This window comes from Orussus abietinus, unplaced genomic scaffold (assembly GCF_000612105.2).
Source record: "Orussus abietinus isolate OABI.00-Male unplaced genomic scaffold, Oabi_2.0 scaffold53, whole genome shotgun sequence".
Lineage (NCBI taxonomy): Eukaryota > Metazoa > Arthropoda > Insecta > Hymenoptera > Orussidae > Orussus > Orussus abietinus.
The window spans coordinates 121,732-193,820 of NW_019394239.1; the positions used below are offsets into that span (position 1 = coordinate 121,732).

General features: G+C 39.8%; 1 protein-coding gene across 1 annotated transcript; it reads left to right on the forward strand.

The window, feature by feature from the left end:
* The first annotated feature begins 1,870 nt into the window (after window positions 1–1,870).
* LOC105694537 (MDS1 and EVI1 complex locus protein EVI1) lies at window positions 1,871–41,301 on the forward strand. Its single transcript, XM_012415313.1, has 9 exons — window positions 1,871–2,181; window positions 3,067–3,375; window positions 3,790–4,101; window positions 4,219–4,421; window positions 23,571–23,702; window positions 25,928–26,054; window positions 35,396–35,495; window positions 38,150–38,306; window positions 38,395–41,301. The coding sequence occupies exons 1-9, from the start codon at window positions 1,902–1,904 to the stop codon at window positions 40,330–40,332; spliced, it is 3,558 nt and encodes a 1,185-aa protein (XP_012270736.1). The 5' UTR covers window positions 1,871–1,901; the 3' UTR covers window positions 40,333–41,301.
* Window positions 41,302–72,089: the final 30,788 nt, after the last annotated feature.

A 72,089-nucleotide genomic window follows, 5' to 3' on the forward strand; every position in this document is an offset into this window, starting at 1 on the left:
CGAAATCATTAATTTTTTTAATTATCTTCCTTTCGTTCTGAAGAAGAAATATTTTATTTTCGATTTTCGAGCGATCTGGTCTTTGCTGGATGATGAGCAAGGTTTTAGAATCTTTCATTGTAATTTATTATCTTATTCCGAAGAAGAGAAATTATATTTTCATATTTCAAGTGATGTGGTCTAAACGATCTTAATAACATCCAGACAATTTGATCGTGTGGTCTTTTTCATTTTTCTTGCTGGATGATAAGCAAGGTTTCATAATCTTCTGTCGTAAAAAATATAATCTAATTAATTTAAACAGTTTACTTCCACTTTCTGGTGCCGATGATAAATCTGAACTGTGTATTTTTTCTATCGTTAGGCTGTTTTGTAGGTGTTAATAAGATATCTCAAGCAAGTGTGTCTGAATCAGTAGGAAAATATACGACGGTTTTAATGATGGAAGGATCTCGCGAGTTGAACCGACCAAGACAGTGACGTGCCTCACGTTTAGGATTACTATCATTTGTTTGAGATAAGCGATACTCCATTCATAGCCCCGACGTCGTTCTCTGTCTTCCTCCCAACCACCGTCTCCTTTTTTCTGATTCAGCGATAAGCTCCATTAAGGAGGTCGGTCGTATCCGGTCCCACGTTATACAAATAAATCCAGATCCGAATGTCAGAGTGAGAAAGAGAAAGAGTCGGGTCACTCGGGATTCCTTTGGGATTCCTTTGGGCAAAGGATCTGCCCGATGGATCGTGGAAAACCGCCTACCAATAAAACCTTATCACTCCAAACATTCTGCCCGACTTGCGCCTCGAACCGACTTTGAGGTGCACTTTTGTGTATCTAGGATCCTCGAAGAGGGGAGACTTGATAAACGATATCGTACGGAGAAGTCGTAAAAAGACACCATGGGTGTGTGTCTAGGATCGTTGAAAGACTGGAAGAAAACCATTGAGAGGAAGATCGTTAAGTAAAGATGTCCAAACACGAGCTTGATAAGAGAGGCGCGAAGTGTTTGGATCATTTCAGCTTATCAGGACCCTGACCACTGATCGCGGAATCGAGAGAATGAATTGTATATTTACAGTGAGAAGAAAAAATTCATTGAACCAAAGAAATGCTTCGTTAATGCCCAGAATAATTGTTTGACTCAAATAAATTATCATAATTCCGAATAAATGTTGCATCCAATTTAATCGAGCTTATATGAGTCAAATAATTATTCTTTGAATTAACAAAATATTTCTTTGGCTCAATGATATTTTTTTCTCAGCGTAGATGAAACCTCGTTTCTTGTTCTCGGATATGCCACACTTTTTACAAGTGTGGGGACCGACATGGTTATGCACGAAAATTTGTTAAGCTGCGATCATAGAGAAATCATTGCTAGACTGTATATATACCCTGAGAAAAAAACAGTTGGTTGACTCAAAGAAACATGCATTACTATAACAAAATCCTGCGATGTAATACGTCCAAAGAAATGTCAGGAAGAGTAAAAAAAATTCATTCAAATCGACGATGTAACTTTTCTTTTCAATAGAAAGATTCTTCACAAATTCTCGTTTTACTTATCGAAAATCCTAATTTCAAAAGTGTCAGGATAATTCTTAGGTGTTCACGAGTCATGTGTTTAAGTTTCAGACAGTTCGGTCTAATATCCTTAGAAAAAAAAATAGTGTTTTATTCGAATCGACTGGTTTGAGGAGAGTTTCACTTCACCTTAAAAAGCCGCCTTACTGTCGGGTTATTGTATTCTTTTTATTTTTATCATTTCGTTCTATTGGCGTGTCAAAATGGGATTCGCGAAAGTTCATTCCATGTCGATCTGTTTCTAGGAAACAGCGACGAAGGTGAGAAGGTGGTGGCAAGCGGCACCGAGGGCGGAAGTTCAGCCGAGAACACGGAAATGGAAGAAACCGATTCCTCGCGTCCTTGCAGCAATAATCTCATTTACGGCGAGGTGAAACCTCTGCATGCCACCAGCCCTCAGGACATTCTTCAAGAATGTCTTCAGACAAGGCCAAATTACCAGTCCGACTACCCCTTGGTGCTGGACAGGCCGAATTTCAAGAAGGATCTCAGGTCTCCCAAGGATCTGGAAGACGACCGGAAGGTCTGGGAGAGTAGCAAGAATCCCGATTCCAAGGAATATCCGATGTCCGGAGATTCCTGTCGAAACGATTGTTGTAAGATAATCATGTTTTTCATTCCGAGTCATTAATTCCGGAAATTATGGATTTTAATGCTCAAAATCAGGTGGAAATCTGCTGGAAATCCCGAGCAGACATCATTGGAAATCATTGAAAGGTTGTCACAGTTTTAAGGCTGAACGTTATTTGTTACCGAATCTTATTGTTGTTTATTATATGCAATCAAAGGCAATTGGTCCATAAAGAAATAAATCGTGGATTTATATGCTCGAAGTCACGTGGAGATCTGTGGAGTTTGCTTTTCAATTTTAAGATTAAAATCGTGTAATTTTGAATTTTGCGCTTGATGCCATGAAGGTGCAGTTTATATTTTTCTTTTTTCACGATTAAATCCGAGGGGCCACTCGTAAATCAGTGAAAACGAGATTCTTCTTTGCTAACCGATTTTGAGCATTAAAATCCACTATTTCCTGAATGAATAAGCCCTCGGTCGTAGCCCTGGAAACGCGATTTTGAAATTTGAAGATAAAACCGCGAAAATGAAATTTCAAATTTTGAGGTTGAAATCATGGAAACGGATTTTCAATTTTTAGATTAAATTCACGGCTACGAAATTTCTCATTTCGAGGTTAAAGTCATGCAGGCGTAATTTTGAATTTTGGGATTTAAGCCATGATTGGTGTAATTTTGAATTTTAAAATTGAAGCTTCGCAAGTAATTTGGAATGCTGTGGGTAACGCCTTGAAAGTGTAACTTTGTGTGACTGTAACTTTAAATTTTGAGATTAAAGTCCCGAAGGTTTGATTTTGAACTCTGAAATGAAACTTGCGAAGATGTAATTTGTATTTTCAGGGTAATGACTTTTTCTACGGTCCCGGTATTTCCTTTGAAATGATTGATTTAGTTTTCATTAATTCACAGGTGGCGTCGAAAGCGTGAGTGCAGAGGACATGGATCTTGTCGAGTCTGACTCCTCTCGTCCTTGCGGCACACATCCTGTCTATTGTGAGACGAAACCCCTACTCGCTCCGACTGTCCAGGACCTCTCTTCAGATTATCACCAGGCGAGGTCCAGCTACCAGCTCGACTGTCCCCCGATCGTGGACAGGACGAGTTTCCAGGACCTTTCGATTCCTCCTCGAGAGGATGACCGGAGGATCTGGGAAAACCTGAAGAAATCCGAGACCAAGGAATACACGGCCACCGCAGATTCCTGTCGGAGTGATTACAGTAAATGTCCCTTGTAACATTAATTTAATTAACGCACTAAGAAAAAATTTCATAAAAATTTCAGAACCAGAGAAATATTTCTTTGAATGGTAGCAATAAAATAATTCGTTAATCCGAAGGATTATTATTTGACTCAAATAAACTCGAAGAAATTGGATGCAACGTTATTCGGAATCGTGACAATTTAATTGAGTTCATTTGTTTCAAATAATTATTCTTCGAATTAACGATATATATCTTCGGTACTATTCAAAGAAATATTTCTTTGGTTCGATGAAATTCTTTTCGTTTCTTTTCAGGGTGAGGTCAACTTTCATGGGAATCTAAAAATGGAATAATATGTCGAAATTAATTTATATCGAGGGGTGAATTAAATATGCAATTAGTTTGTCAAGAGTTTTTGTCAAATTTCAGGTGGCATGGAAGGCGGCAGTTTCTCTAAAAGTGCGGAAACGGAAGAGACCGATTCTTCGCGTCCCTGTAGTAACAACCCCGTCTTCAGGGAAACGAAACCCCTGCACGCGAGTCGGGACGGCCCTCAGGAATTCCTCCAGGGGATGTCGAATTACCGATCTGAGTATTCCCTGGCCTTTGACAAGCCGAACTGCAAGAAGGACCTCCAGATCTCTGCCGACAGGGAGGACGACAGGAAGTTCTGGGAAAGCAACTCGAAATCGAACCCTAAGGACTGCCCCGTCCCTAGGGATTCCTGCGAGAGCGAATATCGTGAGTCCTTTAGAAAAGAACAGTCTTTAAGAAGAAAAATTCTTTATTAATATTTAGTATCTTTTATGCTTAAAAATTAAAAATGGGCATTCATTAAGGGGATAATTTCTGTTGCAGAACCCACGATAAAGCAGGAACCGGGAGAGTCGAAGGAGCAGAACAAGGATTGGGTTTGTCCAGTTCCGGAAGTCGAGGTCGGAGAATCCGCTACTGGAGAACCGCACGTTCGCGCAAGGAAAGACATCCCTCGTGGAACGAGGTTTGGTCCTTACCTGGGAAAATGGACTGGAGAGCCCTTCGACCTTCGCTATGCCTGGGAGGTGAGTACCTAAACCTTCAAACGAATTTTCCGAGGGACTATCAGAAAAAGCGATCTATTTCTTTGAGAATCGATTTGATGTCACGTGATAAACAATGCGATTCGGTAACAAATGACGTTTGGTTTTAAAATTGTGACGTTTCGGTGACTCCCAACGATTTCCACCTTTTTCTGCTTGCGATTTCGAGCCGAATTCCACGTGAACTCGAGCATTAAAATAATTAATTTCAATGATTTCTTGAGTGAATAACCCCTTGAAATTTCCTCTACATTCTTCCAGAACCGACATTTTCAAAATTACGATCCTCGCATGTTGATCATTCCGACCTTTCGTTTGAAAATTTCGCTCGTAAAATCCACCACCACTGGACTTTGAAAAAATGTCATTAAACCATTGAAATATTATGTTAATTCAAAGAATTAACTCGAATAAAAGTGGATGCAACCTTTCATCGGAATGATGATAATTTATTTGAGTTTATCGGAGTCAGATAATTATTCCTTGTATTATCAAATTATTTCTTTGGTTCAATGGAATGTTTTTCTTGATGTACCTCACGGTATTTAAATTATTCTAACATGTCTTTATATTTTATGATATTTTCTATACACCATGACTGTATATACCACATAATTATTTACATTTACATCATTATTACATTTACATTATTTACATGTGGTCGAATTATTTAGTTGTGATCTGGAATTTATATACTTTTTTGGAAAAGGTTTTTGGGGGAGCAGAGATTCTCTATTTTTCCCCTGATAGGGGACGGACGGATTCACACGCGAATCTGTTCGTCGATATCATCTCGAGGAGAGTCGTCGAACCGTTTGAAAGATGATCGATCTGTTTATAGTCGAGCTCTCTAGAAATGCTCGGTTCGTCCCGACGCAGTCGGGTTTCCGATCCCGCTGCCATAATCCTGGGGTATTATCCGGCAGATGCCGAGGACAGACTCGTCCTCGTTCTTCGACAGCAGCCACCTGGTGGCATTGCCGTGCCGAAGGTGTCATCCGCGTTGACAGATTCGTCAATTTTCTCGCTCGCACTTTTCCTCTGTTCCGCCTTTTCTCGTACGAAGCCGCCGGTTTTCCACGAAAAATCGCTCTCGTCCCGCCTCGATCTTTCCTCTTCGGTGCTCTTTCGACGGCCGATGAAGAGATTTAAAGAAAACAGTGCTCGAAGTCACCTTCCGTCCCTGCTGACGGATTCGGGGATCCCGACTTTGAATTTCCAGCCTTTTTCGCCACTCCTTTTCGCCCTTCTTTTATCTTTCCGCGGGTAACCTTTAAAGTACAGGATGAAAATTCTACGGATATTCAAAGATCTGAATTTAAACTTGGAAGTGTTAATTTTAGACGTGGAATATTAATTAAAATCCCTGCAGGCGAATTTGGGGATCCCGATTTTTGAATTTCAAGCCTTTTTCGCCACTCCTTTTCGCCCTTCTTCTATCTTTCCGCGGGTAACCTAAAAAATACAGAATGAAAATTCGACGGACATTGAAAGATTTGAATTTAAACTTGGAAGTGTTAATTTTAGACGTGGAATATTAATTAAAATCCCTGCAGGCGAATTTGGGGATCCCGATTTTTGAATCTCAAGCCTTTTTCGCATTCCTTTTCGCCCTTCTTCGATCTTTCCGCAGGTAACCTAAAAAATACAGAATGAAAATTCGACGGACATTGAAAGATTTGAATTTAAATTTAGAAGTGTTGATTTTAGATGCGGAAACCTACTTTTGAATTTCTACATTTTTTGGCACTCCTTTTCGCCCTTCTTCTATTCCTCCATATTAACTTAAGAAGTAAAAAATGGAAATTCTTTAGAATTTTAAAGGCCTGAAATATACAATTCGATAAGTGTTAATTTCATATGTGGAATTTTAATTAACAGTTTTGCCGGCAGTTTCGGAAATCAAAACTTTTGAATTTCCACCTTTTTGCGCCACTCCTTTCCGCCCTTTTAACCTAAAGAAGAAATAAGAACTTTCAGGAAATTTAAAGACCTGAATTTAAAATTTGAAAAATATACCGTTCGATAAACATTGGTTTTAGACGTGGAGTTCCAATTAACATTTCTGGTTTCTCATTTTCCGTAAAACGAGTTAAATAAATTGCCAAGGAGTGCCGGGTAAAGCGGAAGGGAAAGGAGAGAGGGTTGTCAATGGAAGCTGTATAAAGTTCGGTCAGGTTGGCGGGATTGATTTGGTTGTTTGTAATCGGTGGGACAATGGATTTCGTTGATTAAGATACCTTTAAAGGAGAGAAAGAGTTGAATAATTCAACTGGGAAGTTTCAGGAAACGTATTTCTGTTGGAATTAATATGCTAGAAACGTTTCAGGAAGGTATCTCGGGTAGAATCTATTTGGAGTGGTTCGGAGCCGTCCAAAGTCGTCTGAAGTAGTTCGAAACCGTCTAGAATGGTTTGGTAGAAATGGTTCAAACTCGTCTGGAATTAAGCGAAATGATTTGGAACTTACTCTGATAATCTGAAATGACCCAGACAGTCCGAAACAGCCAAAAAGAGTCCGAAACAGTCGAAGAAATAGTCTCAAACAATCCGAAACAGTTCGAAACAATTTGAACCAGCCCGAAAGAACCCAAAAACAGCCTAAAAAAGCTCGAAATAGTCCGAGACAATCCGTAACAATTCGAAACAGTTCTAAATAATCCGAGACAATCCGTAACAATTCGAAACAGTTCTAAATAATCCGAGACAATCCCATTCGATCTGAAACCCAGACGAAACAGTTCTAAACAATCCGAGACAATCCGAGACAATCCGAAATAATCCGAAATAATCCAAAACAATTCGAAACGGTTCTAAATAATCCGAGACAATCCGTAACAATTCGAAACAGTTCTAAACAATTCGAGACAGTCTGAATCGGTCCGAAACCCAGACGAAACAGTTCTAAACAATCCGAGACAATCCGTGTCGGTCCGAAACCCAGACGAAACAATTCTAAACAATCCGAGAGAATCCGAGACAATCTGAAATAATCTGGAACAATTCGAAACAGATCTAAACAATCCGAGAGAATCCGAGAGAATCCGAAATAATCCGAAACAATTCGAAACAATTCGAAACAGTTCTATACAATCCGAGACTATCCGAATCGGTCCGAAACCCCGGCAGGGTCAGTCCGAGTGACAGATATGATAGCAGGCAGGAGCGCATGTCGCAGTGACAAAATGTAAATGACGTCATCGATCTGCGCCGACAAAAAGCAGTCGTCGAGCCAACTGTCGCGAGTTCCCGATTACGGGATCGATTAATGCGAGCTACCCCCTCGTCTCGTCGAGCCCGATCTATCAACGGGGCGCTCTCCTCTCGTTCTCACGTCCACGTATCCTTTTTCCAAAAATCTCGCGAACGTTAGCAGGTACCCCGTTGCGTAATCCTTTTCTCGAAATCTGAGAGTAAAGGAAAAAAAGAAAAACGAGGAGAGGAAAGTCCCAAGGGTCGCGCGAATCGAGACTCGATCGCTCCCAATAACAAAACCCCGTGGGCCCTTTTTTTAATCCTTTTCTCACATTCCGGAAAAAAAGGGAAGAAAAAATACCGGGAGAACGAGAGACGGGGAGGAGAGATGAAGCAAAAAAATCAGGATCACCCCTCGAGAACGCGATATAAAGTCTCCACCCTAGTTTTGCCCTCGGCCCATCATCGGAAGTGTGGCCAAAGTTTATTCCGAGACCTTTTCTCCCGGAATCGGGGAAACGGATTCGCGGATTCATTGTGGATCGGTTTGGGTATCGACATTACCCCACCTGCCGCGTTTTCGGGGCTCGGTCTTTTTTCCTTTCCCTTTTTTTTCACCTTTTTTTTGGTCTCGATCCGCGGGTGTGACCCCACCACTGGCGCTGCAGGACCGAGAAAGACGTGTGTGCTCCAAAGGCCCATGACGCGTAATGGGACGATGTGGTTCGCCTTCGTGGCAACTAAACCAATCTTCGGCTTAGCTCATTCAAATGGAACACTTTTCGGGCTGTTTGTCGAGAGACTGCGCCCAATTTGTCGAGACCGCTCGCCTTCTGGAAATCCGACCAAATGATCAGTCGGCTCTCTTTCTCTCCGATCTTGGAAATTGGCTGATTCGCCCCGACCTGTGGCGGGACCATTAAAAAAGTGATCCAATTTGAACTTACCTTCTCACGTCACGAATTCCCGCTTTGTGATTATTTTCCAGTGGAATTTTTATTTTCAAATGTGGCAAAATTTACAAATTCTGACTATAATTTATTTTTTATAGGGATTTTTATTTTAAAATATGCACTATGAACTATACGAATTCTGGCTTTACAATTTCTTTTTTTATTGGAATTTTTATTTTAGAGTGCGCATGACAAACTGCGATTCTTTTTTGTTACGAATTTTGTATTTTCGTGAATTTGTTTTTCATTAGGATTTCTGCTTTGAACTGCACGCGACTAACTTTACGAATTCTCCAATTTTACCAATATTTACCTTCGCCAATTTGTATGATCGAAATAATTATTTTAAACCGTACGTGTCGAATTTTATGAATTTTCGATTTACGAACAGTCGCCATGAACCAATTAATTCGTAATGCCAGAAACTACCTAAACATATAAATACGTGAATTGGGTGTGTACAATTTTCGTGTAATTGGGTTCCTTAAATTTATCAGCGGTGTTTACTTGACATCACTATTAGAAATGATAGATCGGGGTGTTTGTAATTTTTTTTCTATATTTTTTGCGGGGGTACAGACCAGAATAGAAGCGATTTATGGGCACGAGGCTTTCGAAATCTCACGTCGGATTATAACTGTTAGCATTTTTTCCACACGATTACCATGTCCCCCTTGTCCGCGAACTGCTTTTCTGGTTAGCCAAGCGTCTGTTTTCCCGCAAAAGCGTCTCCCATCTGCTTTTTCGTCAAATCGTGCGGAAGGCCTGCGGCGACGTATGCCACTGACAAGTTATGTATCGTGCGCAAATGATAGGTTGCGTAAAGACCAGTAATCATTTTTGAAAATTCCCCGAACAGTGTGCCGAGCTGACTGATAATCGATCAGCGACCAATGCCCAACGATTACACCGAGAAAAAAGTGTCACGGAACGAAAGAAATATTTTATTAATTCAAGGAATAAATATATTTGGCTCGAATAAATTGTATGCAACGTTTCGTCGCAATCATGACAATTCATTAGAGTTTATCCGGATCAGCTAATTATTCTTCGAGTTGACAAAATATCTTTTTTTGGTACTGTTAGAATTTCTTTGGTGCGATGAATTATTTTTCTCGGTGTAGAATCGGTGGGAAAAACTGTCTGGACGAAATGTCAGGTACGATTTTCCTTTCTCGGCAGGTCATTCGACGGTATTCTTCGGGATTGGTCTTTATTTAAATCGATCTTTTCCTGCTCGAGGAACTTGTCAATAAACGCAAGAAACGTGTAGGGTTACTCTGGCGGCCATAATGCCTGCCGAGCGGCTCTTGCGAATTTTTCCGCATTTAAATTTCGGCCGAGCACCTCCTCTCGCCGCTCTCAGAATTGGCAGGAAACAAGTGACAATCAAAGCTGCGGGGATCTTTATTGTCACCATGTCAGGGCCTTGACGAGCCCTGGATGTCAAAGGACCCGGACGTTGGTCATCCGTGGCCAGTCCACCGGTCAAGATGGCAGAATAAGGGACGTCCATCCCCCTGACCTCCTTGATACACCTTGATTTCTCCATGAGAATAACTACTGATTTTTTCGAATTTCGGAAATGGTCCTTTCTCATTTTTATATTCCTTTTTCGGCTCGGTCCATTGACTCGTCACATAGACGGATCAATGTGAATTTTACTTCCTTAGTTCTCAACGAGTCGTCCTGGATCGACGGATTCGATTCCTGATTGGTGATTGACGGGAACATGAGACATGTTAGCCAATAAAAACCGTTCTAAGAAATATCAAGATAAGTGTAAATTGATTTGAACATTTAATATGAATTATTTGCGAGTTATTCTTCAACCGACAGCGTCATAAGACTTCTTTTCCTGAGTCTTGTTCACTCTATTAATTAATATACATTATACATGTATTTCTTTTTTCACAGCCATCATGCCGAAAGGTTTTTCTAATCTCAAAGCTTATTAATTCATTTGAATTGTGTATGTATTTCTTTTTAAACCAGCATGATGCTGGAGGGTTTTGAAAATCTGTAGGCAGCGCTTATTAATTGAATCGATTTATGTATGTATATTTAATAAGCCTTGCCATATTAAATAATTTTCACATTCCTTCGACGTTGCTCAAATTTGTCAGACAGTTTATCATGCAAAGTGGCGTCTTTTTATGTGCCGAAAACTCATCCCTTGCAACCTTCCGAGGCAGTCCCAAAATGGCTGCCTGCAGACATCCTTATACGCGAATAATGACGCGAATATTCGGGCACAAATAGCGATATGCACCAGTCCGCATAAGTTAGCCCGATGCAGGCTGGACGACTAACTAGCCCTTTTCTAGAGATCGAGTTTTTGATTGACAGTTTTCTCTCCCCGCCTCCCTTTCTCTCGAGTATTATATTAACATAAAGATATGATACCTGTACAGGTAACGGGGTAGGCCGCCCTGTGTATTTTGACATTTAAATTCACTAGCCTTTCCCCGCCGAACCCTTTCTTGTCGAATTTATAATTTAACCTCATTGACGAATAGCCGGTTTCATTTCTGGTTGCGCAATTTCGTGTAATCGAGACGCCTTCAGGAAAAAGAAATTACATGACTGACTTTCGATATATTTTATAATATATATTATTTGAATATTATTTTATAGCTTCTACTTCTCTATTTAGGCATTTTTATTAAGGAATGTTTACAGAGATTATTTTTATTAACTCCATGAATTCGAGGGAGACTAATGTCACACCTAACCTAACTATTTTTAGTGGACGCTGTATTATGCATTATTTATGCGAATTTATAATTTAACTTCATTCACGAATAGCTGGTTTCATTTCTTCTAGCGCAATTTCGTGTAATCGAGATGCCTTCAAGAAAAAAAAAATTATATGATTGACTTTCGATATATTTTATAATATACATTATTATTTGCATATTATTTTATAGCTTTTACTTCTCTATTTATGCATTTTTATTAAGGAATGTTTACAGAGATTATTTTTATTAACTCCGTGAATTCGAGTGACACTGATTTCGCGCGTAACCTGTTTTTAGTGGGCGCTGCGTTATGCATTATTTATTAATCCGTTTTTGGACAATGGTCGGGAAAATTCGGGATCGAAAATGTATCTCCGTATCGGCCTGATAAATCGTCACGTCATTAAGTTGGCGAACTGCTGCAAAGGGGCATAAGAGACACGTGTTGCCCTGACCCTATCGGTTCAAGCTCATCGTCACCGTCGTCAGCATCCCTCGTGGGGTCGTCCCGTTGGCCTTCAACACCCTCCCTGTTCCGAGACATTTGCGTCTAAAATCACGATAGGTCTCGCTGGGTCTCTCTCTTGATCCCAGTCCTGCATATGCGTCTCTCTTCGTCGCACTTCATAAAGTAACGCGCACGGTGTCTCCTCCATCAGAAACTGCAGATTTAAAATAATCTCGAAAATAAAATAAATGATAATAATCGGTAACCTTACAAATTTGAAAATATCGAAGTAATCTATCATGCCACGTGTTACATCTTTTTAATTAATATATACAAGGAAATTAATTATGGAGTTCGATTATTTCGTTATTTGGAATATCGAGTTCTCCATCAAATCTATAAGTCGAGGCGAATCATGATGATTAACGTTTTCATTATTTATATGTTTATTTGATACATATCTTTGCATCAAATATGTGCTGAATATGTATGGCGAAGTATAAGAATTAATTGTTTATACTGTTCAAAAAATTCATAAAATCTATACACTTTTAGNTTTAAACAGTGTAATTACTTATAGTACGCAGTTTTGCGTCGAATATATGCAACGAAACGAATTATCTCGTTAGACCGACACCTCTCTTGGCATAATGGATTTTAATCACCTCCGCTAAGTTAATTTGTAATTTTCTATAGACTCCATCTCGCGAATTATCTTTCTTTCCTGCCCGTTGCGTATATAACGCGATTTTACGCGGTGATGCTGTGGAGAGTCTCTGTCCCTTGTTCTTCACACTCTCTGATTCCGTACAGGAAGCCGTTCCCGACTTCGCAGGACGTGGAGACTTAATTGAACTTGTTCGCAACTCATAACGAGAAGTCGAGTAAGTGCTCCGGTTATAATTTACGGGAAACAATTCCGTCCTTTGATGTAGACCCTCGATTGTCCCGGGCATTCGAGTCACGGGGCTACGTGCCTGGACAACCCCCCGTTCCCTTATGAAACCCCTCTAAGATCACCCCCTCTTTTACGATGACACCACCTTGTGTGGGCATTTCATCTCTGTACATAATTAATAAGACATTATCGAATTAAACACAATTCGGTGAATCGAAAAATACAGAGATCCACACGAATTTTGTTTACATACATCCTTGGAAAGAAATGTCTTTTTATAATTTATTATTTCCCTCTTCTGATATGATGACACCACCTTGCGTGAGCGTTTCATCTCTTTAGATAATTAGTAAGGCATTGTCGATTTTTAACACGATTAGGTACAAGGGAATTACAGCGATCCGCACGAATTTTGCTCACATCATCTTGTGAACACTTCGTGAACATTTTTTAATCAAATTAATACGTAATGAGACATTTAAAATCATAGTTTTTGACTGACCCTGTATAGACCATTCTAAACAAGAAGAAATTTAATAACCACGCTCACATCATATCCGTTTACTATTTACAGAAATTTTTAAACAAAATAGGGAAGTACGTGAACACCTTAGTACGATTTGGTATATTATTCTTTATTTCGATGACATGATTATACCCTGAGAAAAAAACGTCATTGAACCAAAGAAATATTTTGTTAATTCGAAGAATTCAACCCAAGTAAATTGTTATAATTCCGAAGAAATGTTGCGTTCAATTTATTTAAGTTTCTTCGAGTCAAATAATTATTCTTTGAATTTAAAAAATATTACATTGTCACCATTCAAAGAAATATTTCTTACGTTCAATGACATGTTTTTCTCAGGCTCGAATATGACAAACGGAAATCGGCCTCCTAATCTGGACATAACCTCCAATTTCCTCAATTTGGAGGTATGTCGGAAAGATTCGCACGCTCGTCACTCTTCTCGTAAACTACGGGGTTGGGCTTGAAACTGTTGCGTGGGCTGACGGATTGTGCACATAACCTTGCACAGCATTGCCACAATGTCCGAACTAATCAGGAAGGGAACGGGAGCACTTAAGTTGAATGTACACAGGACGATATCAAACCTCAGGTCTCTCCGTTTCTCTCTCTCCTTCTCTTCCTCCCTTTCCTTCCCTCCTTCGTGTGTGCTTTGGACTATTGCCTTGCATTAATCAAGAGCGACGCAGCAGCGCCACGTTGCGTTACTCGCGACGGGTCTCGCCGGAACTTCTGCGGTCCCACCTCGGAAAATCGATCTCGAAATGCAGCTAAACACCTTTTCGAAAACGAACCAGAGAGAGGTCCTGGAATATCGGAGCGAGGAACCTAGAGAGAGATCCTAGAATATCTGGGAACCGATCTCGAGATAACATCAAATTCCACGTGGAAAATGAAGTCCGTGGGAGAACTCCAAGATGGCCGAAAAAACGTTAGATTCGATGAATCATAAGTTGAGGATGTGTTGACTTTGACTTTCTTTCAGATCCATTCATAGAATGGAAGACATGCATGTCTCGTGATTGCAGAATTAGAAATAAGAATTCTTTTTAAATCTAATTAAAATGCACACCGAGAAAAAATGTCATTGAACCAATGTAACAATTTGTTAATTCGAAGAGTAATTATTTGACGCAAGTGAACTTGAATAAATTGAATGCAACATTTATGCGGAACTCGAGTCAAATATTTATTCTAGGAATTAACCAAATATTTCTTTGGTACCATTCAAAGAAATATCTCTTTGGTTCAATGGATTTTTTTTTCTCAGTGCACTTGCACGGTTTTCAGTATTTTTTATTAATCAATTTTGAAGTTAATAAGGAGAATAAGGGAGAAGAAGAGGTACAGAGGGATATTTTGAAGGACTTAAGGTAATATGAAAGGGTCATTCTATATATATAAAACGTTAAAATGATTATAAAACTTTTCTCCAAATTGGGTGCACCGAATCATTTGAAACTGTAGCACGTGAATATGAAGGCCCTATGGAAGAATGCGATGCTCATGAAATTTCATTTTTCAAGTAAAATGTTTCTTTATTTATCCTAGATTAGAACCAAAATTACATTTTTTGTGAAAAATGAAAATTCACGAGCATCGCGTTCTTCCTTAGGGCTTTCATAATCATGTACTGAAGTTTCAAATGATTCGGTGCACCCAGTTTGGAGAAATGTGTTATAAATATTTTTACGTTATATATATAATGACCCTTTCATATCACTTTAATCTCCTCGTTTAGGTAATCGCGGTTTTTACCTTCGGGGTTGCAAGATCAGGGATCCGCCGTCAAGAACAACCCCCAGGGTGGAGCAGTCGAAGGGAAAAACAATTTTCCCAAATTTTCGGGTAAATAGGCCTCTAATGATCGATCATATAAGAGACTGGGGCTGACTCGGGATAATTTATACCGTTAGATACATCGAGGGTAGCTTCCCTTGGGCGCATTTAGGGAGCGCGTTGTGCTCGAGGGTGGCATCTGCTGCACGTTAGACACGGGTCGAAGGGCAGGGTTCTCCGTGTCATTACTTACATTACTTTCTCGACACGAGTCAAGTGGGTCAAGAGCACTTGCGAAATCATTGACAAAGGACACGAAGATTTGCATCCCTCGCTGGACTGTCTAATTCATGCCATCTTTCTATATAATAAAACTTTCGCTCATACACTGAAACAATTTGAATTAAAATGATCTGATTAAACGAAAATCATTTTTTTTTAATCATGCTCATTTGGATAAAAGAACAGAGTTTTGGTAAAAAGAATATGTAATTACCCCAAAGAAATATTTGTTTCTCATTCAAAAAGATAATAATATTCTGGAAATTTCTTTAAAGCTGTAACGCTTTTTATTGCAACAAATGACGGTGAAATATTTCATTTGATCTTATGAAAGAAATGGTTTCTTAGGTTTGAAAACATATTTCATCTCATTGAAATGAAAAAAGAAATGCCCTAGTAAAAAAGATTCGTTTCCTTTCAAAGAAATTATTTCTTTGAAATAATATCGACTTCTTATTTGATTATTTTAATATATGAAGTTTTCTATCAAGTGCAGTACATCATAATTGAACATTCGGTATTTTTAAGTGAGGACTATGTTTCCTTGATCTTATGCTCCATTCAAAGAAATAATTTCCTTGAAATAAAAGAAAAATTTTTGTTCCCAATATTCGTCGCGTACGGAACATAATTTAAATAGAAATATTATAGAATTCATGAATTTCAGATAAATATCGATAATCTGAAATTTGTCAGGTGCACATTCTTCAGGTAATGGGGACAGTCGTGAACCTAAATGAAGTATCGAGAAATAATTAAGCGTTTACAGCCTAATTTAGATAATATGGCGGACCCTCCGCGGGACAACTGCTCCGACGAGTTCCTGGATTAACCGGGCTCTCGTCGTCGCAATATCCGATTTTACGGATTAATTAAGCATTAATTAAGGCAAGAGGCACGCAGTCACCTGCACCTCCCAGTGCCAGGGGAAATTAAGCAAAGATGTCGCCAACCTAACGCGCCAACTCTGTTTCTCGCCCGATATTCGCCGGGGATGGAAGCGACTCGCTGCCTTAGACCATGCCGTGCCGGGAATCGTAAACAGCCTGTTTATTTAAGGGATGTTATTTAGGGGATGATAATCAACTGCCGTTAAGGACCCGGCGTGGAAACTCCGGGAAATGGCTCGCCAGTTTGGGAAAGTTGAGCACTTCGGGAAAATGGCGAGAAGGCGTCAATTTACAGGGGCGGGTTTTGGGAGAACGCTCAGAACGTAAGACGCGTATCCACGCTATTAGTCTATTAATTTACAAAGTGCTTTGCAAATTAGGGAAAGGTAATATCACCAGTGCGTACATGTACCGAGAAAATGACATTTGCATAGATACGACGCGGAAGATTGAAAGTTACTTGGTACGACATTTTCTCCCTTCGATTGTCAGCGAATAAAGCCGAGTTCCTTGGTGATGGTTAAGTTAGCCAAGATTATATGAAATCTTTTTCATTACATAATTTCGATTGAATAAAAGCCACTCCCTCCCTGAAAAAGGCCAGATCGGTCAAATCTATTTTGAACGACTTTTTGTTACGGGATTTCCATAGAATAAAATAGACATTCTTCCAATTGGTGATGATTAGATTAGTCTTCTTCAAAATTTTAGATATGCATGTGGCCTGAATTTATTAAATCTCGCGGTTGAAATATTTAGAAAAATGTCTAAAATTCTCTCGGCATCGTCCTCGCGCAAGTTTTTCGAGTCTCGGGGACTCGTGGTCTCTTTGTTACCGCCATTAGCGTTTAGTGCGAGAGATCGATCCTTCAATTGGGACCAGGGTGAGTCTCCGTAGAAGCTGCGGATTGGAGGACCTGCTGCGTTAGCTAAAAGCATTTTTGCGTCGGCCATCACCGGCCCATCATCCGCCATGGGTCGGTTTTTATTCATAACTTCTCGCCCAGCAAGTTCGCCCATAGCGACCTCGATATACCATCGACGTCCAGCGAACTCGACAAGGATATTGATTCTGGGTTCATATCACAGATTCTTATCCCGAATCCTAATCTGAAGCGCCACCAACATGAGACCTCACTTCTTACAAAATCACGACTGATTAAAAATGGCCAAAATCATAATGTTATGTAAATTTGTATACCAAGAACCAGGATTTTCTTTCTCAGTGAACGCGTCGACTTTTTAAATATTTCAAGTGACCTCAGTAGTCAGAGTTGCCCTAAACAAAAGAAAGGACTAATTCGCAAAATTTCTTCGGAATTACAATTTATTTGAGTTTATTTAAGTGAAACAATTATTCTTCGGATGAAGGAAACTATCTCTTCGGTGCCATTGCGAGAAATATACCTTCGACTGCAGGAATGTCTTTTCTCAGGGTGTTAAATGATTTTTTAAATGCCTGAAATGATCTCAGTAGTTAAAGCGGCCCTAAACAAAGAGGATTCCGCAGATTTCGTTATCTCGGTTCCTTTTTACATCCTCGAAACAGCTGACCAGGATGGTTGCGTCACGTTATCACGCCTTCCATCACACCTGTCCACGTCAGGAGGCGTTGGAGGATCCTTCCGACTTTGTCCTGGCGCAGGAGATCTTTCCGCGAAAGATAGGTCCTGACCTATCTTTTAGTTGATCCTACAGGACTCGTCGCACAAGATGACAATCGGCAGGGAAGCATTATCCACCCGCAACTGGGCAAGCCGGTCTTTTGACGATGACACGACGTGGAACGTTACCGATTATAAGGGACCATTGAGGCCAGGTTGTCTGGCTCTGATCCTGCCAGGCGTTCATCCTTCGTTCGGCATTTGGGCAAAATCTCGCCAACCTTTCGACGAGCCTCTAGTGGATCGGTTTTGTTGGAGGTGTGAGGTTTCAAAGGAGGCGATCGGGGTTTTGTTGGGCGCCCCATGCCGAGCAGGACCGTCCAACCGCATGTCCTGCTCATCCGGTCAGGTCTTGGATCCTTCCAAAGATGGCGATGGTCCTGGCTTCTGTGGCCTGGTCGTTCTTCGACATCTCTTTTGCCACCCTTAATGGCCGTTTCACCCTGCTCAGCTCATCTTAACGTCTTCTTTCTCGCCTTTAATGGCCGGATGCTGCTCGTTAGTTTCCCTGTTTACAGCGCGTGCCCTGAAGAGGTTTTGGGATCTTTGGATCTGGTCCTTTTGGAACTAATGGGGAAATTAATTAGAAGGGATGAAATTAAGTGTAATAAGTAATACTAAAATAAAGTGTAATAACTTGTAAAATTTAAATGCACTGAGAAAAAAGACCAGTTAACTGAAACAAATATAAATTTCTCACATATTTATCGTTGTGATGAGTCTTATATAACTGAGAGAAATAATTATTTTGTTGAGAAGAAAAATTGACGTTGATTTAAAAGAACTTTGTTTACTCAATTTGACATTTTTTTGGACTTACTTGATCGCAGGAACTTTTTTATCGTAATGTATATTCCTTCGAGTTACTCAACTTTTTTTTCTTAATGTGGCTGTTGTACAATGGCTTTGCAATTGCAGGTTAATTCTTTCATGGTATTTTTATTTTATAGGTAGAGTCTGTGTTCCGTTTAACAATATGATTCAAGACGAGTGTTTTATTGCTAGAAGTTGTACATACTTAATTTAATTTAATGCTTATTTTTAGGGATTTCTTTGATCATTCCTGATATACAGAGCGAGCAATCGAAGATCATTATTGAACATAACTTGAGGAATATTTAACCGATTGTCAAGCTAAGAAAAAAGAAGTGGGAAAATTGAAACTGCGCGTCTTTCTTTTTTCTTCTTTTAATTGAAAGAAGGATATTTAGAGGACCAAGGAGAAGAGCGTAGGTCTTACGAAAGAAGTTGAATTTTTTCTATAAGAAAATTGTAACACATGGAGTTGACGCTAAAAGAAACATTTCTTTGAAACATGATATAAGGTGTTGGTACCTCGAAATTGGCATAATAAATTTTAAATTCGATTTGCTTGATTTTAATTGCGACCGATGCGTGAAACCGATAATCGAGGATGCTTTGCAAGAGTTGCAGAAAAGTGTCACCGAGTTTTACTTTTTTTTTAACGTTCTAACGAAAATCTCGTGTAATTTCCGTTTCTCTTTCCTTTTCCCCTCTCGTTGAGCTCTAGTTCACCAACGTAGCGCATTTAGAAGCACCGCGAAAAAGCTTAAATTATACCGAAAAAAAGAAAGAAAAAAGAAAGAGGGAAAATTCAGCCGCAAACCTCGTGTAATTAAAATGGTCGCGTTTCTGCCAATTTTAGCAATTTCTCGGCGCAAGGCCACCAAGTTTTTAAAGAGGCTCAAAGAATGATGCAATTATAATTTATCCGCATGCGACCGACAAGCGTGGCGACTCTCTATCCTTCTCTTTCTCTGCACCTCTCCCTGTCACCATTCTCGTTCCCCTGCCCCTTTATTTAGCTCGGTTTTCAGACATTCGCAAAGTGCCGCGGAAATGCTACCTTCCTTAGTAAATTTTCATTGGCACTTCGTTAACATCGTTCCAAAGTAAAATTATTATTTCCCAAGTTCATCATATCATGTCATGTCATATCATATCAAGCCATGAAGTCTTCCTCAAGCACAATAAAAAATTTTACAGCACTTTTGACAATTTCACGTAAATACAAATGGATAAAAAACAAATGGTTTAAATACAAAATCCAAAAAAGCTCATTAAAATATTAAAAAATGTATATAAACGCAGAAATGGAAATTACGCATTTTTGCGTTCCGCCATATTACGAAGATTTCTCGTCTTTTTCAAGCGGAACATACAATTGTACAACATGTCCGCAACAATTTGACAAAGATACGCGTTGATTGAAAGGTCTAAATACAAAACTCGAGAAAAAAATGGTAAAAAATTGACGAGACATTAAATTATGGAGAAAATATATACGCACAAAATGCAAACAACGCGTTTCCGCATTCCATTTCTTTTGAAAATCGAGGCCATTTGCCTTCATCCCGCCGTTCCCGAAATTCGTTTCCTTTTTAGTTAGGCTCGAAAGGAAGAAGGGGCCTATTACGGGAATGAGAGATTCTCTGGAGACAAATCTGTCGTGCGGATTGTCCGCACATGTCCTCCGCACGCCGACAAAGCGAGCGGATCACCCGCTGCGAGGAGGACGCTCGCGGTGGCGTAAGTTTCGAGCCTTTTCCGGAAAAATCGGTCCCTTTTCCACAAAGGGACAAATTCGTGGCTGCGCCACTGTCAGAGTCCCAGAGTTAACACATCATTGTCGAGGTGTGAGCAGTCCATAGATCCTAATCTGTCGTGTTAGAAGTCTGTTCGTGCCCATCTTCTAAAAATGGGCCTTAGGTGCCCTCAATAGTTTCCTTGCTCCAAGAATCGTCCCACGACTCTGCTTGCTTTTCAAAAACCTTTCAGAACAAAAATACCGAACTCAGTTCTAATAACTCCATTCATCTCAAATTTTATCTTTATTTCCAAAGTTGGAATAAATTTTTATCTCAATTTTCAATGTAAGACCTACTCCTAAAATTGCCCCCGACTCTTTCAACCTTTCAAAAACCTTTAAAAAAAAAATCAGAGAAAAATAACCAAACTCAGTTTCAATAAATCCTTTTATCTTCATTTTCAATAGATATCTTTCGCGCAGAGGGATCTACACCTGAAATCATCCCACGACTCTGCCTGCCTTTCTAAATATTTTTTTGTTACGTTCAAACAATCTTTATCTCCATCTTCAATTCATTTTTATCATAGAGAGGAGGTCGTAAGAATCGTGCCAATTTATATTTATTTAATTTAGTTTCTATTGGGGATATATTTTGCCTTGTCACATTTTTATTGTCAGAGACTAGGTTGAGATAGGAAGCTGTGAGCAAAGATGGACCCCTCTTCGAGGTTTTCAAGGTGAGGGTCTTCTCGACCGTGGAAGATCGTGAAGTGTGGGGCGTGAAGTGCGAGGCGTGAAGTGCAAACCACCGGGGACAAAGCTGGGAATCGTTTCTAGGGAAGTGTCGAAGCATGAGTAACCAAGAGGAGGCTCATCCGATGTTTTCGCGAGTTTACCTAGGCGAGGGGATTACCGGCCCGGTATGCGGATAGAGGATCAGGATCCAAGAAAAGTACTTCAAGGCTCACCGGTTCCGACTACCTTTTCTGCCCATACCCAACGGGCACTTATCCACCTGCGAGATATCTTATTGATTTCCAGGAGCACCCTGTTTCGCAGGACTGCCGGCAGGTGGTACGACCTGTCGGGTTAATCCGGAACGAGTGCTAGAAACGATGTTACCAGAAAATTAGTACCATTAAGTCCTGTCTTCCGGTTCGTTAAAATTACACTTTCCGCTCGTCTTTGGTTCGATCAGCACTTATGCAACATTTTGGCCGTGTTTAATTGAAAGTTACCATTCAGAATGTGTAAAATAAAGTAGTTTAAAGAGTGGAGTTGAAAAGACGTTAAATCAACGTTTCTCTTCCGCCGTGTATTCTTAATTTTTTTATTACGCATTTATGCATTTAAATACACTGCATTGCATTGTTATATCAGACTATAAAACGATAATGTCCGTATGTATGATAGAAAATGAGTAATTGATACCATGCTGCAATTTACAGAAAACGCTACAAATGTTCTCTAAACAAAATCTGTAAATTTTCCTAGATGGTTCAAAAATCGCGCACTTACCTCTTCATATTTACTGATGTTCACTATAAAACGATAATGTTCGTCCGTATTATAAAAATCGAGTAATTAATATCAAACTAGAATCTCCAGAAGACGTCATAAATGCTCTCTAACAAAAATATCTAAATTTTCTAAGACGGTTCAAAAATGGCGCACTTGTCTCTTCATATTTGTCGATGTTCAGTATAAAACTATAATATTCATAAGGATTATAAAAAAAAAACGAGTAATTGATACCAAGCTGCAATTTACAGAAAACGCTACAAATGTTCTCTAAACAAAATATCGAAATTTTCCTAGATGGTTCAAAAGTCGCGCACTTATCTCTTCATATTTGTCGATGTTCACTATAAAACGATAACGTTCGTCCTTATAATAAAAATCGAGTAATTAATATCATACTGTAATCTCCAGAAGACGTCATAAAAGTTCTCTAAGAAAGATCTCTAAATCTCCCAAGACGGTTCAAAAATGGCGCACTTGTCTCCCGCCATTTGAAGTGGCATCCTGCTCCCTAATGGCGCTTTAACGAGCCCGGGAGCAAGTGTTTCATCCTATCGTGACACGTGGTCCTCCGGCTTCCCATTCGGGAACCGCTGCAGGGGGTTCCCTGGGGAAGAACGGGGCGCGTCGCTTGGTCGGCCAAGCGTCGCGACGCGGTGGACCCGCAAGACAATCGGAAAAATCACTTGACGCGCCCCAAAGTAGGGAGGCGGACGTAGGTCGAACCTGGAGCCAAAAGTGCCCGAAGAGCGAGGGATAGATCGAGGGTGGAGCTTGAAAGCCGCAGCCCGTTAAGCGCAATGTTCCGGATCTAAACATTACGCGGCGTATTCGCCGACATTAAGCCTCCTCGACAATGGTCATGTGTGATCGCGGGTCTGGACCGGAACCGCCGGGTCGACCATCGTTGGGGTGCCGACATGATCGCGTTCTCGCTCTGGATTCCCCTAATTGTATCATTGTACCATTGTATCACGTTCGCGATATACCCTGTTAAAGAAATATACTGTAATTGTATAACATTTCGATGGGTCGATCCTTGTTGGAATGTCAATATGACGGTGTTTTTTTTCAAACTGCCTGGATTGTATTATTGTATATCACGATGCGAAAGGGCTATTATACTCTGTTAAAAAATTATACTGTAATTTGATAACAGTTTGATGGGTCGACTATCGTTGGAATGTTATCATGACGGTGTTCTCTCTCTGGATTCCTCTATTTGTATTATTGTATCGTTGTATCACGTTTGCTACGCCATCGTGCCATTATGTACTACTTGCAAAGAAATAGCAACGTCTGAAAGTTACAGTACTGCAAATCATAAATTAACACGCGAGACGTTCATAGGTCTAAGTGAACTCCACTTTTAGAATTTTTGTTTAAATATTAGTGGCGGAGTTTTTGATTAATGCTTAACTTTTTACATTTATCAAGTTTTTTTAATGAAATAAGGTAAAGAGGTTATGAGTGGTGGTTTTAAAAATATTTGTCATTACTGAGTATGGGTATAGTTTTATTTCGTTGTGCTAGACGATACACGTAGTTATCGGATATTGAAAAATGAAATCGTCTGCATTTATTCATATGTTATAAAATCGGTATCAATCTAGATTTAAACTCGAGTTAAGAAATTTTCTCCAGGAGTAAAATCCTTAATCCAAAATGGCGTCGTTTTGCTTCAGGTACGCATCGCCGCAAATGGAGTACGAGGATGGCTGGATGCATCTCACGTGAAGAGTAATTGGCTGAAGTATATAAGGAGTACCACTAGACCACAGACCGTGAACATGCGACATGTCCTCATTGGTGGACAGGTAAGCCTTAATTATATTGCAAATAATCGAAGGCCGAATTCAAGAAACGACTATTGCCTAAAATCGCAGATAGAAAATTATTCGTCATTTACTAAAGTCAGTTCTTTATCTTCTGAGAAAGATTTTCTAAATTCCTTGGGTTTAAGGGGATGTGAAAGTGACGAGAAGAGGTTTCGTTTATGAAACTGTTCTCCGAACTGAATGTACCGAATCGTTTCAAACTTGACAATGTGAATATGGAAGTTATAAAGGAGGTCCTAAAGCCCATAAAATTTTAATTCTTTAAAAATTTCTTTATAGATGTTTTCAGCATTTTTTATAAAAAATAAAATCTCATGAGTTTCAGGACCTACCTTAAGCTGTCCATATTCGCGTTGTGAAGTTTGAAACGATTCGATACACCCAGTTCGGAGTAAAGTTTCATGAACAATTGAGCTTTCGGATGCCATTTTAACATCTCCTTAAAAATATTGCGTAGAGATTAAATCCGCATATCCTGGAATTCATGGTCGGTGTAAGTCTCGGACGAGTACCTGCACCATTTGGTACCTGTTCCCTTAGTTTTTTGTACCCACGGCGATGTGTAACGAACGTACACGCAAGTCCGACAGTTGCGTTCGATGAGGACGATAATTATTACACGGTGGTAGCAGCCGCCGTTCTCCTTCCGCCCCATGGGACGACTTTTAACTGATTTCACATATGTTCCCTCAATACGATTCACCCCCTGGCACGTTCGAACCGACGAATCAAGTTCATCCCCTCGCCCCTGCCGCGAACCGTCATTTCTATACCTCGGCCTCCACCGAAAATCCCCGTCGATTCTTCCGCTAAACTGCGACGCAAAAAGCAACCTGTAGTTGTGTCTTTTCCATTACATCTTCCTAAACCAAACTGTAAATTCAGATCCTAAATAAATTATTATTAAATCATACAAAGTTTCCAATTTTTACTACGTAAGCAGTCGCCATATTGCGCCGCGCAATCGTTTCACGTAAAAACGTATTTCCGTGGGTTATATAGAATTTATGGGATAAAATTATTAAATATAATTAGAAATGCAAGGAAAGGAGAAATAAATACAGTGGTAATTAGACAAGAATTGCGCTCAACCGCAAATCTACTCCTAGGCAGCACACTAGGTAGAGTAGAATTTATCAGCTTAAATTATTTAAAATAATTAGAAATGCCAAGAAATTTTTTCTATGTGTATTGCGTCAGTATGCGGGGTGTAGAGATTCTACGTTCATGGTCGGGAGTCAAGTGCGAAGTCGAATTATAATTCCCCAGAAAACATCCCGAGGGCGCCACTCTCGCAGGGTCGCGTCCCGCGGTGTGAACGGGACCACACGGCTGCGGCAATCCCGATGGGAAGAGTGTGGGTGCTCCCCGCACGGGCCAGGGGTGTTTAGTTATCATTGAATCACCGAACCCCAGGGTTCGAGAGACCCGAGGGGTTGCCTCCCGATTCCTCGCCAAACGGCCAGAAATCGCTGTGGGAGTGACACCCCCCGGCGGTCCGCAAACGTGCCTTTCGGGGGAACGTGTGAATCGGGACACGATGGGTGACGACGAATATGGAATCCATCTTTTATGGATTTCGAAGGTTCTTTGTCTAACCTTTAAGGTGATGTGAGAGTGGTATCAGAGATGTCTCGTTTATGAAACTTTTCTCCAAACTGGTTATACCGAATAGCTTGAGACTTGACAATGTGAATACGGAGGGTATAAGAAAAGTCCTGTGGTGCATAAAATTTCAATTAAAAACAAAAATTGTTTATTGATATTTTAAGAATTGATTATGAAAAAATGAAATTTCATGAGAGTCAGGATTTTCTTTATAACCTCCACATTCACGTTGTAAAGTAATACCGAATAGCTTGAGACTTGACAATGTGAATACGGAGGCTATAAGGAAAATCCTGAGGTCCATAAAATATCAATTGGAAACAAAAATTGATTATGAAAAAATGAAATTTCATGAGGGTCAGGACCTTTCTTATAGTCTCCACATTCACATTGTAAAGTTTGAAACGATTCAGCACACTCAGTTCGGAGGAAAGTTTCATGAACGATTGACTCTTTAGGTGGCACCTTCACATCCCCTTAAAGGTAATCGATTCTCAAAGAAAGAAATCCTTTTCACAGATTCCCCAGTGAATGGTCCCTCGGTTCATAATTTATCAAAATGTTGAGAAAGTTATATTGAAAACCTACATTTTCAGATGCTGTACGAGGTAATCCGAGATGTCGTCGTGGGCGAAGAGCTGCTTCTCGGTCTTCGAGTACCTCTTCAGCTACAAGACATGCTCGGCGATAATACGACCGAGGACAAAAGCGACCGAGAGACCGGTAAGTCATTTCTCGTTGCATCCATCGACAGGAAGGGTTTTGGAAAAAGCTAAGATACAAATCGAGCTCGTGCGGTCGGCATTAACCTGGGCAGGTGGTAGATGGACATTGCACACGGCCAGGGGCAAAATCGTCAATCGTTGAAGCACGCTCCGTCATGCGTCGTGACTCTGGCGTGATTCACCTGGTAGCCCGTTGCATATTAACCCCTGCACGCTTCTGATTATCTTCCCGCACCGAGTACTAACTGCCTGAACGACCCTCTGCTGCCACGCTGCAATTGCAAGCGACTCCACCGGCCTACTCGAAGAAAATCGTTTCGAACTTACCACCCTTCTGGCCCGATCGAATCTAAGCTAATGATGCCGCCATTTTTAGCCCTCCAACACATACGGGAAAAAAAGGCACTTTTACATGGAGAAAAAAAAAGTTTCGTTAAACCAGCGATATATTTCTTTTATTAGTACCAGAGAAATATTTTGTTAATTCGAAGAACAGACTGAAATAAACTCGAATAAATTGGATGCAACGTAATTTATTTGAGCTCATTTGAGACAAGTAAATATTCCGTTAATTAATAATATGTTTCTTTGGTTCGATGAAATTTTTTCCTTGGGTCAGGAAGAGAAGTATCTCTTTGAATAGGACCAAGGGAATATTTTGAAAATTCGAAGAATAATTATTTGATTCAACTAAACTCGAATAAATTGGATGCAACGTTTGTTTCGGAATTATGACAATTTATTTCAATTTATTTGAAGCAAGTAATTATTCTTTGAATTAATAAAATATTTCCTTGGTTCAATGACACTTTTCGGAATTGAAACAATGTAATCTTACCGCAATTTATTGCGGGATCGGAATAATCTATTATTGAGTATGTCAATTTGAATGGGCATTTTTATCAGGGCATGCATCAATAATTGAGAGACTTGTGTCGTGTAGTCTCGAATTTTTCATCCTTAACTTTAATACTAGAAATTTGATACATATTTATTAAAACGGCGTGTGTTAATGACACACATGTGTCACTCTCACACACCTCTAATGACGTCGGCCCCCACTAATCATGCGATTCAATTAGATCGGTCAGTACAAAAGCGATTTACTGGCTCGAAACGCGGACCTTTACGACCCCAACTAGCTCGACAATTATCTGGCTGTAACTTTTGAACGATCCTCTCGAATCTCGGGGCTTTATTAGAGTACGGAGGTGGGTTATGCGACACCCAGATGTCGCTGTAATTAAAACCGAGGTTATTGTCAAAGTGGAACTGGGGCGGCCTCGACATCCACGATTTCCACCCGCTTTTCCCTTCGTAGGGGCTGTATCGACCTGGGAAAAGCTTTGCGAAATTTCCATCGCGATTTCCCTAAGCTGGAAAAAGGAAATACGAGCCCGGACAACCGACAGAAAATCGTTGGGATTAATCGGCACCGACGAAAGTCACGAGCTGTTTCGGAAAGGGCCCCAGAGTTCCGGGCAAATGTTTACTCGTAATTACTGGCGCGTAAAAGGGGTGATTAACGGATGTCATTTCGATGAATCGAATGAATTTCGAGGATTTAAGGTTGCTGGAAATTCGAGCACTCGCCTTCATACTTTCTTCCAGATTTTTATTAATTTAAACATTTTTTGTATAATATTTGTATTGTGATTTTAGAATGTGTGGCATGTATATAGATAAAAGGGGTGATTAACGGATGCCATTTCGATGGATTGAATGAATTTCGAGGATTTAAGGTTGCTGGAAATTCGAGCACTCGCCTTCATAATTTGTTCTAGATTTTTAATCATTCAAATTTTTTTTGTATATTGTTTATATTGGGATTTTAGAATTTATGGCATATATGAGTTGACTATTCATTCCTCACTGTAAATCGAAAAATGTAATAAAAAATTATACGTTTTTTTTTATACGCAAGTGTGTTCAGAGCAGCGTAGGATTTTAACAATTTTTTACCTTTTCCGAAGCGGCTCGGCCGCAGCTTGTTTTAAATGTCCCGCGCGCCGATTTTGGAGTATCTTTATGAGACGTTTTTAGAGGCGAAAGGTACAGTAATTAAGCCAGATGCGATGTTAATTTTCCGAAATTAATTAAGGAATTAAAGCCCTCGACTTTCGTTCCTTCCGAGGGGAAGAAAGTTAAATGTTACCGGAGGGTTAGTTCGCGAAGCAATTTTCATCCGAGATGAAACATGGCGATCGTCCTTTGTCGCATGCTATTCACCCTCTTTTCGACATCCAGATTCGATAAAACAATGATGTTTATTAACAACTAAACATTTCTTAACACGTTCAAAAACTTTTACATATAAGATGTCTCTGACAAATTACAAACATTGCAGAAGAGTTAATTTAATTTCCACACTGAGAACGAAAATTCATTGAACCAAAGAAATATTTTGTTAATTCAAAGAATAATTATTTGACTCAAATAAATTGTCATAATTCCGCAGAAATGTTGCAATCAATTTATTCGAGTTCACTCGAGTCAAATAATTATTCTTTAAATTAAGAAAATATTTCTGTGGTTCAAGGACATTTTCGTTCTGAGCGCAGCTATTTTTTAGGGGGTAGTCGCCGAATTTTTTATGATTTTCGTTACGTGATTTACGGCAGTAGCCTCGGCAATGTCCATTGACAGAAGTGATTTTCGGAAGTTCGCAGCCCAAAATGAGCCATAATGGGAATAACGATGTCAAACAAACGGCATGCGTCCCTTCAACCCCTTGTGACCGGCATCTGTACTCTGACTCCCGTGTACGGATCATTTTTTTCACGGTGCCAATGCCAGGGGAGAATCGCTTTAACACGCCTACATGGGGTGGAACATACATGCGCATTCAAATCGCGGCTCAACCTCAGATATAATAATTCGAAGCGAAGCCGCTTCGTATTGTGGCACGTGCCATTGTTCCCTGTCCGGGGGGGCATTACTAGCTAGCACGTTTGCTATCAACGAAAACTTGTTTATTTTAATTCCTTAAACCATCCCCGAGCCAGCCAGGCTTAACTGAACTCCCTAAGGGATGATTTTCACACCGATGACTATTATATAAATGTGTGAGGTGAAATGCCATACAACGGAATTCTGAAAATATTAAATACTAGCATACCCTGTCGCGATATGCGCAAGTAGAAATTTGCAAAAACACATTTTGTCCCTTTTCGCCTCTTGAGGGGTTGGTTAGGGCGAAATCCTGAAATTGGTTTTTAGGCATTTGTATGTCTACTTTTCTTTTTCGGTGAAAACCAAATCAATATCTCAGCAGGCTTGAGAGATATTAAGAAATTTGTAAAAACTCATTTGACCCGTTTTCACCCTCTAGGGGTTGAATGTCAAAAAGTCCCTTCTTATTGTTAGTGAGCATATACATTACAAAAGAAACATATTCCCCGAATGTTGTTTTTATGATAAGTCAGTCAGTGAGTGAGTGGTACTTGGCTTTTATATCTATAATATTGATTAATTCTAGAAATATTTAACACGATAAAGTACATTATATTCAAATATAAACATATTTTATGTTAGTAAGTATACTATATTTGTAAGTATCAGGTTTTGTTTCCAATTTTTTGAGGTGTTCGAAAAGGATTGTGGAGAGAAAAAGTACAGTCTATTAACGATGTAGTACAGTTAAATCCGGGCTAGTTTCACAAGGGTTTTACTCACAAGGGTACTTAGGTGTAATTTTCACTTAAATCTGTTCATTCATCTCGTCACCCTTGGCGGGTTTCAAAGAGAACACAAGCTGGAAGGGTGCGTAAAGCTTATCCAATTGTAAATCCACTTAATCCTATCGTTAAGGGATGAGCACCCTAGATACCGTTCCCTGGTCTCCGAATTTTCCTGTGCACTTATCGCCTTGAAAATAAATTGAAAAAATAAACCACGTCCATTGCCAAAAATAAAATTACACAAAATTACGTGACAAAAGTAGATTTCGGCAATGTTGATCCATGTGAACCCGAAATTCGCAAGTCCCGTCGACGCGGTCTCATTATGGGTAACTATCAGCAGTTACCGTGAGTTATGGGAGTTGATTTTCCGGCACGACGGCTTCCCCGCGACATCGCATTCACCTTCGACGGCTCTATTAGGGGCCTCGATAATTTATGACCCGGCATTGTCGATTAACACGCGCGTAAACCCCGCCCGGAGAGGAAAAAAGAGCGTGGTCCAAAAAGGGGTACCACACAAAAGGGCACGCGACACTTTTTCTAGGTGGGAGGAGGGGCGGTGTTTCAACGCAGGGGGGATTGTCATTGCGATTAGGTGGGACCCGAATCCAACCCTATCTGATTCATCCTATCGGTCTAATGACACGCTTCTATTTGACATCAGACTTGATCTTCGCACGCGGCCAAGGCCGAGTCTTTTCTCATGCTGGACACGCACTCGTGATAGTGCTTATCAATGCCGCTCATTTGGCACGGATAAGCACGTGGCGGATTCTCAAAGAAGCGTCGTCGTCTTCTGGGATGCACAGACGATGCTTAGACGTCTTTCCAAGTGATAAGATGACGATAATAGGAGCTGAAGTGCGGGACTTACTGCAGTGAGAGAAAACATTTATTGAACTATAGAAATGTTTCTTTGGGTAGTGCCAAAGACATTTTGATAATTCAAGGAATAATTATTTGATGAATTCAAAGTAATTCAAAGAAATTCTTTCATAATAACTCTTTTATATCATCTTAATGCTTTTCACGTAACACATCTTTTTACAAAGGAAATTGATTTTAATTATCCAATCCATCACTTATCGGCCCTCTTTGACCGTTTTTAGTGTCGGTAGCTCCTGATTTCTGGGGATCAGGAACTTCCCCCGAGGATATCAACGGAAATCACCTGAAAGAAATGAATAACGACGTCATGGGGCCATTGATTTCGGTTACCTTTTCCCAGGGCAACGGACTTGGCGGGGGGTGTTCTAGGTGGATCCCACCTGTTGACTTTCCGCAACGTGGTTTCGTCGGCAGCGCCGCCTGGAGGCCTCGTTGTCCTTATTAAGGCTTGGATTAACATAATATTTCGAGTTGGCTGACAATCGAAACGTGACCGGCCAGAATCGCCGACCGGTCGTTATACGTACGTCCTTTCCTGTCGGCGTCCTGGAACATAATGAAGTCTGCCGAATATCGCGCAAGGACACTTCGGAGTCACGTCCTGAAGCGCGTCTTCCAGGTCGCGCACCTTTGATCTCGAGGCTGCTTTCAAGGATTTTCCGAATCTTGATGCTTTCCCATTGTCAGGGATCTCTTCTTTTCAATTTTATATTTTCAAACGCCGCCGATACTCGTTTCCAAACCAACTTCACTGGTGATGACTAAATCCGAACTTCTGGGGCGGAAATCTTATCCTGGGTCCTCAGGGCACGTCGAGACCTATCCTGAATGTGAAATCGGTTTAGTCGTCACGTTAAGAATTATTTTCTTGTATTCTCATCCCGAGTGAAAATATCTTCGATTGTGTTAATCTCAAGGTCGCTCTTCTGGATCTAAATGGATTTTTATGAGCAAAGTTCTCGTGGAGAATATTTCCTATAATGTGGAAAACGTAAGATTGGTTTTATTGTCACGTTAAAAATTATTTTCTCGTGTTTTCACTTGAGCTGAAATTGTCTTCGGATGTGTTAATCTCAAGGTTGCTTCTTTGGAACTAAATGGCGTCTGATGAGCAACATTCTAATGGAGAATATTTACTCTCTACCTTGTGGAAAAGATAAAATCGGTTTACTTGTCTCGTTAAGAATATTTTTCTTGTATTCTTGCCCGAATTCAAAACTTCTTCGAATGCGTTTATCTCATGGCTGGAACCAAATGGTGACTTATGGAAAATACTTACTCTCTATGGTGTGGAAAACGGTCGCTTCGAGGCAGACCACATCCTGGCCGAATCCACGGCATGCCGCGTGAAATTAGCCTCGGATAGAGGAACGATTAACGCTTCGCGAAGGGTAATTGTAAATGGGGCGTAGTCGATGGTGCAGGGGTGTGCTTGGTTCCCATGAAGGTCCGTTGGGGGCCCATCGCCACGCCATATGGCCGGACAAGTGTAGCAGGAGATTTAAATAACCGTTGCTCGGTGAAGTGACTTTGTGCGTGTCTCGATTCACTTGATAGTTTTGCAATAGAGGGTAAACGGTATTTTTAGGGTAAATGCCATTGTCGGATCTGACCCTGACTGTTGGATCTCCACTTTCAACATTTCGGGCCATTCGATCGCGTCTATAGAATACTCGAAAAAAAAGGAATGAATAATCCTCGAAATTTTGTACGATGAAATATTGCAAGTTATAACACTAATATTTTCTAGAAAACAAATTCAACATTTCTGGGTTCCTGCAATCTTTTTTTGTTTCTAGAACATCAGTCGACAGTGTTTGCTTCAATATAACGTCGCCGGAATTATTTAGAAATCCGTTATTATTTATTTACTTCAGTATGATTTTTATGTCATGGTTCACGATTTGGCTCCATTGTTTAATTTTTATTTCTGGCAGATTTCATTTACAATATTAATATTTTTCCAGACACTGTGTTTCACAATTAATCTTTCTGCGGTCCTTTCTAAAAATTAAGGAAAAGTGAAAGTGACACAATGATCGATTGTTCATGAAACTTTTTCTTGAAGTGGGTGTACCGAATCGTTTTAAACTTTGCACCGTGAATATGGAGGCTGTAAGGAAGGTTTTGACAGCCATGAAATGTAATTTTTATATAAATTGTTTAAAATATCTACAAACAAATGTTTAAAAATTTAAATTTCTTGCGTGTCGAGACCTTCCTTGTAGCCTCATTACTCACATTGTACACTTTGAAACGATTTGGTACACCCAGTTCAGAGAAAAGTTTCATAAACGAGATCTCGTTAACGTCACTTTCACATCGCTTTAAGTCAACAACGACCCTGAAATTATTTATACATCTGTTATTATTACCTTTTTTTTACTTGAACCTGACTTTGACTTTACGGTTAACGGCCTCGATTGCGTATTTAAATATTTACAAACAAATTGGAAAGAAAATTGAAATTTCATAGTTATCAAAATCTTCCTTAGAGCTTCAATATTCACATTGCAAAGTTTTTGAAACGATTCGGTACATCCAGATTGGAGAAAAGTTTCATAAACTAGACCTCTTTGAAGACATTTTCATATTGCCTTAAGTCGACAGTGTGCTTCGATGCGACGTCGCTGAAATTATTTAAAAATTCGTTATTATTATTGTTTTATACTTGAACCTGACTTTGACTTTATGGTTGACGGCCTCGATTCCGTATTTAAATATCTACAAACAAATTAAATAGAAAATTGAAAATTCATAGTTGTCAAAACCTTCCTAACAGCCTCAATATTCACATTGCAATGTTTTTGAAACGATTCGGTACAACCAAGTCGGAGAAAAGTTTCATAAACGAGACCTCTTTGACTCCATTTTCATATTGTCTTAAGTCAACAATGTGCTTCGATACAGCGTCGCTGAAATTATTTAGAAATTCGTTATTATAATTTCTTTATACTTGAACCTGACTTTGACTTTACGGTTGACGGCCTCGATTCCGTATTTAAATATCTACAAATAAATTAAATAGAAAAATGAAAATTCATAGTTGTCAAAACCTTCCTAACAGCCTCAATATTCACATTGCAATGTCTTTGAAACAGTTCGGTACAACCAGGTCGGAGAAAAGTTTCATAAACGAGACCTCTTTGACGCCATTTTCATATTTCCTTAAGTCAACAGTGTGCTCTTCGATACAGCGTCGCTGAAATTATTTAGAAATTCGTTATTATAATTTTTTTATACTTGAACCTGACTTTGACTTTATGGTTGACGGCCTCGATTCCTCTCCACTTCCTGATTTTGACTTCCTGCCGCGACATCTGGGGTGAGCTCTGCTGGGGGTTAGAACCTGAACTCACTCGCGATTGGTTGGCGAACCGACTAGCTCGTACCAATAGGAAGCGGTTCCGGTCTGTGCATCTATACTTATGCAATCGGGCACTATGAGCCGCACAAACCGGTGCATCATTGTGTCCATTGTCTTCGCCGCGCTCGTACATTGTATCGCGATTCCACCGAGTAGTCTGAGGTGAGATTCGGTGGTCAGTAGTTGAGCATTTCTCTCTTCGGTCGACGAACACTCCGAAAAAAAAAAAAAAAACCATTCAACACTGTACTTGCTCGTGCTAAACAAAAATTACCATCTAAGCAATATTTCTTTCCAGTCAGTTCGACTTTAAAAATCAATTTTTACGGTCTTCGTTGTTTGGGTAAATAGCATCGATTTATCGATCCGTTTATATTTGTACCTCACTTGGAGTTTTCACTTAAGGTGATGAAAGCGTCATTCTAGATATATCGAAATGTGTAGATATTTATAATAATTTTCTCTGAACTCTGTACACGGAATAATGTGAATCTTTAACGCGTGATTATGGAGGCTTTAATGAAGGTCTTGAAAGTTGCGAAATTTCATTTTTCGAACAACAATTGGGTTTTTTTGGTTCCTGTCCGGGATAAATACAACATTGTACTTCGGAAAATGAAATTTCATGGGTTTTAAGACCTCCACAATCGCGTGTTAAAGTTTCAAGTAATTAGGTGCACCCAATTTAGAGAAAAGTTTTATAAATATTTTGACTTTTTGGTATATATGTCACTTTCAAAGCACCTTAATAACCTCGAATCCTTTATGCTTATAAAAGAAAATTCAAACTCATGCTGGAGTTACATTTTATGAATTTTTATCTGATCTAAAGATTCTACTTCTACGGTCTTTGTCGTTTAGATTATTAGTTAAAATTTTATTGAATATTCCTTTAACATATCACTTGAAAGTGTTATTTGCGTTCGCCCTTTATGGAATCGCGAGCTATGTCTTTTTTAGTCAGAATGATATGTGCTTTTGAATTTGTGTACACAACCCACGTGATACCTCCTTCTTGTATTGTTTTACAGAGGGTCGTGGTATGTACGTAATTGCTTAAATAATTTAGCGAATCCTACATTACTGGCCCTGTATGCCTGCCGTCACGCCATTTGTGGTTTTGTGTCGTCTTTTATAAGTTGATCCATCGGATAATATAATCACGCAAGCGTAACATCTAGAGAAATAAGTAAAATGAAAATAATAATTTCCACAAAAACGGGGATAAATGATATTCAAATGAAATTTCAATTTTTCATGAAAAAGTGTTCTCATCTCATAAAGACATGCTTATCGCTCTCATGTACTCATATTTAAAATATTCATTACTTCCATACAATTGAATATTAAATCTTCTATGTAATTTTATTCATTATCACGAAAAATTCACTCTTGTTACAGCTTCTCAACACAGCGGCACTGTTGAGGAGGACAGAGATAACGTAGAAGAGGAAGAGGCCAGATGTCCAGTTTGCGACAAATGTTTCCAAGACATTGAATTGTAAGTACAAGTCTCTTTATAACCATCAGAAAAAGTGCATTCACCCTAAATTATATTTTCCTTGATCTCAAATCCACTAACAAATAGATATTAAAAATTCCGTATTATTTAATTAGGGGCACACTGAGAAGAAAAATTTATTGAACCAAAGAAATATTTTAATAATTCAAAGAACAATTATTTGACTAAAATAGACTCAAATAAATTGTCAATAATTCTGAAGAAATGTCGCATCCAATCTTCAATTCATTGTTAATTCTTTGAATTCTTTGTATTAACAAAATATTTAGGTGGTACTATTTAAAGAAATATTCCTTTGTAAATTCATTGGTTAAGAGCGAAGGGCTTTGAAAATGCTTAGTCCTCGAAGCTGAGGCTAAAATAGTTGAAAGATTTTTCAAAGTTTGAGGGGTCGAGGGTCATAGACGATAGACTAAATCCCCAAAAGTCGAATGGCGGATCAATCAAAAACGTTTGACTTTCATCGCGTACCATGGTGCACAAACACTAGTGTCCTGTACGGCACGCGTCATACTTGACGTCAGTCAATACACGGGGCGTTGGGAAAGGTTGCGTGATTGGGAGTCGCGTTGGCTCCCCATTCAGATTTTAAGTGGATAAAAGTGTCGACTCTTGAATTTGGCCAGTTAATTAATAATTGACATTTAAATTCATGACTGGAGTCGCGCATATCGTGCGATCTTCACTCCAACTCAAGTTTGACAATAGGACCCCAGATCTACATTCTCGTGTCACGTGTCATTTATCATCGCGGTCACATCATTTTTTCCGGGATTGTACTAAACATCTATTCAGCCGTTTTTATACAGTTCGTGATACGTATTAATAAATTTGAAGATATACGAAATTACGATCCTTACACTGAGAAGACATATTCATTGAATCAAAGAAATATTTGATACTCCAAAGAATAATTATTTGATTCAGATACACTCGAATAAATTCAACCAGTTAATTAATAATTGATATTTAAATCCATGACTACAGTCAAGCATATTGTGCGATCTTCACTCCAACTCAAGTTTGACAATAGGACCCCAGATCTACATTCTCGTGTCACGTGTCATTTGTCATCGCGGTCACATCATTTTTTCCGGGATTTTACTAAACATATATTAGGCTTTTTTTTATATAGTCCATAATATATAGTAGTGAATTAGAAGATATACAAAAATTACGATCCATACCCCGAGACAAAATTTTCGTCGATCCAAAGCAGTATTTTGTTAGTTCAAGGGATTCGACTCAAATAAACGAGAATAAATTGGATGCAACGTTACTTCGGAATTGTTACAGTTTATTTGAACTTATTTCAGTCAAATAATTATTCTTTGAGTTAACAAAATGTTCTTTCGGTTCAATGCATTTCTTTTTTTCACCGTAGTTTAGTTCCTAGCCCTACAACTCTCCGGCTTAGTTTTGCATGAAATATACAATATTTCGAAATCTTTGTCTAAAACACTGATGCCATTTAGACTTGACCCTTTTTGTGAGATATGCTTTTAGTTTCCGAATTACAACGTCAGTCAATTATACATTCTCCATTTCTATGATCTAAGACTGTCGGCCAAGTTCTGTTTACATTTAAAAAATTAAAATACAGTGTCTCAGGATTTTTGGCCAACGTAGTAGATTATAGACAAGGATCTAAACAGCACAATTCAGTACGTCGAAACGGAAACGTCTTGGGTAATTGGAGTCGAGGGAAGATCCGGAAATAATTCACAGCTCATCGTAACGCATGTCGACGCGATGCAAGCGATCCTAGAATTCCAGGGAAACGACAAGTCCCTAGGGGTCTTGTTGGGAGTATCTCGATTCACGCGATCTATGGCGGATCGTACATCCGGCAGGAAGCCTTTTTCCCCGAGGACTGCGTAAAAATGTCCGAGTGGTCGCGAAGTCCGCATTCGGGGTATCAACGAGTCGGTATATCATCAGCGTCGCGTGCTCGCAGCTCATCTGGCAGGGAACGGCGTCACCACGTAGGCACTATCTCACCATGGAATAGGTATCACACGACACGTTCAGGGGTGCAAAATCAATGCCCCAACACTTATGCCATCCCATGACCGAGGCGCACCACCTCCCGTAACGGAGGTGGTATGCGGCGCGACGTGCGCGGTTATTACGCGCGAACGAGTGCCCTCTCTCGCTTAGTCACCATATTTCTACGAGCCGACTTCAAGTCTGCCTCAACTTGAAGAGGTGAGTGGATCGGAAGGATAGTGTCTTCAGACATATCCGGTAGAAGGATAGAGCGAAGGTACATAGACATATCTGGTAGGAGGAGAGAGCGAAGGTGCATATTCCTGACGCTGCTCCTGATGGAGTGTCGTTAAGACATTCTTGTTTAATCTCACATCTCTGTAAGTCGACTTCAAGTTTGACTCATCTTGAAGAAGTGTATGAATCGGAAGGATAGATTCTTCAGACGTACTTAGTAAAACAGTTGAGACAGCACGAGGAGCTGCACATCGGATGCTGCAACGGAATGATAACGAGTCAGGGCCTGTGATTATGGTTTGATCATCAGGGTATCTGGCTAAGGCTAACTAAATAGCACTGAGTTGGGATAATTGCACATCGATAAGTTTGTGGAAATTAATTTCACCGTCTACTTTCTGTTACAGTCTCGATCTTCACCTGGTCACTTGCCACCGGTACCCGGCCCAGCAGCACAGGTGTGACAGTTGTCCGAAGAACTACGCTTTGCGGCTGCACTTGCTGCGACACCGGGTGGTCGTACACGGATATCTGAGGAAATACCATTGCGAGAACTGTCCACAGGTAATAAATACACCTACCATGTAACTTCGTCGTTATTCTCGTTTGATTGCTTCGGAGGGGAAATCGCTAAAAGTCGCTCGTGGCGCAGGTTTTCCCAGACACGTTCAGTCTCCAGGAGCACATCAAGGCCTACCACGAGGGTGCTCGTTGTCATGCCTGCGCGAAGTGCGGCAAGACATTCGCGACGAAATCGGGCTTAAAGCAACATACACACATCCACGGCACCTTCAAGCCGCACTTTTGCGAGGTTTGCTTCAGGGCATACACTCAGTTCTCCAACCTATGCCGTCACAAGAGGAATCACGCGCCTTGCCGCACGAAGGCACAGTGCAATAAGTGCGGCCAGACCTTCAATTCGATGCCGATGCTGACGAAGCACAAGCGATATTGCGAATCCCCCGCACCACCAATTCCGCCGGCACCTCCGGTACCACAGGTACCACCTCAAAGCATGCATCAGCTCCCAACATCGGTGCCAAGCCCGTACCTGACGTACCCCAGGCCTCCGGTTGCCAGTCCAGGTGTCAGTCTACCAGGAGCATTATTCTACCGCACCAACCTGATGAACTTCTGTTCGGGTTTCTTCCCAAGTCCATCCAATTTCCTAAACACACCATTGCTTTTCCCGTCCAAGGCGAAAGAGCGATTCGCATCGTCAAGGGCGCTACCATTGAACAGCAAGGTATCGCCGTCTACGGCGGAAGAGGCGACCTCGAATTTCAGGCCGTCTCCTACCAGGCCTGACGAAGATCTCAACAAGCAGCGGGAGGTGAAGTCCACGGAGAAGAAGAAGGAGGACAAGCCAATCGACAACAAAAGGAGGGTCGAAGCCACGGATGAGTCCGCTGACCAACCCTTGGACCTCAGGGTGCAGACCAAGAGGCAGAAACCCGCCAATGTGGAGGCTGTTCCACCTCCGGAAGAGAGTCCCCTTCCTTCTCCAGTGCCAGTAGCGGAGGGACCTCCACCTCCGCTACCTGCCGAGGAGACTTCCACCCCTAATGAGGAGCCTGCCGAGTCGGAACCCAAGGAGATTCCCAGCCCTACTCCTAGGAACATCCCCGTTGATCAGCCTCCCAGTAGTACAGCTTCGCACATGGCTTACCCCAGACCCATTCACCCGATGTACCTGGAAGCCATGTATCGAGCACCTGGTGGCGCGTTCCCCGGGTTCCCAGGAGGTCCACCTCCTCCAGGAAGTGGTCCAGATTCTGCACTCTTACCCCCCCTGACACCTTTTGCGCCGCCTAGAGGAGTTCCCTTCCTTGGACCTCTGATGAACGGACTAGGCGGTGCCAGACCTGGTGGATTCGACCTGTTGGCCAGGCCGCCGATGGGTGCCTTCCCAGGTGTCAAGCCGTTCCAGGACGTCATGTCCCACCACCTCCACCCTCATCATACGGGCCATGGGAAAATAAAGGACCGTTACTCCTGCAAGTTCTGCGGCAAGGTCTTCCCCAGGTCGGCAAACCTCACTCGCCACCTTCGCACTCATACCGGGGAACAGCCCTACAAGTGCAAGTACTGCGAGAGGTCCTTCAGCATCTCTAGCAACCTGCAGCGGCATGTGCGCAACATTCACGACAAGCAGCGGCCGTTCAAGTGCTCACTCTGCGAGAGGTGCTTCGGCCAGCAGACGAATCTGGACCGTCACCTGAAGAAGCACGAAGCTGATGATGGGAGTGGAGTCGTCTCAGTTGCTGACTCCCCGGGCAGTAGCAACGAGAACGACCGGGAAGACGCTTATTTCGACGAGATCAGGTCCTTCATGGGCAAGGTTACGTATGGGGGAGAAGGCTATGGCGTGTCCCACCCGGCCTGCTTCCCAGGGGGTCTACATAATCTGCATAAAGCCAAATCCAAGGATGAGTATGACGAGGGGGTCTCTCCTCTGGAGGATGCCAATGGCCTTTGGCCGGTAGACTCCAAGGAGTCCTCGTCTCCTCGGTACGATCTCAAGATTAGGGATAAGCAGGAACTCCTCAACATCAATACCGCCGAACCCGTCATCGAAATCTCCACATAGCCCAGAGGTCGACGTCGTCGTCGTCGCCGTCTTCGGCGGCCCTCGACCGATTCCACGTCGTCGACGGAGTCGGGCCAGTCCTACCCCCGTAGGACCTCCACCCCCGACTCCATTGACGCATCCTGAAGACGGGATGGGACCAGGATGATCACACGGGGATCATCATCAGCAGCGCGCGGGAGGCACTCGTCTCTATAGCTAGTTCCTACAGACTCGTTCAAAGTACACGTTATTAAGGTTCAACGAGCTCCCGCGCGACTCCACCCCGAGTTCGTCTATTGACCCACCTAGCGTTATTTATTATTGCCATTATTAATGATTATTTTTTATTATTAGCGACATTATCGTTGTTACACTTACCGTCAGCGGCCGCGGCGATATGATCGTCGACGAGACCCTGGAATGAGGGAACGACTTTGTACATATACAGATAAGACGTTAGGGGGTCTTTTTCTAGGACTCGATGGAGTGCAAAAGGAGAATGTTCGGGTCCTTTTTCTTGCTTCATGGATCACTTTTGTACTCCAGGACGAGTAAATCGATGGCGCCTTAGTTTTGCTGATGATCGAGATGACTATGTCCGTTGTTAGTTGTTGTTTGGAGGGTGCGATCGTAGGGGGTGTAGCAAAGTATGAGTGAGAGAGATATTACCAGATTGTTAAGTTCGACGTTTCGTAAAACGCTTAATTGTTTTTTTAAAACGACGCCAGATCATCGTTCACTTGGCTTTATTTTACAACCTGGGTAGTGATTTTATAAAACGACCAAAAAGACACCGTCGTATAGTTGAACTCATTAAATTAACGTCTTGCGTTCGGCGTACATCATTTCAGTCATTCCATAAAAAGCGTAGATTGCATATTTTTCTGTAACCTTATATAATCTAACTTAATTTAACCTAACCCACACGGAGAAAAATGATTAGTTGACTGCAACAAATATATATCTTTGCCTGAATCATATATAATTGCGAGAAATAATTATTTACTTGAGAAGAAAAATAATATCGTTGATTTAAACGAATTTTGTTTACTCTTACTGACATTTCTTTCGACGTACTTGATCGCAGGATTTTGTTATGACAATGGTTATTTCTTTGGGTCAACGAAATTTTTTTCTCAGGGTACTTACATGGAATAAAGTATAGTTTCATCTATATATTTGTTCTATTTATGTATGCTCCGTAGATTACGTGAGTAAAATAATAAACGTTATCCTAAACACTTCACCATTTTGTATCGATACTTGATTAAAACGTTATTTATAAAATGACTGAAATGATTTAACCGGAATATAAAATAGGCGGTAATTTATTGAATTTGAGAATGCGACGGCGTGTCGCTTTTTGTTTTTATAAAACGCCTAGTTGTTTTATAAAATTACTTGCCGTATTGTAAAATAAAGCCAAGCGAACGAAGATTTGACCATCTGGTCGCGTTTTTTAAGACGATTTCGAGTTTTACAGTGCGCCGTATTTAACAATATGGCTGACAAAGAGATGTTGAAGCTATGTTAAGCTCGTAAGAGAGAGATAAACGTACTTTTGGACGTAAGATCCGATATCAAAATTCTTAGTCCGACAAGCCAAAGTGAGGGTGAGAAAGTTAGGTGTAGAAATCGAATGGATGTGGCGAGAGATAAGGAGGATGTGTATAGTTACAAAATTATACGACGTTATGTACAAATTTCCATTAGTTGATAAATCTTTGTAATAAAAAGAAGTCCCTGTAATTTTTAATATATTGCAGTCGGCTCGTCTTAGTGAGGGGTCTTCGTCTTGGAAATGGTTCGAAACTGAATGTGAAAATAGTTTCCCGACCGCAATTTACTCAGTAGAGAGTCGTGCGATTTGACATTATTCAATATGGCGTCCCATCAGGGTTTAGAGAAACATCTAGGGTTAATCGATACATCCAGGGGTGAGTCAAATGTCCAAGTAAATGACGATTGTTCACGTCCTGAGTGTATATGTTTTTCTTTCGATGCCTATGGTTATCATTCGTTTCTATGTATGCATATAGATAGATATATACATATCTTAACCTAACACGATGATGGGGCTCCACTTCTTTTTCACGTAAGGTTTTACGACATACATGTTCTACATATCTCTTTATAGTCGATAAATAATCTTATCGATTCGATTAAGCGTAATTATATTGGTCGATTACTTAAGAACAATTATATTATGGCTCTGACTGTCTATAAATAATGTATAAAAGCATCTGTACTTCATTATTATTACGATTAAAATATTACACTAAAATTCGTTACCAGTCAGCGTCACTGTTAATTTCATTCGATTTACTTCTACTAAATGAGTTTTTAATGGAGTTTCCCCCCACGATTTTGGAAATCATTTAATTGTACTATGGCAGAATCGAAAGGAATTTTTAGAATGGATGTCGTCGCGCCATCTGCTGGAAGTTGTAACAAGTATGTCGAAGAACGCTATTAGGTCGGTAAGGTAACTATAGTCTGGACACCAATCAAATAATAAATGTTATATGTAGGGATAGTGGAAAAGGAGCATATTCTAATTTCTGAGGTTCAACATCATTTTTAAGTATGCTTTATAGAATTGATGAAATTTAACGTACTTTCTGTAGAAATCTGTTTCATCTTGTGAACTCCCTTTTACCTTATGGAGGATAAAATGTTACCATCAGTCGAGGTACATTTGCACAGGATTATTTTGAAACCAGTTTTTTAAAAGGAAACATTATATACATAATTTTACTGACATTACCGTCTGTTCTTGTACGGCCTAGAAAAAGTAATTTGTTATAATACAGCTTATTGAAGATAAATTTCTTACAGTTATCTACTATTACCTCAAACTGGTGTCGCTCTCTGTGTCGCAAGTCGTAAACAAGAACGACTCTGAAATATAAAACTTGCACCTAAAAAGGGTCAATATATTTAAAAAAAACAGTTTTACAAAATGAATCTGATATATTAACAAAAGTCCTCTCTATCGAAGCATTTATAAATAAAAGTACATATTATCTACTCTGGTGATAACGGTGTAATGCCATAAGAAATTGTTTTTTAAAATATCATTATTTTAAAAATATCAAATTTAATCATCAGTGCTAATTTTAAATACATATACCAGATTTTGTTATTCACATCAAATATTACCAACTGGTGGTAATCTCTTCTCTCATAACAAAATTTGCCCTTTACCATTTATATCATCCCTGTGGGAAAATGAAAATCTATTAACAATGTATTTAACGCCACACGCATTTCTCTTCAAATTGTACAAATTTTCAAAATAACAATTCTAACCATGAAAAACCCTATTAAACGTCAACAATACATACATCCTACCTTTTCTAAATTTCGCTATTTGCACAGAAATATTACCGACCGTCGATAATCACAAATTGATTTCATATCTCGTTTTCTAAGTGGGAACATCTTAATAAAACTCACTATTTATAAATTGAGTCAATGGTACATTACGCCTGTTATAAATCGAACATTGTTACAAGTCAATCAACTAACTGTGGTGCAGTAAACATATTTTTCAACTCCTGCAACGGATTCCTCGAAAGTGAATCACTCTGAATCGCTTTTACACATGACATAAAACACAAGACAGCAGACTGCATCTATTGGCTTGTCTCCAGTGGAATTTCATAGAGAAAATCGATTCGAGATACGTACCGGAAATGAAGCAGACAACCTCACGAGTACATTGAGGCTCTGTCAATGAACCATTCACGAAGACATTAGACTTGGTGATCGGAGACAATTCTCGGCCTAGTATTTCTATCGTCTAGGCGAAAGTGAAGCGATGGCAGTGGCATTAATTCGCCTTATTTTCGAATTCACGCTTATCAAATCACAAGGTGACTTCGAAATGAGCGCCTTTCAATGATACTTGTGCAATGAAATTACCTAAATACGTACGTGTCTTTCCGGAGGTAGTAACACGTTTATTAACTGATATAACTGGACGCATTCCATCAAGCTCTGAAAAAAAGACTGTTTTGCTCTATAAACTTTATCTTGTTGACATTAATTGAATAACCCTGTCAAGAAAACGCACACTACGATCACGAGTTAATTGGGAATCGTTCGTAATATATTTATCTATATTTCCAATGATTTCACTAATTTATTACCATGCAATATAGCAAAATGGCGCAATTTATTTCTGAACCCATTTAATGTTCAGTGACACAATTGTCATCCGTTTGCGATTATTAAGCGAGACCGCGTTTTCTTGAGTCATTGTTATCGATGATGTCGGATGACTATTAACTGATATAACTGGACAAATTTTAAGAAGCTGTGAAAAAAGGACTATTTTACTGTATAAATTTTATCTCGTTGTCATAAATTGAATAACCCTGTCAAAAAAACGCACACTACGATCACGAGTTAATTGGGAATCGTGCGGAATATTTTTTCTATATTTCCAATGATTTCACTAATTTATTACCATGCAATATAGCAAAATGGCGCGATTTATTTCTGAACCCATTTAATGTTCAGTGACACAATTGTCATCCGTTTGCGACTATTAAGCGAGACAGCGTTTTCCTGAGTCATTGTTATGGATGACGTCGGATAGCAGGATGCTGAACGATGACGATTGGATTTTCATCGTTTACCGATGATTCGCGATTTGTTGCAAATTACCGTTTGAAGGATTCTTCGGCTTAGAGCAGTTCCCCGCTAATGAATAAGAATCTGGAATTCACGATCAATTGGCAAATGCCTAAATGGAATTTGGGGCAGTCATTTTACTCCACGGTTAACATTAAACGGCGTTATACAATTACAATGGCACTTAGAGGAATTCTTTAGGGCTGCGCGATAAAAAAATAAAATAAAGAACACGAAGAAATGATTATTAAGGATAATTTATTAATCTTATGCAATGGTTAATTTTTACGAGTCTAAGAAATGTATCAATTATGAAGGATGAAATTTTGATATTACATGTTTTATATAATTCGATAAATCACTTGATTTAAGGCAGGGCATTCTATAAATAAACGATGAGAGCCTTAATATAGTTCTTGATTTATAAAATACTTCCTTATTAATACCAATTTCCGTAATACAGTTACAATTACTCCAAAACTGCCTAATTAAAACTGAAAAATCAGATAAAAATGATGAATTATCAAGAACGTAATAAATGAATATCACGTAATTTTCAACGCATCGCAATAATTCGACGAGTCGATTCACTTGTACTAATCGACTTAGAATATTCATATCATTCCCGGCCGGAAAAAGTGTCATTGAACGAAAGAAATATTTTGTTAATTCAAAGAAAAATTATCTGACTGAAATAAACCCGAATAAATTGGATGCATTATATATTATAATTTCAGTTCACATGGATCATATAATTATTCTTTGAATGAACAAAGTATTTCTTGGATCAATGAATTTTTTTTTCAGTGTACGAATACACTTCAAGAAACGTAATCCATACAATCCTTAATCCCTTAACACATTAGTTAACACCCAATCATTCAGCAAATCACTTTAATTGCGCGCAATAAATCACAATGACTGGCGAAATGAAGTAGATTGATTTTGGATATCATTAACCGCGCCTTTAGTTGCGGAAAAGGCGTCGAAAGTGCATTTCCGGTTGAATCGTCAGCGTAAAGCAGTTCATTCGAGACATCATAAACGGCGGGTTTGGCGCAACAGAAATCGAAAGTTCATTTCCTGTTAACAGGTGGAGCGCTTCAGGAAACGTTGAGGCTCGATTGGCGAAGCGGATGAATCGTCATCGGCCAGAAAACAGGGCCGGTCGTTCATTTAAGACGAAGTCGCCATGATGAGGCAATATTCTACGCGCGAACGAGCATTATTGCCAACGGTAACGATAACAAAAACCCACGGTGGGTTTAATCACGAAATTCCTCCGCGTTCAGGAAATCGCGCGTCCGCGTTTAGAAAGTGTAAAAAATTGCCCGGCCGAATCGGGATACCTCGAAGAATGGTGACAAGGCCCCGAAGACTCCTTGGGAGGACCTAACGGTGGCTTTCGGCATTGTTCAATTGATTCTCCACAATGACCTCGATCGAGAATGACACTTCTCTACCGGAAAGAAGCTGAAATCGCGGCACCTTTAAGGTGAAGTGAAACACGTCGAGGAACTTGACGTCGATAAAGAAGATTTTTTTAAATACCTACGTTGCCGACGTTTGTTTTTATATTGACGGCCGTATCGAATTATATTGGGTGTTGTACTAACCCTAGTAGCACAAAATATTTGTCCTACATTTTCTATACATTTAACGGATATCGTACATTTTGTAAATATTTAGCAGACATTTGATATATTTGCAAAATGTTTACTTTAGAGTATTATCTTTATAATATTTTTATAATATTAGCTCCATGTGTTTTCATAATATTTTTCTATCAGATATACAAAACATTTCGTTTCATTTTAATACAAGTATTTTTTAAATATTATCTGCCGAATACATTATAAACGTTTTAAAAATATTTAAAATCAAAATCACACGTTTTGCTCCCGTAATGAAATAGCGGAAAATATTAGAAAAATTTCTCGTGTTTTTTGATACCAAATGAAGTGTCCGATAATGGTCTTGAAGTAAAGAATGTATTGTTATTACATGTTCATAAATTAAAAAATATAATTTCTATATATGATTATAAATTATTGAAACTAAATATGTCATTGAGATATTTAGCAAAGATTACAAAGAAATATTTAGAAATTATTCTATGCTAATAGGGCATTCTCTATAATTCAGCTTCGAAAAATATGAATTCCAAGGATGTCGGCCTGAAAATCGATACTTATCCTAATTAATAAAACATTAAAATCAGGCGTTACAAAATGCATATTCGATGGGAGGGTTCTCTAATAGAACTTTAAAATCCATAAATTCGAAGGATCTCGATCTGAAAGTGGATATTTATCCTTATTATTGAGACGTTAAAATCAGATATCGCAGACCCGTTCAGCCTCGACGGTAGCCATGCGTTTACGTCCGTGCGTATTAAGTGCGTGATAAGTAAAATAGGTATTTCTCGGTAGAGGCTCGTCGATTTCTTGAAGAAAGTTCGCGGGGGAGCTCTTCGTGGTCGACCGAGCCGGTTGATACGGTCGAGTCGGAGGTTCGAGAGTTTAGTGGGTGTGTTCTTACGGGTGTGCGGATCGGGTGTGCGACCATGCGTTGAAATGGAAAGGAGACGCAACTCTAGGAAAAAAGTTGACTACGAGTTCTGCCTGCACGCGTTATCCTAAAAGGAGAGCTTGCCGTTCGCAGACCTCGCCTCTTGCAACTCGATCGACGACTTCGAAAAGTCGCTTAGACCGTACATTCTCACCTAACGCTCCTTAACGAAGCCGAAAACTTCCTACAAATGGAGACATTAATTAAAAACATGGGAAAATAAACTATTTCCTCGAGAATACCTGAATAATACTATTTACCTGTACACATCGGTATTCCATTATAGTACATCAAGTTGCAAATAAAGGCACACCAATTGAACCTGCAAAAGGAATATGGAAATTGATTAATTTTTCTCAATAAAACCTGATTTTTAATATTCCTGAAGATCTAACGAAATATTCCCGACACTTAGTAATTAAAATTGGGTAAATTTCAGGCTAACATTTTTACAATTATCGAAATATAGTTATAGGCTCTTTTTATTGGGTATACTAAACGATACACGTGTTAAGGTGTTATGAAAGAGTCATTCTACATATATCCAAACGTCACAATATTTATCAAATTTTTATCCAAACTGGGTGCACCGAATCATTTGACACTTCAGCATGCAATTATGGAGGCCCTAAGGACGCATGCGAAGCTCATCAAATTTAAAACCTAGATTCTTAGAATTCAGACTTTGAAACTCCTCTCGAAAGCACTTCTCAAAAATGCACTCTTCGTGACGTATTGCGCCATTTTTGAAATGTCAAGAATTCCATCGTATTTAATTTAACAAATTGTTAAAATTAAATATCATTCTCAATTTTAGATCCTTGTCATTCATGCGTTGACGTCCGAAGATAATCCTGAAGAAAATATATTTTTTATGTGACACACTTCGCAATATTTACAAAAATACCCACTAGCACGTTGCATCTATTTTTGAACCATCAAATATTATTTTACTCGATATGAGATAAGTGTACCAGTGGCCGAACACTTAAGGTGAAGTGAAACACATCGAGGAACTTGATCGACGTCGATAAAAAAGATTTTTCTAAATACCTACGTCGCTGACGTTCGTTTTTATATTGACTGCTGTGTCGAATTATATTGCGTATTGTACTAAATGGCATACTCCACCTGTCGTTTTCGTACAATAAATATAAAGAAATCGAAGTAAAACTCCAGAAATCCTCTGGATTCATGCTTTTTGGGGCCCGAATTGACTGCAGAGGGACCCCTTGCGCCATCTGTGATTTCCAGGTCAATTAAATGTTTACTCCGAGACCTCGTATTCCCATCGTTTTAGCATAGAAGTGCATAAGACATTTTTTTTCCCTTTATCCCGCTCAAATGCGAGTTTATCGCTTACCAGAGTGTTCAAAATTGTCGTAAAATTGTCCTGACACTTTCGTTTCTCATATCAAAACCTTCAATAATTGTATATTAATTGAAATATAAGAACTGACACCGCTTTGGTTCTGGTCTGGGCTAAGTTAAAGAATTGTTTTGAAAAATCCAAATGTTCAATGTCTCAGGACAATTCTTAGATAATCACGAGTCATGTGTCAAAGTTACGGACAGTTTGGTCCAATACCCTTAAAAAAAAGTGTTGTATTCGAATCGACTGATTTGAGAGGGGTTTCACTTCACCTTAATAGAAGGAAATATTTAAGGTGGTGTTCGACAACTGGGACTTGTTCGACCACTTATCCTAGTAGCATAGAATAATTTCTAAATATTTCTTTATAATCTTTGCTAAATATTTCAAGCGACAGATTTTTTAAGATTTCTTGTAGATTTCATTCGAAAATATTTGATGTATTTGTTGAATATCTCAGTGACATATTTAGTTTCAATGATTTATAAACANATATTCGTTAAATATATAGAAAATATTGGAGAAATATTTTGTGCTTCTAGGGTACCTTGCATACCGCGATGACCACCCTGTCAGTGCCTTAGAGGTAGCGAATTCCCTGAAAAATGAAAATGTCACGAAGTGTCGTTTATTTCTAGTAGTCTACGCCCAGACGATCAGGAGTGTCGAGTCGAGCCTTTGCAATCATACTCGAAGGCAGTCCCGAGGGACACAGCTCTTAGCAGGCGTGCTGGACCGTATCGAATGATAAGTTTTACCTATTTCTGCATATCGAGTCCACTTTTTACTATCGGCTATTCTTTCAGGTGCGTATCATTCCAGTCGCCCGTCGGAGATAATGCCTCGTACAAATGAAAACTTAATGACATTCTGCCGCTTTTTTATGGACGAGAGAGTTCGGAGTTGGGAGCCATACCTTGAGATATTCTCGATGGATATCGCTCTTACGACACACGCTCTTAAATGTATCGAGTGCATTTTATCGCCGGCTATAGTCTGCATTTCAAAGTTCGATCGACTCCTATTTTCACTCTCGATTTTCTTATTTCTCGGTGCACCCCTTTCGAGTTATGTCACTAAGAGAAAAAGAGCTGATAAACTGGACAATTTGATACCGTAAAACCCGTATTTGTTAAAGGAACGCAGTTCATTTTTTCATTTACTATGAATTAGCTGCAACTATTTTTTAACAGATGAACATGTTAGTGGCATTTGTACGAATTTTGTAGTAACGGTAGCAATATCTGCAGTAAAGCTTTTTAGCATTTTGGAATAATTACGTTACTTTTTAAATATTGTCAACCCTCGTTGAAGGATGTTGTTATTTACCCAACATTCAGTAACTTAAACGATATTACTGCACTGAGAGAAGAAGAGCTGGTAAACTGAACAATTTGACCCTGCAAAATACATTTTTTGATCAAGGAACGCATTTTATTTTTTTTATTTACTATAAATTAGGAACTATAACTGTTTTTTATTAACTGAGCATCCTATTGGCTTTTGTACGAACGGTAACAATATTTATAGTAAAGCAATATTTATAGGGTTTTATCTAAAGAAAACTCTTCAATGATTACATCTATGATTCGTTATAACCGCAAATATTTGTTGTTGGGGCGATTATTCCTGTAGTAAGAGGAAACTTTTATCAGCAATACTGTACTTTGCTAAAAGTACTAACGTTTTCTTTTTCCTTGCCAACGCTTTCTTTTCGACGCTAGTAAAGTCGTTATTGTCGTCGCAATAAAAGAGGACGTCGTCGAGCCGGATCGACGACGACGTTTCCGGAATAATTCCGGAAGACGGAAATATCATCGAAACGATTACGGCCAAAGGCACTCGGCTGTTAAAAAACGGTGACCGGCCATTCGAATCGTCCTTGTCAACTGGTTTCGATCCGATTAAAACCAGAATCGATTTTAAGCCTTCGTACTGGATATCCTTCCGTGTCTTCTGATCAACTAACAGCTGCTGGAAAAGCTGAGAAAAAAGAATTTAACGAAGCAGAAGCCGTCCTCGAAGAGCTGCTGGGTAAAGATCCTCTTCTTTTTGTGGAGTTTGTAATGATTATCTCGTTTTATCTGAGAATTTATTTCACATACTGTTTTTTTATTACACTACGTTGAAAATAATGGCCGAGGATGTTACAAAACAATTGCCTTTGTTCATGGGAACATCCTAATCGAGAGATAATTGTCAAAAGATTGACTTTTACTGTCGGAGCCTCTATCTCGGTGCCAGGAAATAGTCATCGGAATTGCGTACGATAAATCATAAAATTTAATGACAAAGGATAATCACGATATTTCACAACATTACGATTTATATCGCTCATTTGTCCGAGTAGAGACGACAATATGTTTCTTCCCGTTGCAACAAATTCATCTGCTAATTTAGCAAGCATTTTTCTAATGTGACCTCTCTAATTGTAACATCTACGATTTGATACAATTGCAAACATTTTTGTTGTGTGTGCGATTATTCCTGCAGCGAGAACAGGTCTTTATCAGCAATGTTGTCCTTTGCTAAAACTGCAAATATCTTTTTTTCCGTGCAACGATGACTGTCAAAAGATTGACATTTACTGTCAGTCTCCACCTCGGTACCTGGAAATAAACATCGGAACTACGTACGATAAATCATACAATTTTATCGACAAAGGATAATCACGATACTTTACAACATTACGATGTTTTACTGACAATGGATGAAATTGGAGGGGTCTGAACAATATGTCCGGCATTCTAATGTCCAATTTTTTGTGTTCACGAGTTCGCAAAGGATATGAACGCGTTTTTGTATTGTACCTGGTCGACTAATCATCGTGTCCCGAGAACCATATACCCATGGTATGTGGTTCTTGGGACGCGTAGCCTCGAGTCCCTATAAATCTCTCCCGTTTCCTCTTTACGAGTGATTTTCCTATTAAGATCAACGCCCAAAAGATAGCCGTAGAAGTGAGTAATAACGACTGAGGGGAAAAAGTTGGCCATTTCTTCGATCTTCCACTGACAAGGAATGTTTTTCAGGTATCCGCCTCCGATTGTTTTGGTTCTTGGATATGTTTTAGAGGACCAACAAGTAAGAAACACGTGAATTTTTATTTTGGTCCGTTTTCATATTTAGGAGGTGAAACAGTCCTTCAAAGTTCATAAGAAGGAGTATCAGGATTCTTAGTTTAAAGAATAATGTGTTGAATAAAGCTTGTCATAATTTTAATATATGTCATAACTTGTTTGGTATATAATGTTCTTATCGACATTCACCCTTGCCTGGGAGTAAACTACCCCTAATCGAATAAAGACACGTATAGAGACTTGAAACGTATAACATAAAGTAATTAAATTCTTAAGAAACTTTATCCGTCATTTATTTTATGATGACAGAATAGTTGTTTGACGACCTCCCATCCCTTTTGAGGGGTGACGAGCCACCCCTAATTAATTAGTTACGTTGGTCTTGTAATAAAAAGTATATAAGACACGTGATCTTCGAACGAATGCAATGAACATACATTTAAACAGCATTTCATAAAGATGGAGCTCTAAAGTGTCACCATAGTAACAATTACCCTAATAGGAAATCCACCACAATAGAGTAGTTTATGTCCATTCTGAAATGCATTTTGCATTGTGAAATGATGTTTGTCTCAATTCCCATTACATTTGAGCAGCGTTTATACGTGTAAGCATTTTCTTTTTTCAGAACGGACATAAGCGGCTCTATTGGGGCCGATTTCCCCCTGGGGGTAGTTGTTATTATTATGGTGACACTTTAAAGCTCCATCTTTATGAAATGTTGTTTAAATGTATTTTCATTGCCTTCGTTCAAAGATCACGTGTCTTCTATACTTTTTATTATAAGACCAACGTAACTAATTAATTAGGGGTGGCTCATCACCCCTCAAAAGGGATGGGAGGTCGTCAAACAACTATTCTGTCATCATAAAATAAATGACGGTTAAAGTTTCTTAAGAATTTAATTACTTTATGTTATACGTTTCAAGTCTCTATATGTGTCTTTATTCGAGAGGTAGTTTACTCTCAGGCAAGGGAGAATGCCGATAAGAACATTATATACCAAACAAGTTAAGACGTATATTGAATTTATAACAAGCTTTATTCAACACATTATTCTTTAAACTAAAAACTCTTATACCCCTTCTTATGAACTTTGAGGGGCTATTTCACCCCCTAAATATGAAACCGGGCCAAAATGAAAATACACGTGTTTCTTACTTTTTGGTCCTCTAAAACATATCCAAGAACCAAAACAATCGAAGGCGGACACTTGAAAAACGTTCCTTGTGAGAAAGCCATAATGAGCCGTTCTTCGCCGGTGCATGGTGTCTATACGTGTAAAACGCGGCAGAAAATCGCGAAGAGAGCTCACCCCCCACTTGCGCAACATCTTAAGGAAAAATAGTCCGACGATACTTTCACCGGGTGTACACAAAGATCTATCGATCTTTTACCATTTTTCCGGGCTATCGCCGGCAGATCCGCACGTAATTCGCGTTACCTTCCGGTGAGTAGAAACAACTTCTTGCAATTAGCGCGACCCTCGCCGTGGGAAAATTCTGAGATGATTATTCCATAGAAGCCTCTCGCCCGATGATATCTATCATCGGTGACCGGCTAAAGTACGCTGACAACACATTGCCACATACATTGCACGTCTAAACACATAAAAACATCATTATAATTATAACAATAATTATTTGTAGGCGCAATTATTCTCTTCGGTCCGTTCAACCAACATGGCTGCTCTTCCGACTATTACACTCTAGTAAGTATTTTCCGATTCTATTTGTAGATTTATAGGTTACATTCGCAACACTGGTAACATGAATTATTAAAGGATAGCATTGTTCAGTCAATACGGAAACAATGTCGCTAAGTGGACAAATGAATAGTCATCATAAAAAAAAGCTCCGAAAGAAATAAGTAAATGGCAATCGGTATATAACTCGTCAATGCATTCTAGAAAGTCATACCTTATTCCCGCGATACACTAGCATTACCATATTTACATAAAATTACCATAGACGGTAGTATTGTGCTCGTGCCATGTAATGACATACAATAGCCAGAAGTCACGTGAGAAGTTAATCCGAAGAGGCGCCAGCGGAATGGACCTGGATCGAATCCTTGTTGCTCCATAATTTTTTTAAATTCTTTTTATTGATTCCTCCTTTAAAAATTATTACCCCATTTATTATTTCTATTTATTATCCTCGTTGTCAAAGCGAATTTACAACCTGGAACTAGAAAAAGTCATGGCGCAAGAAGCGCGTCGGCGCGTCGTCAACGTTCGTTAAATCGGGAAATTCGCAATTGCATTTGCATATTCCCACAAAGATGATATTGCATCATCTCGAAAGAGGTAAATAAAGATGAGATGGCAGTTTCAAGACCGCATGCGGAAATCTTCGATATTTATCATTGGACGATGAGACACTAAGCCATCATAATTTTTTTTGTCGTGTTCACTCTTTCTCCAGGAATTAATATTTGATTTGTGATTTCCAATTATTAAGGCGATGTGAAAATGGCGTCGAAGAGGTCTCGTTTATGAAGCTTTTCTCCGAACTAAGTGGACTGAATCGTTTGAAACTTTACAAAGTGAATATGGAAGCTATAAGGAAAGTCTTGATATTCATGAAATTTCAATTTTTAATAAATTAATATTGCGACGTTTTAAATTTTGTACAAAAAATGAAATTCCATGGGTGTCCGAGCCTTCCGTATAGCCTCCATCACTTGATAATGTGAATATGGAAGCTATAGAGAAGATCTCAACACCCATAAAATTTCATTTTTCAATTTAAAAAATATTAAAAATTGTCTGTACACAAATGTAAGAAAGTTTCAAACGATTCGGTACACTCAGTTTGGATAAAAGTTTCATGAACGATTAACCCTTCAGATGCCACTTTCACATCCCCTTAACATCGTCAAGGTGAATTCATAACCTAGAAAAAGTCAGCCCACAAGAACGGCATGGCGTGTTGCCTTAATTCTGCGAATTTGCAATTGCGTATGCATATTCTCGCAAAGAAGAGTACGTGGAAACGGATGAGAAATACAGGCGAAATGGCAAGGAAAGGCCGCATGCGGAAATCGTCGTCTTTCGTCAATGGACGACAATGAGAAGCGAAGACGAGCCCTCGATCTGGGTCTTTCCATTGTCATAGCAAAAATGAGTTTCCCACACTCGTCGGGTCTCCTGCGGCCGTTCCGCGGGGAATTTCCCGCCGGAGTTCCGCCGACTTTGCGTCAGCTTTATAACGGATTCCGCATCGCGGAACGTCCCGGCGTCGCGACGGATGTGTCGGAGGTTGCAGACGCGCCGCGATGGACGAACGATAGAGCCATTGTTCTTTCGTGGGTGACGACGTCCTATCGCGACAACAATGGCGCCGATGATATACACGTTTTATACCCCGTACATACGGGGCGAACTGCATTCCGTAATTACGCGATTTGAACGCCGAGAAACGCGTTTTGTCTCTTAATGGGAAAATTAAAAGCATTGTCAGAAGAGGAAAGGACTTTCTCAGGAATTCTCCTTATCAACCATACAATTTTAATAATGGACATTTGGACGACATCTCCTATTCAACCATACAAATGTAATAATGGACATTTTGACGACAAAGTACTTCCAATTGACGGTTAATAATTCATCTCGAGGAAGAGAATTCCTAGACATTAATATCGTATGAATTTCTTTTTCCTTTACCTCTCTATCATTAAGGGGAAGTTAATAATGACGTCTCTAGTGCTTTTTTTCTTTTTTAAGGAATACGACGAGGTTTCGTTAGGGATGCAGAACTGGTATCTATATTTCTTCAAGAAGTTGCAGCTAATTTATCACGTTGGATGATGGACATGTGATGCAAACCGTATACACATACTTGTTTCTCGTATTTGTTCACAAAGAATCGAGCTCGGAAAGAGATGAATCATTGATACGATCGCGAGAAAATACATGGCAAAGTACGATCTTCAAATATTCCGCATAACTGGCTCCTCAAGATATCTTCATCCTAACGAAGACTCACTTTATGGAACGTAACCTAGAAATTGAACTAAAACATTCCCTTTCCTTCATTACACTTGATAGACCCATTATAATGTTTGGCTAAGTCATTTTGCTAATTATCTATTAATTTGAGGAAAATGTACTTACTTCCAGAATAAGTCGGTCTAATACAGGTCATGCTTTTAAACACGGCGAATTTATGTGACCTCTATTACATATCATGTGTACATATGTATTTGGTGCGAAACTCTACCGCGTCTCCTGACGATAAATTATCCATCACAACCCCAGCATTAATTTTTATTTTGGCAAGAAGTTCGTTAAGTTTGGCGTTCGTTCGTTAAGCGAGAATCATCGGTCTATCTTCCTCTCCCCAACGAAACCTAACCTACAAAATTCGCTCAAAACGTGCACTTCTCCTTTCCAGCCAAATTGCACCAAATAAAGCCATCAAAGTCCTCTCCCTCGTGTCCTTTTAACACCTTCTCATTAACCTCCCCGAAAAGTCATTTCATCCCGGCAAAATGGGTCCGCCTAATCTAGAGCATGCTCTTAAACGCCTTTACACGGCAGCCCCGCTCAGTCTCCCTCGAAAGTCAGCTGGTAAATCATTCGTTACTAACTCGCTGTTAATTTTCGTTTTAGTAGGGGGTTCGTTAAGTGTCGTAACTCATTCGGTCGATTTTCGGAGGGAGCGGCGTCGCGACGCCGTAGAGGGCATAACGACGCACGATCGCGGGAGATTTAGGTGTCGTGCCGGCGCGGTTTTACGAGCAAAGGCCTCGCAACGAAATGCCAAGGGATCGCGTCGATCAGCCCCGAGCGAGAGAGATAAACGGAGCGCGGGAGTCGATCGCTCGATAGAGGACCGCGCGAGTGACGAAAAAACGCGTGCGCCTTATATAAAGCGACCACGCCCTGCTCGCCGCTCTGTACGGGACCAAGTACAGAGAGCCATACTCCTCTCGTGCATGTAGATTACGTAGTTGCCTCGCCGTATGTTAAAGTATGTTTCTCCGGAGCAGAACGGTCCGACGATCGCGAGGCGAGCCTCGATCTAGCGCCGAGCCAAGCGGAAGCTCGGCTCGGATCATCGAGGTTGATGATCGATCGATCGACCAATCGATTTTGCGGATTATGCAAAGCTGGACTCGAAGAAAAGTATGTCGTTATGGAGGATTAATGATTAAAAGGGAAATCAGGAGAAGGGGTGTAGGGAAATCTGAGGGGGATTTTAGGGAAATCAGGAGAAAGTTTTAGGGAAATTTGAAAGGGGTTTTAGGGAAATCAAGAACAGATTGTAGGAAAATCGGGGAAACAATTAAGGAAAATTTTAGGGGGATTTTAGGGAACTCAGGGGAAGATTTTAGGGAAATTTGAAAGGGGTTTTAGGGAAATTTGAAGGGGGTTTTAGGGAAATTTGAAAGGGGTTTTAGGGAAATCAAGAACAGATTGTAGGAAAATCGGGGAAACAATTAAGGAAAATTTTAAGGGGATTTTAGGGAACTCAGGGGAAGATTTAATTCTTTGGCTACTAAGAGCGCCCGACGTTTGGTCCAATATTGCCTGCACGGTCAGACGAATTTCGCCCATATGTCGAAATGGCTCCGTGTTCAAAGGGTTAAGGGAAATCTAAGGAGGATTTTAGAAAAACCAGAAGATTTCAGAAAAATCTGAGGAGGACTTTAATTGTGTGGATTCCGTGGATTGGGTGGTGTTTTGTGGGTACAGTAAAGGATTTTTTTATATTCAAATAAATCCAATATCGATTTAATTTAATACGGCTGAATTGAAATATCGTTCGTTGATATCTCGTACGCATTTTCAATTTTCTATGTAGGGGTTAAATAAAAAAGGCAACCGGAAGAATTTAATAAGAATCAATTGAAATACCTGGATTTATGATACTTAAAAATTTGCTTTCGATGTTATAAATAATATTGAATTGAGATTAAATTCAGAAAAATTTAATTGAAGACGTTTTAAGTACCTCAATAAGTGATATAAAACTTCGTTATTTAGTGTAAGATTCTTAGCAAAAAATATCACGCGTCTAGAATTAATGAAAATTAGTAACGAAGAATAAAAGTTTGGCAACAAAGAAAGGAAAATGCATGGCATTTGAACCCGATGTAGAATTTATGAGTACCTAGATTAAAAGGCGAAACGAGAGCTCGGTGCTTGTAATCGTTTCCTGCCTGCGAAAAGAGAAAAGAGTACGAAATTTCTTCTAGTTGAGTGGTTAAAATTATACGCTTAAGCGCATTACATGCATTGCGATACGATGGATCGCACACAACGCCAAGCATCGCTCGTTTGCCGCCATTTTTTCCTGCGCTCACAAGGTTAAAAAACGGCCATACATTCTATTTGAATTTCTTACATTTCACGGCACACGTTCATACCGACGTAACATAGTAGTTGATCCTAGGACTTCAATGTAGTTACAGATGTACAAACTAGGAATTGCAATTTATGCCACGAATTTGATTGACGCCACCATAAACAGCAGCGGGCATAGATTGCTTATATACTGCGCCTCTAAGTACACCAAGATGAAGTGGTCATACGCGTACGTGAGTCGGAGTAACCACAATTTACCGTCGATATATCCGCAATCTGAAAGCACAGAAACTCCATATACGTATGTGCTATCCTTTTGAAATCGGAGAAAGTTTATAAAAACTAATTACATTTTCCAGATGAACATCCGATGCTCCCGGGAGAGGAGTGGCCGATTCCACCAGAAATGAGGAGAAAACAACAACAAAAGTAAAACAAAAGCCTCATCTCCGCTTGCACTTATCGTGTGTATTTATTTTAATGAGCCTGCGCGGTGCCCTTTGATATTGATACATCTAGGTTATATTCTGTTAAAAAGAAGTAATAAATTCATGAATCATATATTTCTCAGCTTTGTACACTTCGATTGCGTGAAATTGACAAACACTGTCAACAGTGCATAAGAACGGTCAAGAGAAAATGCAGTTTTGTTATAGTAACACCATTAAAATATTTTTACAAAATTGTCTATGCATATTTTGTCACCATTCTGTTCTCAAATTTTCTGAATTTCGTCGTATTAATTATCAGAAGCAACGACATTAAACAATTTCAATATCCACACAAGAATCTCCCCTTTGCAGCCGAGCCTCAACTCAGAAATCCTCCTTTTCCCTTTCATGGTCAGTTACCAAGTCACGGAGATTCGATCCACTTATCTTCCTCTCATCCTTGCCAAGAGAAAGTGTAGTAAAATCGACGACTTTGATAGACCATTGAACCTGGGAAGCAGAATCAGGGGAGAAGAGCGATAAAAAGGGGTTTACCGCCCACCGCCTCACGAAAGAATCCCCTGAATTTTACCTAAATACCACACCGAATGCAGTTGCAATCCACAATAATCGAAGAATGTGCTGCAGACTGAATTTCCCCAATCCGATAAATCGACACGACGCCATTTATAAAGGCGACGCCGGCTCATTAAAATCCAATATCGCGTTCCGCGAAGTCGCTTGTAAAAGGTCTAAGAGAATTCGCAGGCGCGAATCGTTAGTCGGCGCTCGTTAGGAGCGCTTCTGTAAGTATATATACAGATATATGTATCTGGTTGCACAATTGCAATTTAGTGCAAATATTTTTTCACGGAGCCTCGTCCTCCCGCGCTCGGCGCCCGCCAACGCCCCGACGTCCTGACCGCGCGACGCTCCGCACCGTGGCGCGCCGAGCGGGGCCGAGCGGAGCCGGCGCGGCAGGAATAGGAAACGCTGTGGACCGTTGCAGAGCCGGGGATTTTGCAAAGATGCAGGATCGCTTCGAGTGTGTTGGTCGGGCGTGGTCGCGGTGGCCATGGAATGCGCTCACTTTCACCGAGAGCACCGCCGAGGAGCGCAACACCAGCAATCGCGGTGTGTGGGTTACGCATCTGTGTGGGTTACATACCTGTGTGGATAACTCGGAATGGAGATCACTCGCGGTTGGAGCTGGCCGCCTACCGGGTGATGTCCTGCGACGCGATGGTGCCTAGAGTTCGTTGGTTTCCGTTGAATCGAAAGTGTAGAAATAATGCCGATGATGAACTTATGGGTGGATTCGCGAATGAGATTCATAATGTAGGATGGGGCATCAATAGAATATTCATGAACGGTAATGTGGGGTTGATGGGGTACATATGAGCAATAATGTGGGGTCGATGAGGTATGTATGAACAGTAATGTGGTATCCATTTGATGCCCAAGGTTTGTTGGTTTTTGGTGGATCGAAGGGTTTGGGAGATCCGTGTGGAAATCATGCGGATGAGATTCACGGAGTGGGAATGGGGTAGCGATGGAGTACTAATGAACGGTAATGTGAAGTTGATGGGGTATCCATGAACAGTAATGTGGAGTCGATGGGGTACCCACAAACAATAATGTGGTATCGATGTAGGGTTGATGAGCGGTAATGGGGCATCGTTGATTCCCTACTAATGGATAACTCAGTTTCGAGGTCCTTGTAGAATTCGTGGTTGAGCTACCATCTATCCGATGCTGATTTGTGGTGCAATGGGTGCTAGGAGGTCATTTGTCAACATTGGATTGAAAGGTTTGGGGAGTCGGTTTGGGGCTGATGAAGGTTTTGCTTGTGCATTCGCAAATGGCATTCACACAGTGAATGTGGCATACGTATGGTGCCAATGACTAGGGATAAGGTATCAATGTAGTACTAATGTGGCACCAGACCAGTAATGTGGTTTCAGCGTGGCATCAATGTGGTATCGATGGACAGCAAAATTGAACCGATAGTGGAATCGATGAACAGCCAAATGGTGCCAATGAAGCGTCGATGTGGTCCCTCTTACCAATAAAATGATACCCACTGTACTCTTAATATGGTCCGAAATGTCTCAAAGACCAAACTTCAGAGACGTTTCAACGACGGAGATCCTCCTAAAACTAGAACATGCAATCTGCTTTACTCATTAATAATTTCTCTCATAAGTTGGGTCATCGGTGAAGGGCTGGTAATTGGTTCCCCAAGCGGTAGATGTCGCAGTTTCGCCGTTCTCGCAGGAATCGTGTAACAGCTACCACCTACCGGGTGATGTCCTGCAAAGCGAAAGGTACTTAGGATTTGTTGCCAATGAATCATGAGTATTCATCGTTTTCATCTGGTACCACATGCGGTGTCGCATCTGGGATCCCAGGTGGTGCTCAGCTGATACCGATGAGACGTAAAACTACTTACGTATACATTGAAACGGGATTGCTACGTCCAGCATGAATCTTCCCAGCCGACGAATTGAATTTTGATGAACCTTTTACTTCTATTACTCACTTTTTTAGCAAACCGATGCATTGGATATCGACTTGCACAATGCATCTAGGTTTCATAAGCGGATGCTTCAACGATGATGATGATCGCAGAAGAGACAACAACTAGAAAGTGATAACCATTCAGAACGTGATATCTTGCAGTACAATGGGCACGGTTTGGCAACTGGCAAATTATGGCAATTCATCATTCGTATTTGATAATCACATGACTTTATAATCGCATCCACGTCTTACCATGGTATCAACCAATGTGTATCCGCATGAGTGCTGCAATGATGTATGACGCCGACTCTCTGATAAGTAACAACGTTTCTTCGAGACTATTGACATTCGGTATAAATTAAAATCTAGAAAATAATTCGTCCTGTTTTATGAAGACTCGACTCTTATTAGTTTTCTGCTTTAGGCTAACTATCGTCCTCGTTTTACTTCTATGCATAAATTTATTCGAATGCCTTCGGCAATTATGCCGAGTTCTTAAACAGGCATGGATTATTATTCTTGTCGTCGAGATCGAGTAGAGAGCAGGTCAATATAATTGTAAAGTAAAAATGAGCCAATTATAACAAACGTTAATGAGATCGGAAACTCAACCAAAAATAGACCATTATGAAATTATTCTCAAAAACCATTGTCGATTTTCTATATTTTTTTACAGATCGAAGTATCGATTAATTTCAAAATTATTTCGAAAAAAAAAATGCTAAAACGAAGTCCAAGCAGTTTCAATTTACGGAAACTAGATTACTATGAATCATTTTATTTTTTTCTTTACAATTTGACATTTACAGATGGTAATAATAGCATAATAAAATCGCAGAACGAAAATATTGCAAAAATTGTCGTTTCCTGAATACCAAATGAAGTGTTCAATAATAATCGTAAAAAAAAAATGTATTTTTACTATATGTTTATATATTATTAAAACAGAAAATATGTCATTGAGATTTTCAACAAATATCCCAGACATCTTCAAATGAAATCTACAAGATTTCTTGAAAAATCTGTCGCTTGAGATATTTAGCAAGGATAATGAAAAAATATTTGTAAATTATTCTGTGCTACTGGGGAAGGTGCTACGAAGAGGTTCAAGTAGTCCCAGTTTCTGGTATCACATTATATTCGATCTTTTTGAACTGGAGTAGCTCTCTCTACACGTCGAAGTGTCGAAGAAGGTGACTATAATCGGTCCAGTTAAGATGCTGGTCAGTCTCTGGGATTTGCCCCTGCCCCCCGCGAAGACCGGAAAAGAGAAAACGCTGCTCTTGCGTGCGTGCATGAGCTGGATCGCGAATGCGACTGCATGTTCCTGCAGGGAACCATTTTACGTGAATAGCCTTTGAGATTCATGCATTTTTCCGTTTTTGCAGGCAGTAAAGTCAACCAGTGATTAGCGGATTCCACCGAACCCAGATTTCTCCTCACATAAATTTACAATGACCACTTTGGCACCGCTAAAACTGTCGTTTCCACCGAACAATTATACATCGAAGCGTTAAGGTGTTACGAAAGGATCATTCTATGTAGTTCTATTCTATTCTATAAGTATAGTATATCCAGAACAGCTTTATAAATATTTTGACGTTTTATATATACATGGATACAACGAACCATTTGAAACATCAGCACGTGATTATGGAGGCGCTAAGGAAGAACGTGGTGTTCGTGACATTTCATTTAAAAAAAAAGAAAAATATGTATTCTAGTTCTAGTCTGGGAAAAATAAAGAATTTTTTATTAAAAATAAAATCTCATGAGCACCACGTTCTCTCTTAGGGCCTCCTTAATGACATGTTAAAGTTTTCAACGATTCGATGCATCCAGTTTAAAGAAAGGTTTTATGAATATTTTTATGTTTTATACATATAGAATGACCCTTTCATATCACCTTAATCTAATGAGTTTGACCATACGGCGGGGTCTTATTGGTCATTTTATAAATCGCCTAGTCGCTTTATAAAATAAATAGCCGGATTGTAAATGAAAACTAAGTGAACGAAGGTTTGACCATCTTTTATAAAACAACTAGGTATTTTACAAAATGACTACAATACATACAACTTTTAGTTTCGTGTGCCTCGGTATCGATGTCATGCAAATTTGAAGAGTGGGTTTAATGAAAGAACCGATCGACAAAATGAATCACGACATGGGCGTGAATGTAGGTTCGGGTAACAAGGTGCCGAACATGACCGGAAATTTCATAAGACTCGATTTATGGAGAATTTCTGGGTCAGAATTCGATGGCTCTCTGGGCCACGCGCTTCGCCATGGACTACCTCAACGTCTCTGAAAGCACTTTCGCGAAGGTATCCGTCGAGAATTAATTAAAATGGCCGTGAAAGGAATGCCGGCTCGCTATGCGAAGTGATCCCGCGGGATTTATGCGTTCGTAACACGAATTCGGGATAACGAGGGTTATAAGTCGCACGTATGATCTTGGGAAGCAACCGTCGTGTATCTTTGCGGTTTCGATCGTGGGAGTACTACTCACTTTCTAATGATCGCAGTATCATCGTGGAGTAGTACCATTGTATACTAGTGCCATCGAAGTATAGAGAATTGCCATCCTGAATTACTAAAATACTTCCTGAACATTTTTTACCAACATTTGTAGTAAGCAGGAGCTACTTGGACAATCATTTTAGTATTTTGTTAGCAAATAAGAGTATAACTCATTTTTTAATGAATGCAGTATCATCGTGGAGTAGTATCATTGTATAGTAGTGCTATCGAACTATGGAGAATTGCCCACATGAAGTATTAAAATACTTCCTAAACATTTCTTTCCGACATTTGTAGAAAGCAAGAGCTACTTGGTCTATCATTTAAGTATTTTGTTAGCATTTTAGAGTACAACTCATTTTCTAATAATCGCAGTATCATCGTGGAGTAGTACCATTGTATAGTAGTGCCATCGAAGTATAGAGAATTGCCATTCTGAAGTACTAAAATACTTCCTGAACATTTTTTACCAACATTTGTAGTAAGCAGGAGCTACCTGAACAATGATTGTAGCACTTTTTTAGCAATAGGGAAAATAATTAATATTTTCATCTTAACATGAATATTTTGAACTGAGAATATCGATATGCTAAACTTAACTTTCGCGGAAACTTGAAATGTTAAATGGAAAATGTAAATAAAATTATGCTAAGTGATCAAGATATAAATTAGACATCTTTTTAGGGATTTTTGAGATAATTTTTAAATTGTTAAGGTTAATTATCACCTTAAAAAAATTTGTCATTCTTTTAATGTCTATGTCCTGAACCTGACGTTTGAAGAAACTGGAAATGTTAAATTGATAAAATGTAATTTAGAACATAGTGATCAAGTTACAGTTAACGAGAATTCTGAAATTGATTAATATTATTATCTTAAAGAAATTGCCATTCTGATAATATCTACGTACCGAACCTGACGCTTAAAGAAACTGGAAATGTTAAATTTAAAAATTATAAAATAGAACATAGTGATCGAGTTAACGAGGGCTAGTTAGCCGCCTCTTTGAGTACCATTAGCACCTTTTTGAGTACCATTAATGACCAAATTACCTTGAAGTATGCACATAGTTCTAGATCATGGCGCCATCTCTAGTAACGTCATTTTTCATCCTTGCCATCGTGCAATTTGACCTCACCATTGTGTCGGTAGTCAGACCTATAATGTATAATTTCACATTGTGACAATATCATACCTATTACTCGAAAATACTATATTTGAGGTCTATTGTCTATTTATTTCCGCACGCAGTGTATAATTTTACATAATTCAGTGTCGGAACCGTAATCCCTCACAGAACGGAGCAATGCAGAGTAAGTGATGCGATATTTTGTAATATTCCGTACCATGTGGGATTGGCCCTATTATATGTACACTACGATGGAGAAGGTATGAAAGAGAGAGGCAGAATACTAATTTTCCTAAACACGGTCCTTGGTTTGCCGTTTACACAGGCGGCCATTTTGTTCAGATTGGCCACTCCTTTTTAAGTGGCCAAATTTCAGCCTTAAACTGTCCATTCCTTTAAAATAACTTCATAATTTCGGACCTTGAAAAATAGTTCAAGAAATCCCGCAATAAAGACATACAACTTCCCCGTATAAATTCATATTCTTAATAGAAAGTGCTTTTATAATTTACCACAAAGAATGTTTACCACGTAATGAGCATAAGATGTAAATTTCCTGTTCTGGAGGTTGGCCTCTATGTAAGTCAGTTTCTCTAAAGATATCGAAATTTAGAATTGTTATATGAAGGAAACAGCTTTAACGACGTAATTAAGCTTTTAGAGTGAGAGCGAGTTTTCATAAGTCTGTGGCAATAATTATACCGAGCATTACGCGAATAATTACAGTCAACGCTATCTGTAATATGCAACAGGAATAATCTGTCTTGCGTACACGGTGTATGGTAACGTACTGATGCTTATGAGTCTAATGCGATGTTGAAATTAATTATTCGTATTTATTGAATAAGCGTACGAAGCATTACCTATCCAGGTGGCGCTATCCTTTTTAGTCATTTCTCTCGTTCCATAACGGACAGCATTTTCTTGATATTATTAGGAACTGCACACGAGATCCATAAGTTAACGTCGGCTACTCCGATTTCCTTAGTTCTGTCTAGATGACAGATTTCGTCGATCTATCAGAAATGCTCGTATCCAGCTGCTTATGATGACTGTTGCTTAATTTGAAAAATTAATAAATCGGGTATCCTCTGGAACCGACGCGAAGAATGTAATTACTGAATTTGAGGTTGCTAACAATCTCTGACAAAATTTACTTACGTCAAACTTTAGTTCCCTTCTCCTTAAAAAGTTGGAAATGAAGAAAGAAAATAAATAACTTAGTTAAGCTGATTTTTTGCAATGTTATCTGTGGCTTCATCGGCGCCGTCATGTATTTCCCAGTGAACGGAATTGTTCATTTACAGCATCGAAGTTTCTTTCATAACCTTGCCACAATTTATCTAATTCATGTTTAACTCGCTTTTCTTCTTAAACTTCAAACTAAAAAATCATTAAAGTAACTGGATACAGTTTTTCGCAACTTTACCTGTAACATCATCTGTTCCTACAGGCATTCGAAGAGTCAATGCCTTAATTCACCTACAACTTTAAATTTCTTTCACAATACTAGCCCAATTTAGGCAAATAGTTCTTTAATTCCCTTCTCTTCTTGAAGTTAAAACTGAAAAAAAAAAATTATTAAGGCTGCTCGATACAGTTTTTCGCAATTTCACTTCTTGCTTCACCGACGCCTGCACACATCCGAAGAGCCAACGTTTTAATTTACCTACCTCATCAACATTTTTTCCACCATACTGTCACCAATTTGCCTAAATCGTTTTTGCTTTCCGTTTCTTCTTGAAGTTCAAAAAAAATCGTTAAGGCAGCTTGATACAGTTTTTTGCAACTTTACTTTTTGCTTCATCGGTGCCTGCACACACCCAAAGAGCCAACGCCTTAATTTACCTGTACCATCAACATATTTTTCATCACGCTGTCACAATTTGCCTAAATCGTTTTTGGATTCCTCTTCTTCTTGAAGTTAGAAAAAAAGTCTTTAAGACAGTTTGATACAGTTTTTTGCAACTTTATTTTTTGCTTCATCGGTGTCTGCACACATCCAAAGAGCCAACGCTTTAATTTACCTCCATCATTAACTTTTTTTTCACCATACTCTCACAATTTGCCTAAATCGTTTTTGGTTTCCTATTCTTCTTGAGGTAAAAAAAAAGAATCATTAAGGCAGCTCGATACAGTCTTTCGCAACTTTACTTCTTGCTTCACCGGCGCCTGCACACATCGGAAGAGCCAACGCCTTAATCCACGTAGAAAATCAAAGTATCTTTTACAGCACTGATTATACCTAACGAGGGTGATGCCTCACTCGCAAAGGAGTCCGCGATTAGTACGGCCTCCACAAAGAGAGGCCGCTCTTTGTCTCGTTGGTGAGGAGAGTATAAACGCGGCGACTAATGGCAACAATTACGTTTCGCGCCGCTGTAAATCGGCTTACGTAATCATTCCAGATGCATCGCGATGGGTGCACTAATACACCCACTCATCTCCGAGGGAATCACGCCGGGGCGTGATGAGAAGGAAGCAGATATGACCAAACGGGGCCGCGAGAGAAGGACGAATGAGAAAGCGGCCGAAGGAGATCGAACGTTCCGATTGGTTTTTAATTAACGGCCGCAAAGCCGAGCTCCCCGTGTACACGCTTAGGGCCGTTTATGCCGGCAAGAATTTCATGTCGGGCCTCGGTTAACTTTGGAATTGACCAATCAGCGATCGAGGCCGATCAATGGACGGAACTCCTGACATCAATGGCCTGGGCGAGAATCTCCGCCGCAGCTGATTGGATCTCGTCATTTTCCTCTAACAGTTTTCTTAAGACGTAACCTCAAACCTATAAAATTCAATTGGGAAGAAAAAATTACTATTCCCCCTTAATAAATGGAACCAAAACTTTCAATACAGTTAATTAAATCTCGTAATCTCCGTCTGACAATCTTCAAAGACAGCCTCAAACTTGTAAAACACTGCTCCGGTTAGATACATCGTTTAAAAATTAGAAATTAAATTATCACAACCTTAATCAATATTATTATAATCAAAGGATGTGGTTTTACAATTCTTTCCCCCGCCGAAATTAAAATCAAATATTCTTTGGAATAATTATTCTAGCGTGGGAATTAACGTAAACCTTATTGAGTTTTAATTGTATGCAAGTTGTCAGCGTTGACAGTTGCCTATTGTAGTGGTTTAATGAATTATGCGTATATTTGCGAAACATGACAAATGGAGGTGTTTGTTCTCCTTCCGCCCCTATTGTTACACGGTTTCTGCGAGTGGTAATTGATATTTATGATCCATCTAATGACGATGATCTCGCTGACGCTCGGAGCCGCACCTAATTATTTATGAATGCATCCAGCGCGAGCTTCGGTTGCAATCCTTGTCGCGTCGTTACTCGTCGTTGACATACGACGCTTTTTCAAGATGTAACTCGGACCGAGAGCATAGGTCAAAGTCAGAGATACGAACCGGTGTCCGTTACGTAATTTCGTTTCCGTATACCCACTCATTCCCCCACGTTGACTATTTATACATCTTACACGATCATCCACATTTTTCGCATACGATCCTGCGGCCTTGCATCGTTGCACTCATTTTTAAACTGGGACATTTCCATGTCCATAATTGTACACAACTTCGCTGAAAAAAATGTTTATTGAACCAGAGAAATATTTTGTTCATTCAAAGAATAATAATCTGATTCAAATAGAATCGAATAAATCTATATGCGACGTTTCTTCGGAATTGTAACAATTTATTTTAGCTACATAATTATTCTTTGAATTTATGATTTATTTCTTTGGTGCCATTTAAAGAAATATTATTTTGCTTCAATGAATTTCTTTTCTCAGGGTACTGCTCTTTCATTTTTTGGTTCTTGCCCGTTTTTTTTTTTTCGAAAATGAAATTTCGCGAGTTTCCAGACCTTCATCAAGACCTCCTTAATCACATGTTCAAGTTCCAAATTATTCGGTGCACCCCGTTTGGAGAAAAGTCTTATGAATAATTTGACATTTTGGTAGATATATAAAACACTTTCATTATACCTTAACCCTACATGGTCATTAAAAATATACATTCTCTCGCAGTCATAACATGAACGGTCGCAATTGTTCCTACCATGAAAATGATAACTCTGAAAGTGACGCGAAGGTATTACAGATCCGTCTACAGCATCCAAGATGGCCGCAGTAATTTTCGACAGAATAATCGTGCACCTTGCCATGCGCCGTGATATTCATCGTACGTGCTGGTATCATCTCGAGAAGTATAATAATCGTTCTTGTCTAATTCCCTCGCGTTATAATCCCTGGTGTAATGTGACGATATGCCTGTGCTTGCGGCGGCGCTCAATAAGGAGTGGATGCTGTACCGTTATGATTGCGGGAGACGCCACTCCGCTATACTCCGTTTATGCCACACTCCGGCCTACTGTTATAATAATCGTTGTAGGAAGAGATAAGATGCCTCGGAATGCAATCGGCTGGTCGTTCCTGGCTCTTTTTCCCCGGGGCAAGAAGATCCTCCAGAAACGGCGCGCGATGCAGGGCGCGGGTGCATCTGTATCTCGTTATCTGTAATTCCCCGCAGATGCAATCGCACGTGCAATCTCGGGCCCTCTCTGAACCCTCGCCGGTTAATCCCATCCTCCCGATCCCGATCTCGGCGTGCACCGGCCGTTGCGGAAGCGCGCCGGCATCCGACAGCTGCGGATGCATCCGATCCTAAAAACAGATTCGATTAGTACCCACGGCTTCTTTAACATTCAATAATCACTCCAATAGTAGTAGTTTCTGGATCTGGAGATCCCTTTGTGGATATTTTTTGCCTTTATCTCGACGCAAGTTCGGAACGCATTGCCGTCCATCCGCCATTTGCAAAGACGAATAAGTGCGTTTGCACGGTTTACCTCACGTCGATTTAAGACCTGGATGTAAATAAAAACTTTTCAATAAACTACCTGACTTTAAAAAAGACACTACAAGATATAAAATAGTGATGCACAAACTACTTATCTACTAACTACCGTAGATTTCTAAGTATCACTCTTCCTAACCTATAAAAGAATACAAACGTGTTTCCATGGTTAGATCTACTTATCTACACCTCCCGGATAAAGAGTACGTCAAGATCCTTGATATTCAAAAAGCGGGACTTGCAATTGCATAAAAAATGTAAATCAGGCTCTTATCACCGTATCAGTCGACACATGTCGCCGAGGTGAAATATTTTTACACTGTTTTCCTCGCATCGCCTTGACTCAATGGTCCAAGGTCGGTGCAAAATACCGCTCGAAACGGCGGAATATCGTTCCGGAGTAGTCTTCATCAATCATCCAACAATTTCAGTCCCAACACAGTTCCTTTTGACTCGCGCGTGTATATTAACGTCGACTTAATGGCGAGCGGTGTAAACGAAAATTCCACGTGGGCGATCTTCCGAGTTCGCGGGTTAGAACGTCCCGTGTTTACTGACGGCGGGACAACTTGACGTTGATCCGTCGTCGTTAGTGCCTGCGGTGATTAATTATCACACTATCCCATTATGTATAAATAATAACCCGCTGGAGAGTACTCCATGTCATGCGGCTTTGTGTAGCGACGCTCTTCTCCGCCTAGACCATGGATGTAAGAATATATGAAAGGAGTCAAAAGTCCTATCTTAGACCAGGGGGGAAGCCTGCAGTGCGAAAGGGAGGGTTAGGACGGCCATCTTGGTCAGCCAATTTCTTAGCCTCCTGACCTACTGGTCACCTTCTTCATATTTCCTATTTGCTCTTATTTTTTTTTTGCCACTCTAAGTAAAACATCATTTTTACACTTCTTTATGCTACAAATGGCATACTGTACTTTATTTTCTATTTATCTGTTCGTAGTTCGCACCATTCTTTATTCGCTACTTTTGAAGTGACAACTACATCTCAACTAGGATTTTGGCTGACCAATATGGCTACCTTTCTTTTATTCCTACGTGTTTCCCTTATATATTCGATCACTCTCCCCTCTGGCTTGGGTTCAGTCCATCAAGAAACTCGGTAGAGTTTCGAGCCAAATACCTACATTTAAGCGAGAAACTCGTGGTGTCGAATGATAAGCGATATATTTTTACGTCTATAGCCTAGACCGGTCGGCAGACCAAGATGGCCGCCAGACACGACGACGCGTAGACCCAACTGGATTATCAGGCGACTGGTGGATCTGCTCGTTTCTCGCGCGTAATGCGCCAACTACCTTGTCCAGCTGCGATCGCCGATCGAGGAAGTCCAGGATCGATCGATCGCTTCGACAACCCCGGCGAACTTCCATGGAAGAACGACTTTTTCTTACCGACCCTGGGGACTTCTCTGTATCGGGGAATCTATCTGTTCACCTCGTCAGATGTGTGTTCCGATACTGGACTCTATCGTGGGAGTTCCGCACACATTCTAGACCTGTTTATGTGGACTTGTTTGCAAACATGTTGATAGATCTTGAACAGTGCCACATGTCTTGTAGTTTACCCCTGCACGGAAATGTTCATTAAACCATGGAAATATTTTGTCAATTCAAAGAATAATTATTGAGGGGCCATTCACTTGGAAATCAGTAAAAACAATTTCTTTCTTTGAGAGCCGATTTCATTTTTTATGATGATGAGAGCCTTTGACTTTATATAATAGACAACAATGCGATTCGTTAACAGGTGACGTTCGGCCTTAACATTGTGAGTGTTTTGGAGATTTCCAACGATTTCCTTGGGTTTTTCACATAATTTCGAGCGTTAAAATTCATGATTTCCTAAATGAATTCCCTCTCAATAATTATTTGACTCGAATAAGATCGAATAAATTGAATGCAACGTTTCTTTGGAATTATGACGATTTATTTGAGTTTATTCGAGTCAAATATAATTAATTCTTCGAATCTGGTTCGATGATATTTTTTTCTTTTTCGGCGTACAGCATCCTTTTTCAAAACGGATCGGCGTCGTTCTTGCGATGTGAACACATTTGTACATATTGTTAAAATCTCCTAGCTCAGGAGTTTGGAAATAGATCTTCAAATCAAATATCGTGCATCGTCGAGCGGTAAGTAACGACCCGACAAAACTGGAGTAGTGGCGAAGCCCGATGCCAAAATTGGCGGGCAGTAAAGAAAAGGTCGGACCGATCGTAAAGTTAGCAAGATAATAAAACGTAATGACCTCTATAACGTGGACGTATAGCTCAATAGCGCATTTCTCGAGCTGGCACACG

Coding starts and splice junctions, on each gene's coding strand:
- LOC105694537 (XM_012415313.1), top strand. CDS start 1,902: ATGGAAGAAACCGATTCCTCGCGTCCTTGCAGCAATAATCTCATTTAC. Junction 3,376..3,789: donor TTCCTGTCGGAGTGATTACA/GTAAATGTCCCT, acceptor GTCAAATTTCAG/GTGGCATGGAAGGCGGCAGT. Junction 4,102..4,218: donor TTCCTGCGAGAGCGAATATC/GTGAGTCCTTTA, acceptor TTTCTGTTGCAG/AACCCACGATAAAGCAGGAA.